Source organism: Nelumbo nucifera, chromosome 7 (assembly GCF_055504915.1).
Source record: "Nelumbo nucifera cultivar China Antique chromosome 7, China Antique-T2T, whole genome shotgun sequence".
NCBI lineage: Eukaryota > Viridiplantae > Streptophyta > Magnoliopsida > Proteales > Nelumbonaceae > Nelumbo > Nelumbo nucifera.
The window spans coordinates 16,619,537-16,691,625 of record NC_142655.1 but is presented as its reverse complement, the minus strand read 5'-3'; the positions used below and the strand labels follow the sequence as shown (position 1 = coordinate 16,691,625).

At 38.9% G+C, this 72,089-nt stretch overlaps 3 protein-coding genes and 1 long non-coding RNA gene across 4 annotated transcripts; 1 reads left to right on the top strand and 3 right to left on the bottom strand.

Moving 5' to 3' along the window:
- Positions 1-21,015: 21,015 nt before the first annotated feature.
- LOC148790217 (uncharacterized) lies at positions 21,016-21,387 on the bottom strand. The gene has a single exon (XM_088892240.1). The coding sequence runs from the start codon at positions 21,385-21,387 to the stop codon at positions 21,016-21,018; it is 372 nt and encodes a 123-aa protein (XP_088748366.1).
- A 14,358-nt stretch (positions 21,388-35,745) lies between these two features.
- On the bottom strand, positions 35,746-38,462 carry LOC104607823 (uncharacterized). The gene has a single exon (XM_010273550.3). It carries the CDS (start codon positions 38,039-38,041, stop codon positions 36,131-36,133), a length of 1,911 nt encoding a protein of 636 aa, XP_010271852.1. The 5' UTR covers positions 38,042-38,462; the 3' UTR covers positions 35,746-36,130.
- Positions 38,463-42,999: 4,537 nt separating this feature from the next.
- On the top strand, positions 43,000-45,439 carry LOC104607822 (uncharacterized). Its single transcript, XR_016078863.1, has 3 exons — positions 43,000-43,963; positions 44,086-44,125; positions 44,276-45,439. It is a non-coding gene; the product is annotated as an uncharacterized LOC104607822 (long non-coding RNA).
- A 16,795-nt stretch (positions 45,440-62,234) lies between these two features.
- LOC104607821 (uncharacterized) lies at positions 62,235-64,784 on the bottom strand. Its single transcript, XM_010273549.3, has one exon. It carries the CDS (start codon positions 64,553-64,555, stop codon positions 62,645-62,647), a length of 1,911 nt encoding a protein of 636 aa, XP_010271851.1. The 5' UTR covers positions 64,556-64,784; the 3' UTR covers positions 62,235-62,644.
- Positions 64,785-72,089: the final 7,305 nt, after the last annotated feature.

The window sequence follows — 72,089 nt, the reverse complement described above, 5'->3', positions numbered from 1 at the left end:
TTCAAAATACTCTCTAGCATTATCCGATTTGAAGGCTTTAGCTCTTACTCCAAATTGTGTCAAAACCATTTGATGGAATTGTCGGACCAAGTTAGGGACCTCATCGCGGGATCTCATCAAATATATCCAAGAATACCATGTGTAATCATCTACAAATAGGAGAAAATAACGGTAGCCACCCATGCAAGGAATATGATACGGTCCCCATACATTAATGTGAACAATATTGAAAGCAAACACACTTCTTTTATCACTTGGTTTAAAAGAATGTCTACAATGTTTTCCCAACTAACAACTCTCACACTCCAAGGTAGATAACTGAACAAACTCAAATAGCTTTGAAAACAAAAATTTTAAAGAACTAAAAGAAAGATGCCCCAGCCGATTATGCCAAAGTATAATCTGACTCACTGATTCTAATCTACTACTATTGTTGCAACTAACATGATGACTTTGATATCTCAGAATCTCATCCAGAAGGTAGACTCCATTCACCTCACGACCACTCCTAATCATCTTCTTTGACTCCAAATCCTGCAAAACACAATTACCAGGAAGGAAAGTCACTGAACAATTCAGATTTTTTGTCAAAGAACTAACTGAAAGTAGGTTAGTATGAAGTTTAAGGACATGTAAGATAGAGGATAAAGTAATATCATTGGTCACTCTAACTATTCCTTTCCCAACAATGGGAATATGAGAACCATCTGATGTAGAGATTCTGTCTCTACCAGAGCACAATTGATAAAAACCGAAGAGGGTAGGGGCATTAGTCATGTATTCAGATGCTCTTGAGTTTATAATACAGGGAGGTTCGTCCTTACCTGAAGTGGATGCAAGGTTTGTAGTTGCATATGTACTACCTGTATGTGCCCAAGAGGTGGTGTAGTTGGCTCCTACACTCTGTTGTCCGTCTGGAAGGCTAGAACTAGTTGCATCTTTTTTACTCATGAGCTGTCCAAATCTTTCCAATTCTTTTATCATAGCTGCTACTGCAATGGATTCCCAATCAGTTTGGTAAAGAAGGGCCAAAGAGTCTCCTGTAGTGACCACATTCGCATTTCTCTTCTTGTTCTTGATTCGAGCAGGCATAAGTTGTAGATGGAGTTTCCAACAAGTATCTCTAGTATGCTTTGACTTCTTATAGTAATCACACACCAAGTCCTTCTTAACCTCCCTCTTAGTCTCACTGCTCCCCCTATCTCCATTTGATTTCGGTTTGGATGTATTAACCATGGCTGATTGGTTATTCATAGGCTGTCTCAATATGACATTCTTCCTGCTTTCCTCTCCAAAAACAAAGGCATAGGCTTGAAAGAGTGTCACACTCTCCCTAGAGAGGATAGGCTACCTTGCAATGTCGAATTCAAGGTTCAACCCTACCAAGAACTCAAAAACCCTATTTTTCTCTACCAGTTTCTGATAGGTTGTTGCATCATTGACACTTTCCCATATCACAGTTTCTAAGTGGTCTATTTCCTACCACAGGGTTTTCAGCATGGAGAAATACATAGCAAAAGGTTTATCTCCCTGTTTTATACTAATCACCTGGTTTCTTAACTGATAAGCTCTAGCTACATTCTGTTTCTAAGAATAGGTTTCGGTTACTCCATCCCAAATCTCCTTAGCAGTATTAGCCCACAATTTTTTTTTTCCAATGTGAGGTAGCATAGAATTACATAGCCAAGACATTACCATGTAATTCTCTTTCACCCACCGAGAGGGATCTATATCTAGTTTCCTTTCCTCCCCAATAATGTACCCTATCTTTCCGCGGGCACCAATATCCATCTTGGAAGATTGTGCCCATTCTAAATAGTTTGTTCCATCCAGTTTTAACTGTAGTAATAATTCCAAACCCAAAAATATCATTACCACTTCCAACACCTAGTCCCATGGTACCGGTGGATTTCAGCTTGGTATTCCAATTCTCCATCTTACTTCAAACAGTTTAATAGACTGAAAGAAGAAAGTTGAGAACTTCCAAAAACAATTTTAAGACAACATACAAAAACAAAACCCTTTCCAAGAAAAGAAAAACCCTAACCGGAGAGAAATCTCTCTCCTCCCAACATCTCCCAATAGAGAGAAGACTGAAACAACCACTCCAGAAGGCTTAGAAAGGTCCAGAAAGCTAACCACCCTCTACAGAATAATAAAATAAATCAAACGATACCTGTGTGCCCAAGATCATATCAAGAACAGAGAGCTCAACTTTTCTAGGACTCTTCCCCATACTCCAGTTCCTCCTTATTTTGATGCCAAGACGAAGATCACTTTCCTGATGACTCGATCTCACAAAAAAATCCAAGAACTGGGCAATCAAAAGCAAATCAATCAGCCTCTTCTTACTTCATGCAGTTAGTCGATCTATGGCTGGATGAGAGTGCTTCAAGAACCCTAAATGTAGCTCTGATACCAAGTAGAAATCTGTTGAATTAAAAAAATATATATAAAAAAAGTGTTTTCTTGAAGAGAGAAGGAAGAGAGAAAGAGAAGAAGAGAAGAAAAGATTTTGAGAAGTAGGAGAGCTATATTTTGGCTTCCCCCTTCACTTGTTATTTATAATAAAAAATATAACAGTATGAATAGGACTAGGATTCAAAAACATAATAAGATTTGGACTATTGTGGTCTCCACTACCTATCTAAATCCTAACATAACACAACTATTCTAAAATAATCACAAAAATCATCCAATCTTCAACAGTCTATTCCTTTTCTGGCGTTAACATTCGTTCCGACTTCCGACAATCAAGGTGTTCGGCAACATTCAACTCTCTCATCTCTGTCTCTCTTATCGACCATCTCTTACGAGTATGCTCAACTCCACACATGCTACTAGTACCTCAAAATTAGTAGGTAGAAACCCTCCTTGATACTTGTCCTTGAGAAACTAAACTACTAAAATATTTCTTGTTTTGAAGGGCTTTGTAGCTTCTAGGAAGTGGGAACTCATTCTATAATGAGTTGGTAACTAATAGGTACAGAAACACAACTGAACATAATGCAAATCTCATCAAAAAGAAAGATGGGACTTATCTAGAAACTAACAATTTGGAATATATAATGGTTGGAACAATTAATATGAAGGAAAATCCCCCAAACTCCTCTCCGTATGCTTTTTTCCAAGAACCCTGACTCTCTACTGTCATCTTCTGCTCAGTTGGTGGTGACTTCAAATTCATTTTCTGCTTTTTCTGATCACGCTTCTACTACTCCTCCCACAATTTTCAAGCATAATAATCATGCCCTTTCCATTTTCCATCTGGTAAGGAAACAAAATAATGGATTTGACTTGCTTTTGTCTTTTGGTAGATCTTCAAATAATTTACCACAACAAGCAACCAAAATCGCAAATCCGTCAGTAAAAATTTTCACATTATTGTCCTCTGGAGAAGGAATAGAGAAGGAAGAGTTTCAGCAAATATGTTTTCTACTTAAAGTGGTGAAGCGAATTTACGATGAGGCTTAAAATCATTTGGGATAACTGGAGGATCGGATATAGAGAATAGTTTTTGCAATTTAATCATAAGAAGAGTACCTTAAGCAAATGAGTTAACCAACTCTAGAGTTTCAAAGACAAATGAGTACTCATCGGTGGTCGCCGGTGATGGCCGGTGGTGCGTACCTCCCATGTCTATTTTTGTATTAAAAAAGGAATAAGAACAATGGAAATGAAGAAAAGATGAGAATGATGGAGTTCATTACTTGTTGAATGTCGCCAGACAATGTAACCGTTGGAACGAATGTCGGCACCAGAGAAGAAATGTGGAGTCTAAACTCATTATGTGGGAGCAAGGATGGATATGAAAGGAACAGAGGTTGAAGTCGAAGGAGGGTCAAACGGGAATAAGACTTTGCCATTTTGGGTGAGTTTCGAAGTTAATGGGACAGGACGAGCTCAAATCCATCATGTTAACTCTACATGCGCTAAGGGAGTGGCATCTCTATTGTGATGACGATTTGATAGAAAACATCTTTTCCTTTTCATTCTATCACCCCTCTTCAGCACTTAGTCTTTCTTTGCCTATTCCCCTTTTTTCTCTAACCTTTTTGTTCTCCCGTCATCTTCTCCTTTCGGTTTCCTCATGCTCTCCATGGATAATCTTGATAACCTTCAGGCTTCAACTATTGGGAAATGATGTCATTATGGTTTGGAGGAGAAGCTCTCAGGCACGTTTGAAGAGTCTCCAAAGAAACCTTCTGTGAGACAGTAACAGACCGGACTGAGAGAGAAAAAGTGATTTTTGAAATTGTGTTTAAACGCTTGATTCATGCTCCTTAAATAAATTATGAAGAGTCATGGAGCAGAGGAAGGTGTTGACAGTTAATGACTGTTAACTTTGAATGATGCCTCTTGATCACACCTAATCGAATCGTAACCGCTGAGCACATTAACGGTCAACCTCGCACCAAAAGCCAAAGCTGCCCTTCACGCCTCATTGCACGGCACACACGTGCACATTGCACGGTAGCATGACTCCATACTGTCCTCTTTTATATGTAAAGAGTGTAAACCAACTCCTATTAAAAAACCCAAATCAATTCTTGTAATTTTCTAATGTGGGACAAGTTAAAACTGGTTTTAGTAAGAGAAAAGTTATTTTTCAAAACATGTGTGCAGGTGTATTTTTTCATGTAATTGAGAAATCATACCCCACTGGTTTTAATCTCTAATGAGATTAAAATCCAACATCAAGAGGCTTTCTAGAATCTCCTCCATGAAGGATAGAACGCTAGGGTAGGATTAGTTAATATCCAGAGATATATCCCCTAAAACCTTTGTATATGGCAATATTCGAGCTTGTTTGTTTGCTCTGAAGTCTAACATCTAAAAGTGCAATAATTGAATTAAGAATTATATTGGTATTGATGAACGTTTCTCTCCTCTGAACTATGCATGCAGAGTGTTCTAAATTTTGAATTCTGAAAGAGAGTTTTTAATATTTGTCTTTTTAGGGGTATCATTGGAAAACAAAAGGTTGTATGATTGTACTTTAAGAGATAAGAAATAAGAGGAAAAAAAACAACCATAGAGATAAGAGCTAAAAGGAAACAAACAAGCCCAAACATTTATTGCACGCTTCTTCCATCGTAATATGGATTAGTTTAAGGAGATGGAAAATGGTTTATATCATTTATTGTAGACTCAATGATGATTAGCTTCTTGTTTTTTGATTATAGCGGGGGTACTTTCGATTACAATTCCAGTTTAAACAAGATTTCACATGTATCAGAGATCATGAACCCTAGTTAATGAATGGTTAGTACTTAATAGGTGATATTAGGAGTTTGGGAGCCCAACCATCCACAATATCTTTGGAACCTTGAAGAAATAGAAGTCTAGATTCAAATCCATGATTTAATTACCTTTTTAGATACTATCAATATCAATAGATCGATGTAGGAAGGTCCATTCAAATATGAAGACCTACCATGGGTCTATTACAATTGTGGCAAGGTTGGTTATCTATTTTGTTGTTGTTTCGTTCCCCTTCCACCTATTGGGGCCAAAGGTAAGGCGTTTGATAATTTCTTCCATGATCGATCATACCATGAATTGAACCACTTGAGACCTTGGCTTCAAGTAGAACTTCCTATATGTCATTATAGAACTTGAATTTCATGATTTCACTCCCCTACCACCTCACGTTGCACTTAAACATCAACGTTGTCAACTGCCAATTGCATCACCCTCTCCATCTGCTCCTAATTTTGTGGGCATTACTCATGCAGTTTTCACTTTCCACGACTAATAGTCCTATAAGTTTTGATCTCTTGTGGGTGGCAATTGGCATGATGTTGGTGTCTCCAAAAACTTGTCATTTAGCAAAGCATGCACAGTTCACTTCGAATATTTTCTTCCTCAACGAATAGCTCAATTCTTCCAGGGACAGTCGTGGTAAATGACTATGAATTGATCTTCCTTCAACTTTGAAAATTGAAGATGACAGGCTTGCCCTCCCTACCTACAATCAACCTTCTATTACTTTGGAATTGTCAGTTATTAATTGTGAAGTTCATTTAGGCTTTATTATGACTCAACCAACATTTTGGCCCTAGTAGCATTCTAGTATTGAAGAAATGTCTAAGGATTCAATTGCATAGTTGGATAACACCAACCCATGAAGATTCTAAGCTAGAATTGCCCGGGGGCTTCCCACCCCAAGGCATTTCAAGGATTAAGAGATCTGATTTCCAAATATAATTCTAATTTCATTTTTTATGTGAAACAAAGATCCCAATTGAAAAATGGACCATTTGGCTTCTAAATTAAAACATACTAATACTTATCTCATTCCCCCTGAAGGTTGAGCAGGAGGATTAGCCATTTTTTGGAAACAAGGGACTCAAGTCTCTCTCTCTCTCTCTCTTTGTGGACCCATGTAAGTTTTTTTGAAGATTCTTTCCTATTCTATTTAATGTTTCATGGCTTTTAGCTAGGTTTTATGTATGGCCCCTTAGTTAGATCACAATGTAACTTCTTTTGGGCCAACCTAAAAGCTTGGCTTGTGCAAATAGATTTACCTTTCATCATATTGGGAGATTTTAGTGAATTTGTTTGTATTGACACAAAAGATCATGGGCCCTCCCATTCTAGACGAAGGCCTTGTTTGCTTTTCGGTAAGTTACTTATCCAGGCGAATGTAGTTACCTGTGTAAGTTTTTCCTGGGAAACACTTACCTGGGTAAGTGCATTTACTTCTCATGTAAATAAGGCAATGACAATTTTAGCCATAAAAATCTATTATTAAAAAGGGTATTTTTGTCCCATTCAAGTGTTGCAAACTTTCCCCCTAGGTGGAAAAGTTATTTACCCACCTAGGAGATGGGTATCACTTACTCTGATACGTGATACCCAAGAAAATAAACATTCCTTAGTCCCTACATAAATTTGAAAAAGGAATGCCCCCTAAGAATTATTGGATACTCATGTTAGTATAAAAATATGGTGTTGGAGCTGAATCTTATTAAAATTGGAGTTAGGAGAGGCATAGTTTTACTTAGTTAAATAAAAGGCAAGCATTTAGATGCATTAATCAAACTTTAGATAGATCTTTAGTTTCGCCATATTGGATTACTATATTTCCAAAAGCTTGTTTGCAAATGTTTCCTCGTTGGGGGTCTGACCATCACCTCTTGGCTCTAGATCTAAACCTCACTTCTAAGAATTATCCTAAACCCTTCCAATTCTTTGAGGTCTAGTTACAATATGTAGCATATTTTCTCACACTTAAACAAAATTAAAAGCTCTCTTTATTAGATGGAACAAATAGAACTTTGGGGACATTAAAGATCGTATAAAATCCTTGGAGGATCAAATTTATTTAGTGGAACAACATCATTCTTATGATCGATCTCTCTCTATTACACTCCCTCTATAACCATTATGAGGTTCTAGCTCAATTTGAAAGTTTTTGGAAAAATAAGTTGAAACAATTGTGGCTTTCCCAAAGAGACAATAGATAAAAGAAAAGTTCAATTGATTGGATTAAGAATAATCAAGGAAAATTGGTGTTAGAACACAAAAAGCATACCTATGTATTTGTTGTCTCCTATTTTGAACATCTTTTCTTTGCCAATGATACTCGATCCATATGTTACCACTGTTAGTAGTTTATTCAATTTTGTCATCACTCTCGAGGATAAGTACTCCATGTTAATTGTTGTTTCTTCTAAGAAAGAAGTTAAACATGCCCTATATAGTATTGGCAATTTAAAATCTCTAGGACCAGATGGCATGCCTACTTTAGTTTATCAAGAGTTTTGGGATCTAATGGGTATAGAAATCGTACAGTTTGCTTAGAGTTTTTTTTTTTTTTTTTATAAATTCTCAAAAAAGTAGACCATGCCAAAGTTTAGGATTTTAGACCAATTAGCCTCTACAATGTACTTTATAAATTCTTGTTAGAAAATGTATTGCTTCCACACAATTTGCTTTTGTGCCATAGACACATGTTTGATAGTATCATCATCACTCGAAAATGTGCCATTTTTTGAAATCAAGGAAGAAAGGGACATGGTACTTAGCTATGAAGTTATATATGGCAAAAGCCTATAATCACCTTGATTGGAACTACTTATTGGCAATCCTTGCTGCATTAAGGTTCTCATTAAAGGGAGCATTTTCATTGTTTCCTTCTTAATTCTCATAAATGGCACTCCAGAAGGTCATTTCCAAGTTCCAACCCTCTCGGGGACTTCAACAAGTAGATTAATCTGAAAGGCCATTTCTGGGATGTTTCTAAAAGCTGAGAATGAAGGCCTCATCCAATAACGTATTAAAATATCCAGGAATGTTCCTTCAATTTCTCATTTATTCTTTGCTGATGATATCATTATTTTCATGAGAGCTCATATGGATGAAATTGATAATCTTAACATCCTTCTCTAGAATTTTCAAGATGTTTCTGATCAAATGATAAATTTTGAGAAATTTGGTCTCTTTTTAGTGAAAATATCCATCCTAGATGTCAAAAGATGATAAAAAGACAAATTCACATGGGCTTAGTTCCTTCAAATGCTAAATATTTAAGTCCCTTCACATTGGAATTGTAGTAAGCATGCTTCATTGGAATTTCTCCTAGGCAACCTTAAAAGAAAATCTAAGTCATTGCAAGTCCTTAGCCTTATCTCAAGCTAGAAAACAAGTGCTTATCCAAGCTAACCCCAATTCATTGCATGAATGTCATGCAATTCCCCTTTAAGACTACTATTCAAATTGACAAAATCATGAGAGATTTTTTTTTTTTTTTTTATTATGGAATACTTCCAATAATAGTCACAAAAAATCGTTGGTGTGCTTGGATAGACTTTGTTGACCCAATATGAACCAAAGGTTTTAAAATTTGATTGGCATTGGAACTGTTTGCCACTGATTTTTGGGTTGATGGTTCAATCATCCGGTTTGAACGGATGACCTGTTCCAATGAAAAAAAAATTAAAAAAATAATTAAAATAAAAATAACCAAAATCGTTAAATAGGTTAAATGGGTCAACAGTTCAACCACTTGGATCGACGAATTACTGACCAATTCAATGGTTTTTGGCCAAGGATTGGGTTTGAGGTATAACATAACCAGTTGCTTAAACAGTTCTCGGTTTGAATGGTCCGACCGTCCAAATCAATGATGATTCAAAAACATTGATATGAACAAGGGATTAAATAAGTGACTAGAATTGTTAATAAGGCCCTATTACAAAAGCTAGCTTAGCGATTTTTTACCAGATAACATAAGCTTTGGGCCTGAATTTGGAGATCTAAATAGCTGAAGCACCATGAATTTTTTTCTAATTATAGAATCAAAACTTTAGCCTCTCCATTTTGGAAGACATTTGTCCCAATTCTTTATGATTTCCAACAGGAAACGGGTTATTTGGTAACTCCATTCCCTAAGGAGGTTATTATAGTTCCTTGGATTTTGCACCCAAGATTCTTTTATTATGCTTCCCACATCCTTCCCTCGATCCTTTACCAATTAGAGGTTTTCAAAGTTGTTGAATCAGGATGATCAGTGGAACTCTCTTTTTGTTTTCCTATTTGTTTCCACTAACATAGTTCACTTAATTGAGCATACACCAATTATTCCAAATGAATCTTCTATCCAGTGGATATGGCTTTACAACAAATCTAGGCAATTTTCCTCCAAACAGGCGGATCTCCACAACCAAAACTCCTCAATTTATTCTCCAAATAATCTATAGAAAACTTGTTTCAAATATATTTGGAAATTTCCCATTCCACCCAGGTACATACTTCTTTGGAGAGTCATTAATAGCTTTATTCCTGTTGCTGCCTAGGATGGGATAAGGGCAACAAGGTAAATCTGCTTTCGAGCCGAGAGCTGGCTGATGAGTTCAAGGTCCACTGTGGCCGAGGCTTGGTAGGTCGGACCTGTGGAGAGAGAGAACGTCAGAGACTCCGGGTGCTAACTCGAGGAGGAGGCTCCAACGATTAAGTTAGAACAGGGGTGATGAGAGGTGGACGAGGCCTGAGGTTGTGATGCTCAGACAAGGCCACAAGGGAGGCAAATAAGTTCTTAGTAGTCAAGTGTCTAGATGTTTACCTTGGGAGGTCACTCCCTATTTATACTTGAGGCCGCTTGGAGGTAGGTGAACGCAGACGGCCAGGATGCGGTCCGGCCTTGAGGGCATGACCATCCGAGGCTGCTGCGTGCTGCCATGCTATCAGCCCCGCGTCGTGCGCCGACCTCTGTTTTGTGTTCGCTCTCATTGAGTCCGCTTTGCGCACCGCCTCTCACCACGCACATGCACGCCATTGGCACGGGCTATAAGTGCCCACATCAATCCCCATTAAAGATAAATTGAATCTAGATTGGTTTGATACTCCTTCATGTGCTTTGTAAACGGGAAGTCGAGTCTTATGAACATGTTTTTTGTTATCATCCTTTTACTATTGTTGTGCTATTTGCTTGTTGGAATTTAAACTTGGTTAATACTTTTAAGAATTCATGGTACCAATGTTCATCCCAATTAATTTCGTCTTTGTCCAGTAGCACTAATATTAACGAGGTATTAGGTTGGATTGCCATTGCTTTGCTCGAAATGATAAAATTGTTTAGGCTCAGTTTGGAAGGAGTACAAATGCAAATATGTACAATGCAAATACATACAAAATAATACAAAATTTAAGGTTTTACATTCTACATATTTGCATTTGTACTCCTTCCAAACTGAGCCTTAATAACCATATAGTGTCAATTCAAGAAATTATTTCCATCACCAAATCTCTCTTTTCTTCTATTTTTATCCCTCTCCCTCAGTTTCTTCTAGAACCTTAGTGCAACCTCAACAAACCTCTAAAAGGGCTCTCATTCAAATTCCTTGTAATGTTTGTATTATATTATTATTTGATGGGGGCACTTGTAACAATTCACAATATACTTATGAAGGTAATTGGCTCTCCAACACCTTTTCTATTTTAAGGGCTTTTGCTGGAATGTTTCAAACCTCACTTTTACCCAAGGAAGTGAAGATTATGGCAATGTATAAAGGTGTTTTTTTACTGCAAGTCAGAGATGGCATGGAAAAAGTCTTAGACCTCGTTCATTTTTTAGGAAGTAAGAGTGGTAATTTCATAGGTTCCACAGGAAAGAAAAAAAAATCCACGTTCATTTTCCAGTACTAATTGGTCTTGCAAAAAAAAGATTCCTGATTCGCTCATTTACATAGGGAAAGTAATACTCCCCTTAGACTTGGATAAATTATTCATCCATACGTGTTGAAAATGGTTAATATGTGATGGGACAATATTGCCCATTTAATAATCACATTTTTGGATAAATGGTCCTTATACACCTTTACCTACCTAGGGAATAAAAGAACACTAATAAGTATGATAAGTGTTTCCCAAATAATACTTGCACAGATAAGTCATCTACCAGAATGTGAACAATGCCTTAAAAGCTCTTCAAGGATTCCTTACCGTGGCAATCACTCCATCTCCTTTTTGAGACTCGTGTGCTTCTTGAGCTAGTTCAGTCAGTTCACTTTTGTTATATAAATAGAACTACTAATTACTAATGGTATAGCCCACTGATTGGCTCAAGCAGATGTAAAGGAATTTTTAATAATATAGTTATTTTAACCACCAAAAAAAGTCTAATCCCTTTTTATTATTGTTAAATATGTGTATTATATAGGAAAAAATAACTCACAAAATAACACAATTTGTTACCTTTAATGATGTTTTACATTTAGTAAGATGGCTAAGCCTTAGATTTGGTTAATTAGATAATAAAATTGGTTGAAATAATTAACTTATTTAATAGACTAGACGGAACTACGGAAGCTTAGAACAATTAAACGAGACCTAAAATAACTTTTTTTTCTAAAATAATTATTTTTACTATTTTGCTTTCAAATGATGTCAATATATTTATCAATCTAGCTCATCCTACCACTGTTAGATTTTAATCAATAATGCCTTGTTACATTTTGAAATATTAATATCATAGTTCAAAAGTAACAATCGCACCAACATCCTAAACTAGTGTTGTGAGATTAAACCTAACGTAAAATTGTCTTGGTCCGTTGGTTATAGGTCACATGTTTCAACCGTCCAATTCAATTACTTGATTCATTTAAATGAATAGGTGAAAATTAAAAAAAAAATAGTAAATTAAAATAAACTAAAAAATGATTATCCGAGACAACTCCAATTATCAGCATTTTCAATAATGACCATTTTGACCGTTCTCGGCCCAAAAGGTCTGATCATCTGCTTCCACCAATGGTAACAAGCCAAAATCATCCCAATGTTCACTTAGAGGGTATTTTATAGTGTGGATGAGAAATTGAGTAATGTGTTTTCATCCACACAAGTGTGAGTCCACACCACCCCAAAGAACAGTTATTCTGCATTGTGGACAAAATGGGTGGACTAAACAGCTGAACTACACCACGCTCCAAAGGCATTCTACCAAGTATGGTGTAGTTCAATCCATACTATGTTTTGATACTATATCTTATATACAACATGTGAGATGATCTACACTTTTGATCATGAATAAAAATATTTTGTGCTTTTAAGCAATATAAATAATTCCAACAAATTACAATTTAACCATGGCCAATACAAAATAATATCAATTATCTATAGTATAAATAATTAATAAAAAATTAGTGGAGGAACTCATAAAAATTAATAATAATTATAAAAAAACTAAAAGCCTTGTTTTTAAAGCTAATTAATAAAAATTAAAATAATAGAAAATTATATAATTTTAATACAAATTATAATAATAAGATAACTCATATTAATTATTTATAGGATAAATAACTAATCAATTTAAAGTAATAGAAAATTATATAAAATTAATTAACTGTAACTAAAAATGATTAAAAACTATCTTCCACTTTTAATCAATTATTAATACTTGATTAAGAACATGGTAAAAAATTAATCAAAGCCTATAGGACTAACATTGATAAAGTAAGATACATGCAAATTCATAAGTCTAATATCGATAATTTAACAGTTTTTCCTAAACATCTTAACTTTGATTCCCTATCAATAATTCATATTGAGTATGTAAAAAATGCAACTAAAAAATAGAATTACAACTATGATTTCAACATAAATATTAAAGCTACTAAAGCAAAACATATCAAAAGAGTAATGCAAAATATATTGTAGCAACAAGTCCACAACATGTTGGTAAGGCCATGCCCGATTTACGTAAATGAATGTACCTTTAGGTTGCATGATTATCCACATGTTCTCCTCATCCTAAAGGTTCATTCTCTTGTGCATCTTTCTTTTCCTTTTTGTGTTCCACCCCTAATCCTCAGCCTTGTCTTGTGAAAGAAATTTGGTCTAAACCTATTCCTCCCAAGGTTGGGACTTTTTGCTGGGAAGTCTTTCATGGAAAAATTAACACCATGAATGTATTGCAAAAAATAAGGCCTCATGTGTTTGTTTCCACACTGGTGTACCCTTTACAAAACAAACGGAGAAAGTTGTTACCACCTAGATGAAAGAACTGGAAGCAATGAATTGGAAATACACTGAGTCAATAAAAAGATTTAGAGGTTAATTAAGTAGAGATATGACAATTATCATCCAATGGGAAAAGAGATCTGCAAATGGTCTGGCTGATTATTTTGCAAAACAAGGGGTGCATTAATCTGATTTATTTGTAGTTCAATTGTAATTCTGACTATAATGGGGGTTGCACCTTGCGCCTCTATTTGAGTGATCCAATTGTAACATTGCTTTTTAAGTTTTAAGTTTTAATAAAATTTTCTTACTTAACAAAAAGATGTTGATGACAAGATGTCTGATCTATGCATGGCACTAGCTATGCATCATGCTTGGTAAATTCATCTACCCAAAAAGTTGAATTGGTGTGGCTCTCCCATTTTGGGCAACAAAAAACCATTGACCATAATTGGCATTGGTTTTTGGCATAACTAGTTCCATTAACCATCTATCACATGAGCACATATAGGTGAACGTATATGACCAGCCATTCCTGTAAACCTACCAGGTTTACTGTTATTTTGTCTATCCTTTTCAGTAGGTCATGGGTAAGAAGAATTCTAATTGTTTAACTTAGTTTTAAAAACTTCTCTCCTATTTATCCACATCTACAAAATATCTATATTTAATAACTTTCATAGGTAACTTTAAGGGCAATACTCCAGCCCAGCAAGCTAATTAATTCTCTATTCCCTTCTTTTCCTATCAACCACACATCATATCTATTTTAATTCTTTTATTCCTTCAACCACAAAAATACCTATCAAATTGTTTAATACTAAGCAACTTGAATTTCTATTTTGCTTTGTAAACTTCAAGGTATAAATGCATTTAATGCAAATTTATGTTTTATCATTACTTTGAGGTGAATTTATTGTATCTTTATATTACAATTTCTGGACTTATTATGCTATGTCAATATTGTTTTGCGTTTTTTGTTGTCTTTGTTCTCTTTCTCTTTTTGCAGGTGGAAAGTTTTTTGAGGTCCATGCAGAAACAGATCTGTAAAATATAGGAGATGCTCCCATTGCCCAAGATATTGGGAATCAGAATAACCTAACATTCTCTTCCTAGAACATATTCCAGAAAACTGAAGTAAAGTAAAACATAAAGCTTCTTAGCAAACAAAGGTAAGTACATAAATAAACAAAACTCAAAACAGAATTGAATAGGAAATTGCATTTTTCTCATTTTCAGCCTCATGCATATGATTCCTGTGAAACATCTTAACATATAATAATTTATCAAGATTACAAGAGCCAATATGGCCCATCCAGTTGTTCTAGACCCTTGGCAGCTAAGGTTAATCCAGTCCATCTACATGATAAATCATATTGGAATTGAGAATTCTGCTACTTTATGTTGGAACTTGGAAGGGCTAACCCAAGAATTGAGAATCCTCTTTTCAATCTTTGGCCTATGAGGTTGCTTGTGTTTCTTTGTTCCATGAAAGAAAAGTAATAGATGAAGGGATTGTGGTAGATAGAGCATCTTCCATCCGCACCATAAAAAACTTAGGTGAATCTAATTAGGGAATAAAATTTAGCAGAGTTACATACAATGAATGAAATATCATCCAATCATCTCTTTGGAGTCAACCAAAGATCAAAGTGAACTTTTGTTTTCTTGGTAAACACACAGTAGAGTATCAAAACAGTGAGAGGAGAAAAGAGAGAAAAGTTTTGGAGTCAAAAAACTGCTGTTGGCGGTGCCAACCTTTTCGTTATTTATATTAGGGCGACTCACTTTAAAATAAAAGAAGGTAAAATTATATATGTGCCCCTGCAACACTGCAACACTAAACTAAAGAAAAGACTAACATATTTAACACTCCCCCTCAAGTTGGAACATAGATATCAATCATGATCAATCTATGTTCCAACTTGTCACATAAGTCATCATGTCATGAGTGATGTAAGCTTTTTGTAAATATGTTTGCAAGTTGTTCCTTAGAACTAACATATAGGGTGCACACTTCCCTATTAACAATTTTCTCTTTGATAAAGTGTTTGTCAACTTTAATATGTTTATTCTATCGAACTGGGTTGACTGCAATGTTGATGGTAGTCTTGTTATCACAATACAAGGACATGGGGCTATTAACTAGAAAACCCAATTCATTCAACAATTTTTTTATCTACATAGCTTCAGCCACCCCATGGGACATTGCTTTATACTCAGCTTCGGCACTAGACTTAGCCACCATACTTTGTTTCTTGCTTCTCCATGTAACTAGGTTTCCTCCCACAAAAGAACAATACCCACTAGTGGACTTTTTGTCATCAACTGATCCAGCCCAATCAACAACTGTATATACTTCAATCTTTAAATGCCCATTCTTTTGGAATAGCAAACCGGCTCCTAGAAACTTCTTTAGATATCTAAGGATTCTCTCGATTACCTCTGAGTGTGTGGTCTTAGGAGCATGCATGAACTGACTAAGAACCCCCATGGCATAAACAATGTTTGTCCGGGTCATAGATAAATACAAGAGCCTTCCCACAAGTCTCTAGAATTGCTTTACATCCTTGATAATTTCACCACAAAAGTCCCCTAGTCTGTGATTTGGATCAATGGGTGAGTCAGTTGGCTTAACCCCTAGTTTCCTGAATCCTATAATAGATTTAGGATGTATTTCCATTGAGAAATGAAGATCCCCTTTTGTGAGCGAGTGATGAGAATAAAAATTATCATATTTTTATCCCTTAATATTCAATCTTTTACACTTATTTAGTACCTAATTGGACTCATTATTCTTGTATTTCGATTTAGGGCATGAAAGAATGCGCTAGGTAAAAAACAAGGCTAACCGGGTAATTTTGCACAATTTCAGCACCGTGTGGTAATCTGAGCATAACTCTCCCATTCGGACTCTGATTGAGATGATTCAAGATGCATTGGAAAGATAAGGAAAAACTCTACAACTTTTATGTTTTGAGTTTTGATATATTCGGACTGCGTCAATGTCAAAATCGGGATCAAAGTCTAAACAAATTCTTAGAGAAGCCCAGTTCACAGAGAAGCCTTGCAGCGATCCAATTCGTTGAGGAAGCCCAATACGAATGCAAGAACAAGAAACATCAAAGAGTCCTATCAGATTCAATTTTCTATTGTATTTCTAGAAGGATAAAATAGATTAAGATTACCAGTTAAGAGATAGGAGTAGATTAGATCTAATCTAGATATTATCTATTAGAAAACTGAACTCCCAATGGAGAAAGAACTCCTTAGAGGAGCAGGAGACAACTCCCTCCTAAGTCTATATAAAGGGGGCAGACTAGCTCCTCCAAGAGAGCTTCAGCCTTCGAAGAGAGCAATCAACAACCAAGGAGGAAGAAGCAGAGTTCGCCCCCTCTCATCTAGAAGTTGCGATTTCATCATGAAGTGTCTGTAAGGTTTTAATTTCTGGTTGAAGGGTTAGAGAAGCTTTGATTCTATAAACATTGTGAGATCTAATTGATTTTTATTTCAGTTCATTATTTATGGGTATTCATATGTTTTTTGCGATTAACTGTTAAGATTATTTTTATTGATTAAGTAAGAAGGTGCCCTTGCTCATTCAATGTTGTTAATAGATTAAATCCTAAGAGTCTGTTTAGGACTGTCTATTAATAAGATAAGCAATCAAAGAGCTTGTTTTGGTTGTCGAATAATACGAGTAGGGGCTAACTGTTAGAGCTTGTTAATTGCTATAACCAATTTATTCGTAAACATATGAATTTATCTTTGCATCGAGGATCAATGATAAGAATCAAAGCTGAACTTGTCCCTTCAACCGGAAGCTATCACCCATCGATTCGATCCTTGCTTTCTATTATTTTCTGTAATTTTCTTTATTTCATCTTATTTTCTTATCTTCACAACCCCCTACTTCGTTCACTTGGAAATAAATCCACCCAATCCCTGTGGAGACGACCTTACTCATCACTATCTACAAATTATTTAATTGGAGCAAGACTTTTTATCTTTGGTTGGATTCGACACCCACCAACGGGCCATTTCAATTCCAAGGAAATACCGTAAGAGACCTAAATCCTTCACCTCAAATTGAGTGGGTAAGAGGTCCTTCAACCTATAAATTTCAACTTCCTAGTCACCTGTGATCACTATTTCATCAACATACACTATTAAGGCTACAATATTTCCTTCTCCCCTTTTCACAAATAATGTATGCTCGGTTTGACACTGTTTGTAGCCAAACTGTTGCATAGCTAGATGAAATTTACTGAACCAAGCTCTTGGCAACGAAATTCAAACACACAAATAGAAATGGAAAAGAGGGGAGCCTTGTGAAATAGGAGCTAATGAGGGGCCTTGTACCCTAACAAGTGAGATGGCATACGGTTGATAAGATAGGCAACACACAACACAACATCCAACCAAAAATGTTTAGGGGCATTCATGTGTATGAGTAACCTACAAGCAACTTCAAGGAGATGACAACTTTTTCTTTCGGCAACACCATTCTGTTGGGGGGTTCTAGCACAAGAGCTACGATGGATGGATCCATGCAAAGCAAAAAATTCAGTGAGATCCCTATGGAAGTACTCTTTGGCATTGTCCGATTAGAAAAATTGGATTTTTATTTGAAATTGAGTGAATATCAAGCGTTAAAAATCTATAATAATTTTTTGTACTTCATTTCTGGACCGCATAAGATACACCCATGTATATTGGAAGTAGTCATCAATAAGCATAATGAAATACTTATAGCCAGTCTCAAATGTTAAAGTGATAGGACCCCAAACATAAGAATAAACAATATGGAAAGGAAAATCAAATTTATTATTCCTTGAAGTAAAATGATTTCTACAATGTTTGCTCAACTGACAAGTTTAACATGTGAGTTCAGACACTAACACTAACTTAAACAAATTTGGAAATAAAATTTCAACAACTCAAAAGATAAATGATCTAAATGACTATGCCATAAATAGATTTGACTCTTACTAGATAAACTCTTAGACTCAATAGCTGCAAGACAAGTTTTATTCTCCAGCATGTAAAGACCATCCACCATACACCCTCTACCAATCATCTTCCTCGAGACCAAATCTTGTATTACACAAGAAGAAGGGAAAAAGGTTACTGAGTAGTTTAACGAATTTGTTATACTACAAATAGATAACAGATTTATATGTAGTTTTGAAATATGAAGAACATCAGAAAGGGTGAGTCCAAGAGGAAGGAAGATGGTTTCTTGACCAGCAATGGTTGAGAAAGAACCATCAACAAGTCTCACATTGTCCCTACCAGATAACATATGATAAAATTGAAAACAATTTGACTTACTTGTCATATTTCGAGGCTCTAGAATCTATTATCCAAGGGGAGTCTGAGAGATGAGAAGACACATGGAAAGTTGTGGCAGAATTACCATTACCTAATGTAGACGCAAAGGAAGTCAGGGGGGGAGAAGCTGTGGTAGATAATTAAGGCTCCTAAGAGGCCAAGTTTGTTGCACTAACATTCTTTTGACATTGTTGTCTCAACTTCTTATTCTGGTTTGATTTTTTACTCAGCTCCTGGGCCCACTTTGGTTTCCCATGAAGTTCCCAACATGTATCCCAAGTGTGTTTAGACTTCTGACAATGAGTGCACCATAGTTTATCATTGTCATTAACTTTCTTCTGGAAGTCACTCTTCTTAAAAGAATTACTACCTCCTATAACAACACTCCCTTGGGCTACTAATGCAATATGCTATCCTTCAAAATTATTCAACACATTTCGTCTGCTCTCTTCTAACTGTACTAGGGCGTAGGCTTTCTTGCACTGATGGAAGATCTTTACTTTCCAATATTTGAACCCTGATGGACTCATATATAGAATTCAGCCCTAAGAGGAAGGCAAAAACTCATTGTTGGGAAACCATAGACTTGTAGGATTTAACATTTGCATCACATTTCCAATCTATGTTCTGATAATGATCTATTTTTTTCCAAATAGAGGTCAAATCTGAGTAGTAGATAGATAGACTTCTCTCCCCCTGCTTACAAGTTGAGGAGGTAGCCTGCAGCTGATATATTTTGGCATAATGCTGTTGTTCTAAATATGTAGATTTGGCCTGCTCCCATATCTCATGAGTTGTTTCTGCCCACATGAAGGTCTTTCTCACTTGTAGTAGCATGGATAATAGCAGCCATGACATCACCATATTGTTTTCCTAGTCCCACCTATCATGTTCTACACCTCCAGACTATGGCTCTTTAACTCTACCATTGATATACCCCAATTTCCCCCTTGCAGTTATATAAAGTTTGATTCCCCTTAACCATTCTAGGTAATTTCGACCATTAAAGGGAATCAAAGCCATGGGAAAACTCATGTCAAAACTCATGTGCTCGGTCCTGAGCTTCTTCTACTAGGTCCAATTCCGCGCGTAGATCTTCATTATTCTATCCCTCATCAAAGAGCTATGTCTGAAGGGTTGGGGAACCTATCTCCACGGGGATCATGGTTTCGGCCCCGTAGGTCAGAGTGAAAGAGGTCTCTCTAGTGGTAGTTCACGGGATCGTCCTGTAAGCCCAAAGAATTCTCGACAACTCCTTAACCCACCTTCCCTTGGCCTGATCTAGGCATGTTTTCAAGTCGTGTAGTAGGATGCGGTTGGTTACTTCAGTCTGCCCGTTGCTCTGAGGTCGGTGTACTGCGATAGTCCGGTGATCGATCCTTAGGTCGGCACAGAGGGCCTCGAACTTCTTGTTGGTGAACTATATTCCATTGTCTATGATGAACACGTGTGGGATACAGAAGCAGCAGATGATTCCCTGCCAAAGGAAGTTTCGGGCATTGTGGGCGGTGATGTGTGCCAGGGCTTCGGCTTCTACCCACTTTGTGAAGTAGTCCACTGCTAAGAGAAGGAACTTCTTCTGGGCAACTATGGTGGAGAAGGGACTGAGGATGTCCATCCCCCATTGGGAAAATGACCATGGGATGACGATTGGTCTCAAAGGGGCTGCAGGCAAGTGATGTAGATTAGAGTGACGTTGGAAACTATCGCACTTCCAGACTAACTGGGCAGCATCCTGCTTCATCGTTGGCTAGAAATACCCCCGTTGAAGCACCTTATGGGTTAGTGTGTGCGTGCCAGGGTGATCTCCGCAAATGCCCTCATGTATTTTCGTAAGGACATAGTTTGCCTCGGCTGGGGGGAGGCACTTCAAGTAGGGAAGCATGTGAGAACAGCCGTAGAGTTGATCCTGTATCAGGCAATACCTGGCTGCTCTATGTTGGAGTCTTTTGCTTCTGCTCGAAGATACTCGATTATGGGGTCCATCCAAGATGAGTCATGTTGCACTGAAAGGATGAGGATGGCTGATAGTGCAATGTTTAGTTGGGTCATGTCTAGCCAGACAGTTAAGTCATGGTTGGTCTGCAGCGAACTGGCGAGCTTTGAAAGGGCATCAGCTCGAACATTCTCGGCTCGAGGGATCTACTGGATGTCGAAGTGCTCGAGCTGCTAAATGAGCTCTTGCATCTTCTGTAGGTAGCTCGCCATAGAGGGAGTCTAAGCCTCGAATTGGCCGTGGATTTGGTTGACCACGAGCTGAGAGCTGCTGAAGGCCTTGATTCGTCGTGCCTCGAGGTCTAAAGCAAGGCGGAGCCTAGCAATCAGGGCCTCATACTCAGCCTCATTGTTGGATGCTTTGAACTCGAACTTGAGGGCGTGTTTCAACACTACATTGTCCGGGCCGAGGAGGATAAGATCGGCGCCACTGCCCTGCTGGTTTGACGAGCCATCAACATGGAGGGTCCATGCTGGGGGTAGAGGGGCCGATTCCTCCATGGTAAATGTAAATTCTACAATGAAATCTGATAAGGCCTGGGCTTTGATTGCCTTCCTGGGTGTGTACTTGATGTCGAATTCACTCAGCTCCATGCTCCACTTAACTAGGTGGCCTGACACTTCTGATCTCTGTAGCACCTACTTGAGGGGCTACCTAGTGAGTACTCGAACACTGTGGGCCTGGAAGTAGGGTTTGAGTTTTCTGGCTGTAGGGACGAGGGCCAGAGCCAACTTTTTGAGATTGGAGTACCGGGTCTCTACGTCATTGAGGACCTTGCTGGTGTAGTAGATCGGCCTCTGTACCTGGTCCTCTTCTTTGACCAATGCTGAGTTGACGACCTCATCCCCGGTCGAAAGGTAGAGCAATAGCTCGTCTCCTGGGCTTGGCTTAGTCAGGAGGGGCGGCGAGCTCAGGTAATGCTTTAGTTCCTGGAAAGACTGCTCACACTTTTCTGTTCCATGGAAGTCCTTTGGCCGTTTGAGTTTTTTGAGAAAGGGGAGGCACCGGTCCGCGGACTTGGACATAAACCTGTCAAGGGTGGCTATTCTCCCGGAAAGGCATTGCACTTCTTTGTGGGTATGGGGGGATGGCATGTCAAGAATGGCTTTTATCTTCTCCGGATTTGCTTCGGTTCCTCTTTGTGTTACCATAAACCCCAGAAACTTTCCAGAGCCAATCCCGAAGGCGCACTTGTTTGGGTTTAACCTCATCTTGTACTTTCTAAGTTTGTTGAAGACTTCGCGGAGGTTGGCCAGGTGGTGTTCGGCCTTTTTTCTCTTCATGGGCATATCGTCGACATATGCCTCCACGTTCCTACCGAGCTGTTCTTTGAATACCTCGTTCACCAGCCGCTAATAGGTGACGCCGACATTTTTGAGGCCAAAGGGCATTACCTTGTAGCAATACAAGTTGCGATCAGTGATAAAGACCGTTCGTTCTTGGTCGTCCGGGTCTATTCGGATCCGGTTGTAGCTAGAGAATGCGTCCATGAAGCTTAGGAGCTCATGTCCTACTGTTGCGTCGATGAGCTGGTCGATTCGTTGCAGGGGAAAGTTGTCTTTGGGACATGCCTTATTTAGGTCGGTGAAGTCAAAGCAGATTCTCCACTTTCTGTTGATCTTCTTCACAATCACTATGTTGACCAGCCAATCGGGGTATTTGAGTTTCCTAATGAAGCCGGTGTCGAGCAACTTCTATACTTCCTTAGCGATCACTTACCACCGCTCTATGAAAAATTTCTCTTCTTCTGCTTCATAGGTTGGTAATGGGGGTCGACGTTCAGCCGATGTGTGATAACTTCAGAATCGATTCCAGGCATGTCCTCTGCCGACCAAGCAAATACATCGACATTATTCCTCAGTAGTCGAACAAGTTCCTCTCGGAGGTAGTCGCCTAGCAGGGAGCCAACTTGGACTGTCTTTTCGGGATCTTCCTCAAATAGGGGGACCTTGACGATGTCTTCCACGGGTCGGTCATGTTGTGCCTTTAATTCGTCACGTAGGTCATATGCTTCTGCCATCAATGTCTCGGTCACTGAACGTGGTCATCGACAGGATAACTGATAGCAATGTCGCACTATTTTTTGGTCCCTGCGCGACACCCCTACGCCATACTTAGTTGTAAATTTCATGGCGAGGTGGTATGTTGAGACTACGACCTATAGGGCATTGAGGGTCGGCCCACCAAGGATCATTTTGTAAGAGGAGGGGCAACGCACCACGATGAAGTCTACCATGGCCGTCGCAGTCACATCGTCATTTCCGATCAAGAGGGGAAGAGTTATCCGCCTAGTGGGCTGGAGGCGCTTTCCTGAAAATCGCATCAAGGGAGTGCTGACTGGTGCAAGCCATTCTCTGGCGATGCCAAGCTTTTCGAATGCATCTTCAAACAATTTGTTGGCAGAACTCCTTGTGTCGATTAGGATCCGCCGTAGCTCAAAGTTGGCCACTTTGGTTGTGATGACCAAGGTGTCGTCGTGCGGTGTCTGGACCCCTCGGAGGTTGTCGTCAGTGAAGGTGATAGATGTGTCGCGCCTCCTCCCATGACCTCAGTTGTCGATCTCGCGTAGTCGAGCATATCTCTTCCGTTCCTAGCTGTTTCCCCTCCGAAGGCGATTCCTCTCAATATCACATGGATGACGCTGGCTGGGGGGCCTCGGGGCGGAGATTGCTAAGCTTCATCCGCTCTTCTTTCCTCTTGGGTTGACTTCTCCTTTCTGTCTAAGAAGCCCCTGAGATAACCACACCTAATTAGATCTTCGATATGGTTGCGTAGGTCAAAACAGTTCTCTGTATCGTGGTTGTGGTCCTTGTGGAACTCACAATATTTGTCTTGGTTCCTCTTGTTACTTTGCGTCTTCATCTTCTCAGGCCACCTGACATAGTCACGGTTGTAGATTTGCATCAGAACTTCAGACCGTGGAACATTAAGTGGCGTGAAATTTCGATAGGCCGGCGGAGGGGTGCGAGGTCTATGGTCGGTCCGACAATCTTGCCTCTTATGGTCTTTGTCCGACCTCTCAGATTTTCGCTCGTCGTTCTCTCTTCTTTTTCTGTCAAATTTCTCATCCTCGTCTCTGAGCTGTGCCTGGGCCTCTTCAGCAATGATATACTTCTACGTGTGGCTCATTAGCGCGGCCAACGTTTGAGGAGGATTCTTGGAGATGGAGAAGTTGAATGGAGAAGGGCGGAGTCCGTGTTGTATGGCCATCACTGCAACTGATTGATTTAAGTCCATGACTTAGAGTGCTTCTTTGTTGAACCTCGCCAGGTAATCTCTAAGGGACTCCACATTTCTTTGTCGAACCTCCATAAGGTTGGCCGAGATTTTCCAATGCTTCTGACTAGCTGTGAACTGTGCCAGGAACTGGGTCTCCGGTTGGGCCCATGATGCTATAGACCTCGGCGACAGGGAGGAATACCAAGTCAAGGCAGGGCCTTGCAGTGTGGTTACAAGGGCTTTGCACATCAGTCCCTCTGACGCACCATGTAGCACCATTTGGGCTTTGATTGCCATGACATGGTCGAAAGGGTTAGAGTTCCTGTCATACTTGTCGAATTGGGGGGCTCGCCATCCGACAGGGGGTATCTTGTCCACTATGGATGAAGGGTGGCTCCTTGGTGATATGCATGGTGGCCTGCACAGGTTGGTCTACGATGGGAATTGCGCTCTTATGGGTGGAAGTGCGCTCTAACTCTTCCAGACATTGCTGGAGCTCTTTAATTTTGGAATCTCTGTTGTCTGGGGCTATAGTGTGTATGGCCTCCCTTTTGGGTTGTGTTGGATGATCCTTGGTCGAGCTTGACTCGGTGACTAAGACTACAAAGGGCGGCGTCCTTTTGTCGAGCCTTTCTTCGAAGGGGATGCGCATTGACTGGTATGTCTGGCTATGGTAATCCCGTTCACAGGAACGGGCAGTGGCGGCAGGCCTTCGGGTCGTGTACTACCTCATATGCTCGGTCCGCTCTCCCCTTACGTCGGGGCGTGAGGGGGGACAGCCCGGTTGGGTGGCGCGGCAGACCCTAGTGTTTGCATGAATTCGAAGATCTTATTAACCTTTTTCTGCATGGCTCGGAATTGTGCTGGATCTACTGCGGCCGAAGGTTGCAGGACTTCTTAGTTCTCCCGAGACGAGGAATGACCAGCTGATTGTTCAGACTGGTTTTTAGGCATCTTAATTGCGCAACGAGGAATGAGACTTCCGGGAAAGGCTTTTTGTATTGTTCCCACAGACGACGCCAATCTGATGCTGCTTAATCCAAGGTTATGCACGAACCGAGGATGGTAATCATATTGTCCTTGCTGGCAGGTCGGGGCCGAGCTTCAAGGACGAGGCCACACTTTAAGATCTGTGATCAAGGAAGAAATCAGAGGCCCGAGGAATTACCCCCAGGTATGTACTCCGACGCTTAAGTCAGTAGGAAGTGGTGGATGGCCATGCCGAGCTATAAGGATGCTGGTCTGGGCTAATTAGTAGTGTGGGCGTTAGAAGTCAAAAGTCCCTTATCTCGAGCATGGAGTACCTTTTTATAGCTAGAGGGTCCGTATCCTGATTGAAGTAGGTTTCCAGGGAAATTGGGGCAGAGTTACCTGCCAAGGTTACAGGGGGTAGAGGGATCATCAATCAACAATTGGAAGAATTCCTGAAGTCCCTCTGAAGTGAATCAAGAAGGTCTTCAAGAACTTCAAGAAGGAGATCAAGAAAGCTTCAAGAAGGAGGTGGCGACAAGAAGAAGAGGAGATCTCAGCACCCTGGGCGAATTCATGAGTTCTTTCTTTCATCTTGTTTGCTTTATTTCCTTTATTATGAACTGATTTGTTTTTAGCTAGGGTTGTGGAAAGCCGAACCATGATAATGAATATATTTTTATTATTATGATTTATCCAAGATTGTGATTTCCATATAGTCTATGAATTATTTGCTTAATGCGATTAGGAGTGGCCATCTCTTAGTTGATTCGGTGTATATGAATGAATCGGGAGAGGAATTTATATACTCGACCACATAGTTCATGGTGTGAATTGAATGGTATATAGGGATATATACACATGATTCATATGAATATATGAGTTTTTCTTGCACTTCATGCATTTCTATTATTGAGAACTCTAGTTGAGGGATCGAGGGGTTACTTGATAGAAATAGGTTTAATATATCTTGGGAAAGAATATTAAATAAAATTGGGAAAAACTTCAGCTTATGGGAATAACAATTAATCTTGGTTAATTGTATCCATCAATATTCATTAGATTGGTTGGGTGGACCTAAAGCCCTAGCGATTTCATCCTTTGCATATTTGGTTGTTGATTGTCCTTGCTTTTATCTTCTTTTTCTAGTTTTTATTTTCATTAGTTCTTACTCTTAAATCTGAATTTCGATTGTCCAAATAATTAGGGAAGACTGTAGTTCTAATACTCATTTTGTTAAATCCCCGTGGAAATGATATTTTTATACTACTTAATAATTAGTGCACTTGCTAGGGTTATATTTATATCTATCAACGGGTCGAGTTGTGACAGATGGCTAGGGGCCTCATGGCCAGCTTAGCCATGTCCCCAACACCTTACTATCATGATTTGTTGTAAATTTATTAATATTAGTAATAATTAATGTAAATGTCCATTCTCATAAAAATATGTAGGGCCAAAATTGTAAAGTAACCATATTCAACATTCAACATTTAGGTTTTAGCTAATAGGGATGGCAATGGAGTGGGTTCAAGGTAGGGCACCCCTTCCCTGTCTCCACCTCATAGCCAAATCTCCTACCCCATTTCCATCTTCTTCTTGGTGGTAGAGTGGGTTTAGGGCAAGAAACCTTCCCTCGTTGAGGAGAGGGAATCCTTGAATTTTCCCCACCCTTAGAAAACTAACTAAAAATACATCAAAATATGAGGGGTGTTTTAAAAATAGGGTTATATGAATTTGGGGTATTTTAGTTTGGAATTTAGGGGGAATTCAAGAGAAATGAATATTAACACTAGGAATATTTTAATAATTTACCACCTAGTTCGGGGCGGGTTTAGGGAATGCAAACCCTGTCCCCACCCGATCCCCAGTTAAGATTAGGGCAAACCTGACCTATATAGAGTGGGGCCCGATTTTATAGGGAAAATTGCCATCCCAATCCAGTTTAACATTCTATGTATTTAGTATTTAAGCATGTGCATTGCATGTGGGAAAAGATTTTCATATTAATTACTTGAATTTTAGATATAGCATAGTTAAGATAAAAACTGATATGCTTATAGTATATGTGCACATGCATTGCATGTGGAAATTTTAAATTACAATAACAACCATTATTATTAAATTTTGTATTCCATTTTTGTCATAAATGAAAATATTTTTTATTTTAACATTTATTTTTATTTACTATGGTGAATATATAACATTATAAATGTTCCACATGCGACAAAATTCTGTACATTTCAATGTTTATGTTCTATCTTTTTTAAATATTTATTACTCAATTATGACATCAATTTCTTTGAAAAGTTGGATCATTGATCCACAATATAGATAAGAAAATAGATTTGCTTCATATCAGTTTCAAATTATATATCATTTACATTATGTAAATAATTTTTACAAATCATAGTTAATTTTTGTTTAACATAATTAATATATAACATTTTTATATATTCTTTTGATTACTTGTACTTTTTTATTTTTTACATATTTATTATTTAATTATTATATCATTGAATAAACCATTTGACCATCCATTTGACCCAAACCACTAACCCACAATCCAAAAGAAAAATAGTTTGATTTCTACATTGACACTAAATTTTGTATTACATTCCCATCATTGATAAAAGTATTTCTTATGTATAATACTTATTTTTGTTCAATATAAAGAATGTATAATATTAAAGATGTACCCAATATTTATTTTTATGAATATATAACATTAGATATGTGCCAAATTTTTTCTATTTTTTATTTTTGTGTTTTTAATATTTTTATTTTTAAAATTTTATTATTTGACTATGACGTCATTTCATTTCTAGGTTGATTTTAAATTTAGCATTCCATTTTCATCATTAATAAAATTACTTCTTACATTTTCATACGTATTTTTATTTAGTATAATGAATATATAATATTAAAGATATATCCAATTCTTTTTATTTTTGTATTATATTTTATTTGTTTTAACTTTTATTATTCAATTATGACATTGTTTATTAACCCATTTGACCCAAAATGGTTGAATTGCTTACCCACCACTGAGAGGGAAGAAATTAGTTTTGTTTTCAAATTTTTCAAAATATTTATTTTTATACTATTAAAATTTATTTTGTGGATTTAATGAGAGAATATACTTTAATATAAGATTTAATGAGAGATAATAGGAAAATAGTTTTATTTCTAATTGGTTTTAAATTTTTCATTTTATCAAATTTTGAATTTTATTATTTAATTGTGGCAACATGGATATTTGACCCAAAATAGTTTAATTTCTTACCACCACTTAGATGAAAACACTATTTTTTTTTCAAGTAGATTTTAAAAGTATGTTTTTATGTCATTGAAATTATTAATTTATTTTGTATGGATTTAATTAGTAGAAATTAATGATGAGAAGAAACCAAAATTCCTTAAATATATGATTCAATGAAGGTGAATGCAAGTTAATACCTCAAGTGTTGGATTAAATGAGAGGAAATTGAATGTATTGAATATCTTATATCTGTCTCTTTTCAACTCATTTAGTATCAATAATTGATTACCCTTTTGCCTTCATTTTTTATTAATAAATTTAAATACGGAAGGGTAAATTTTATCCTCAAAAAATATTCTTGAGACTATTCTTGTTTTTAAAAATATTATAGATATAAGGCAAAAAAAATTCAAAGTACTTTTTTAACGTTTTTTTTTTCTTTTTTTTTTGCTTTTTAGATATCAGACATCAGACCAACAAAATGATACCTAGTCTTCTTTTCTTTTTTCCACCACAAAAATTTAAACATGTTCTTAAAAATGCTTTTGCTTTGACTTTGGAGGGAGTGTGTTTCAAAAGCCATTGGCCACCCATTCTTGTTTTTCAAACCATCAAAATGATTACAAATTTGGCAATATGGATATTACTAAAGAGACTTGTTTGATGCCACGGGCTGGTGTTAAAAGATCTCTATTTTCTTAGGGGGTGATTGAGTTTAAATAGCTCAATATTTTATTTCTTTACTTTTTAAATTTAAAAAGAAATTCTCATTCTAAGGGGTTAAGAAGCAACTTGAGGAGGAAGAATAAGCTAAAATTCTTGAACAAGTGGCTTCTGATCATAGGCCAAAGTTCTTTAGGAATCATATCCTTCTGCCAATGCGAGCTTATATACATTGCCAATCTCAGGTTTAGATAAAAAGAAGAGGGTTACGTTTGGTCGGTAGTTAGCATTTAGTGCCCACTAGGGAGGACTTTCATGCACCGGCTTTTGGTGTTGCAAGGTAGGCCCCATAAGAAAAGCCATGAAGCCATGTTTGGTAAAAAACCTGGAAATCCAAAATTATGCTTATATGAACTAAGAAAGTGATTTTCCAGCGGAGCTATTTTTGGTTGCTTCTCCAAAGTGATTCAGTCAATGCAACTCAAGCAAATGCTAAAACCCTCCCAAACTGGCACTTAAAACTTTTTCCAAACTCTCGTGGTCATGATAGATGATCCCATATAGTTGGGATAAGGCTTCATGACGATGATGAAACATGATGATAGATCATCACATGAAAACATATTTTCCAAACTAGAAACTCAAGAATATATTTTTATTTCATCTTTTTAACAAAAGGCACAATGGATAGGGCTGGCAATCTTGACCCTAACCCATTCGATCCACTCAACCCATCCATACCCACCCAATCTATTGACGGATCAATATGGGTCAAGTAACCCATTAGGGTCAGTGGAAAAAGGGTCAGGATGGGTCGGGTCAAGGGTACCCATTAGGGTCAGGATGGGTTGGGTCGCACAAGTCAATGATTGGGTCAAAGTCAATTCTATCTTTACTCGCCAAATCTCAAAAAAACAATAGTTGAAGTGACTCAAACTCAAGCCTCCTAACACATTCACATCTCATTACAATTCCAAACCACCATGCCATATTTCATTCTAAGTTTAAAAGTGAAATAAAATAGATTTTATTAAGTTTTGTGTTCATATGCAATTTTACACAAAAGCAATTTTATAAAGTAATTTTGTGAAAAAGATTTTTACGAAAGCACTTTTACAAAAGTACTTTTACACGAAAGTACTTTTACGAAAATGCTTTTATAAAAGTATAAAAGTACTTTTATATGAAAGCACTTTTATGAAAGTACTTTTAAGAAAACACTTTTATGAAAGCATAAAAGCACTTTTACACGAAAGCACTTTTATAAAAGTACTTTTATGAAAGCATAAAAGCATTTTTATAAAAGTGCTTTTGTAAAAGTACTTTTACGGAAGTACTTCTATAGAAGTATTTTTATAAAAGTATTTTTGCAAAAGCACTTCTATAAAAGCTATGCATTGTTTTGCATTTCTTGCAATCTTTCTACTATTTTATGCATTTTCTATAATTTTTTGCATTTTTTTGGTATTTTTCTACATTTCTACAATTTTTGGTGCTTTTCTGCATAATATTTTCTTATTTTCTGATTTTTTTTTCTACAAAAGTTTGGAATTTTCTACAATTTTTAGTATTTTTTGCATTTTTCATAATTTTTTGGTTTTTTGTATTTTTTTTATTTTTCTGTAATTCTTTTGGTATTTTCTAGTGTTTTTCATGTATTTTTTGCAACTTTTTGGTATTTTTTTTGCATATTTTCTGACTTTTTCTACAAAAGTTTTGAAATTTCTGCAATTTTTTAGTATTTTCTATATTTATCTACAATTTTTGCATTTTCAACTATACGGGTTGACTTGACTTGTTTTTTGTCACGTATTAGTCTTGAGAGAGATTATTCTCTAAAAAATTATTATTTCGGGTATATGGGTCGTCCCAACCCATTTTTGTATTTGTAGGCGAGGGTTGGTGGGTTAGTATGGGTGAGAGAGGTTAAGGTCAATATGGATGGGTCAAGTGGGTCAATATGGGTGGGTTACTTATGACCCTTTAACAAGGATTGATGATGGGTCATGGTGGGTTGGTGGGTCAATATGGGTGGATTGGTATTCAACCCTTACCTACCCAACCCGACCCACCCATTTGCGACCCCTAATGCATTTACGAACATGTGTGTTTTTGTTTTGAAAGCCAATTTGATTTTAGAATAGATTTTTTGATTTATTTTTTAGATATTTTAACAATTCACATAGGAGAAAATCCTCTAAATCTTTGTGATAATAATTGATGTAACCGTTTCTGGTCACGTACCAATTTTTTAGTTTTTGGCTAAGTACCTCGTCATTTGACCTGCTCCTAGGAGAGGATGGTGGAGCTCTCTGGTAGTGAACTGCCTGGGGGAGAGCTATGCCAAGCTGCCCGAGTTATGCCGAGTTGGGGAGAGCTATGCCGAGCTCCCTGATGGTGAACTGCCCGGGGGAGAGCTATGCTGAGCTCCCTGATGGCGAATTGCCCGGGGGAGAGCTATGCTGAGCTCCCTGGTGGTGAGCTGCCTTGGTGGACTCGTCATTTGACCTGCTCCTAGGCGGCCTGTAACTCAGAGGATGGTGGAGCTCCCTTGTGTAGCGTGACCCGACTGCCCTCTGCATGAGGTGATCTCCACTCCTCTGTAGGCGGCGGGAGCTAAGGGACCTGTGAGAACTCCATCTTTTCCTCCTCTTTGTAGGCGGCGGGAGCTTGAGGAACCTACGAGAACTCCATCTTTCCTCCTCTTTATAGGTGGCAGGAGCTTGAGGAACATGCGAGAACTGAACCAGGGGGCATAGGGGTATTTACCCGGTGGGGACTCTCCGATGCCTAAGTTAGCACTCTGATTGTAGAGGGCTTGAAGATGATATTAGAGGAATGAGAGAGCTAGAGAGTATGGATTACCTCCATTTTTTCATCCTCTCCCCTTTGGCTTTGGGGGTCGGAGTCCTTATATAGCAGTGCCCAGTCACATCAGGCGTAACCACCATTGCCCTAGCCATTACTGCCAGGACTGAGGTGGCAGGAGCAGGCTGCCACTGCAGGGTACGGACTCGTCAGGCGTGCCATGCTTTTCAGAGACGGCAGACACGACGCCGCCTGGCAAGAGATGTGGGCGCTGCCACCAGATCTGTCAGGTATGTTTGTCAGGCAGGAGATCTTCCTGCGGTATGCCGAACTGCTCTTCTGTATCGAGCTACCCTGCAAGTGGCAAGCTGCCTATGGCGACAAGCTCCCTAGTGGCTACTTGGTGACGAGCTCCCTAGTAGTGAGCCACCCTGATGAGCAGAGTGTGCTGCCTTGGTGGCGAGCTCCTTGGAAAGCTGCCTAGCTCCTTGGTGGCAGGCTCCTTGGCGAGCTTCTTGGAGAGTTGTCGAGCTCCTTGGTGGTGAGCTCCTTGGTGAGTTGCCGATCTCCTTGGAGAACTGCCTAGCTCCTTGGTGAGCTCCTTGGTGAGCTGTCGAGCTCCTTGGCGAGCTCCTTGGAGAGCTACTGAGCTCCTTGGCGAGCTCCTTGGAGAGCTGCCGTGAGGTGCTAGGGGTCATAATTCCATTGGAGGGCCAAATCTGCCCTCATCACTAATGAAGTGATATATCCAAATGATCCAAATTCATGAAGGTAAATTTAGGCTGTGTTTGGAAATGGTGCAAATAGAGTGTAAATCCTAGTTCAAGGTAAATTTGCACTTTGGTTCACTTTTGCTTATGTTTGGCAACATTATATTTTTGCATTGACAAATGACAAACCAATGCATATTTACATTGATAATAAGATGTAAAAGTACATCAATAAAAAAGAAGTAAATTTGTATTCAAGTGGGCTTTTGATAAAAAATCATGTTTGCATTCATTACAGCTAAAAGTCTATTTGGTAAGAAGATAGATTTGTAAATGAAAAGCTAACTCAACTTTGCAATTTATATGGACCATTTTACAAGCTACATATTTGCAGAAAAAATATTTTATTTTGCACAAAAAAATATTTTGTTTTATGGGTAGAGAAGAAATATTTTCACAATAAATATAAATACAGTTAAGGTTTTAAAAGGGTAAAGGTAGAGGTGAGGCAGTTGGATGTGAAAAGGGTGAGGCAAAACCTCAAGGCGCTTTAAGGCGTAAGCCTTGAAAAAAAAAGGAAAAAGAACTATGTATTTACATTTACTAAAAAAACAAATGGAGGAAAGATAAACTGCTTTTTTTGAGATTTACATTCCCGTCTGAATTTGACCTGATTCGGTGACCAAGCTAACAAATATTTAAAAAAAAATAAATCATTTATCCAAAGTGCCAAACTTATTAGTTTCTTTCCATTTTATACTTTCTCTAATTCTTTTTTTCCTTGTGTTGTTTTTTCACATTTTGGTCTAAAAGCATCTAAGTTGGTTTATATTATTTGTAGTTCCATTATTGATCAAAAGATGTTTTGCAATTCCATTGCTTTGTTTTAGACTTTTAATTTTAACTACAAAGTCCATAAGAGGTTATTTGGATGTAGATGTGTCAATTGGACTGGATTTGATCCAACCAGATCCAGTCCAATGTGAAACCACTTACAAGTGGACTGGACCCAATCCAGTCCAAATCCAATATAAATCAAATCCAATCCAATGCATTAAAATGTAAATGGATTGGATTGGATCCAATCTAATAGGGGTGGCCATGAGTTGAGCTTCTTACGAGATATTCGAGCTTAGCCCGTAAAAAGCTCGACTCGACTCGGTTTAAACTGAGCTTTGAGTCGAGCTTGAGCTTGATATATAGGCTTGTTTGCTAATCGAGCCGAGCTCGAGCTTGATATATAGGCTTGTTTGCTAATCGAGCCGAGCTCGAGCCTAGTAAAGCTTGGCTCGTGAGGCTCACGAGGCTAGTATAATAAATAAGTATTTTTTTATTATATACATACATATACATATAAATATAAATATATGTAATAAATAATTTTTATTATATAATAATATTTTTATTTTTTATGAATAATGTTAAATAATTTTTATAATCCTTATTTTTTTGTATGTAAAATAAAAAATATATTTTTATATGTATACATTTTATTTTTTAGAAAAAAAAAATTGGCTTGTTGTTGAGTTTGAACTTGCAAGCTTTGAACCGAGCTCGTGCTCAAGCTCAAATCTCTAGCTAGAATTGAGCTCGAGCTCGAGCCTTACACAGTTTCAGTGAGCCAAGCTCGAATAACCGAGTATTCGGCTCGGCTCGGCTCGAATCCACCCCTACAATCCAAACCCAATGGAATATAAAAAATTATACAAAAAACAAAACATATAAAAATTACAAAAATATATTAAAATGAAAAAATCTTAAAATTACAAAAATATACCCTTTTGGCATTGAAAAAGCACTTTTGTAAAAGTGTTTTCATAAAAGTACTTTCGTCAAAGTTATTTTGTAAAAGTACTTCCGTAGAAGTGTGCTTATAAAAATACTTTCATAAAAGTTTTTTTGGTAAAAGTGCTTTCGTAAAATTACTTTTCATAAAATTACTTTCGTAAAAGCACTCTCATAAAGTGATTTTATATTGGCTTCAGTTTTGGTTGCTTTCAAATTGGACAAGGGTTTGGCCTCATGATTGGATTATTGGAAATTTGGTTTAGATCCAATTCGGACCAATACGAATATAGACCAATTTATTTTAGATTTGGCCAATCCAATAATTATAACGCTTCATTCAAATCCGTTTTGATAAGGTTTGGATCGAATTGGATCCAATCCAAAACCGATCGATTGACACCCCTATTTGGATGAAGTAACTTAAGGGTTGTTTGATAACAATTGAAGATGCTGAACTAGAAAGATTTTATTGCTTTATCTTTTAGGCAGTTTGGTTTGAAGGAAAAGGTAGGGAAATGTATGAAAACCTATACAAAGTTTGTAAAGGTTTCCTTGCCTTTCCCTTCTTTTCCCTACTTTTTCCTTTAAACCAAACATAGTCTTAGTGAATAAGCTTTTAAGGAGGTTGTAGGCCCCTTGAAGTTGGGTAGATTACTATACCATTGAAAGTTTTACCATTTAAATATTTTAACTAAAAGACAAGGAAAATTTCCCAATTAGTACCCTGTACTTTGGGCCTAGTACCACTTTGGTCCCCCGAACTTTAAAATGTGACAATTATGTATCCAAACTTTCAAAATATGCTAATTTAGTACCTACCGTTAAGTAGTTAACCAACCATTAAGTGGTATTTGCAAAGACACAAAAGCCCTTCGAGTGTCATCTAATTTTTTTTATTAATCATCCAAACATTGACACAAAATGAACAGTCCCAAATCATTTCCTCTTCTATTTAAGAAAGTTGGCATCACATGTCAGTGGGCGTGTTGACTCCAACTTTCTTGAATAAACGATGCAAGGATTTGGGACTATTCATTTTTTGTCAACATTTGAATAGTTGATAAAGAAAATTAGATGACACTCGAAGGGCATTTGTGTCTTTTTTAAGTCTCACTTAACGGCTGGTTAACGATAGATACTAAATTGGCACATTTTGAAAGTTTGAGTACTGAATTGTTACATTTTAAAGTTCGGGGATGAAAGTATCATTAGGCACAAAATACAAGGTACTAATCGAGAATTTTAAAGTTCGCAATAAGTCTTTCAGATTCAGCAACTTCAGTCATTATCAAATGGTCCCTTTGACTTATTTTGGAGCTTTTGCCTCATTTTCATGATTAACAAAACTTCGATTAATTACTACTTAAAAATTACATGTATTAATTTAAATTTAATACCAACTTCCATTAACAATGTTCCCCAAAAATGTCCTTATTTAAGCCTCAAGCCTTGCACAACACAAAGCTAGAGGCTTAAAGGCATAAGCCTCTACCAATACAAGGGCTAAGCCTTGGCAAGCGAGAAAAGGGCTTTTAGGCTTTTTGGTTAGCCATTGACCTGAGCGGTTGAATCATTCATATGGGAATTGATCATATTACCGGTCCTATTTTTTACCTAACCCGCTTTTACACAAAAAAACTGTTGATTCAGTTAAAGAACAGCTGACCCAAGCAATTTAACCATTAAACCGTTTGACTCAGGCAGCAGTTCACAGGTGTTGTCAACCTGTTATCAAGGTAACAGAACTGTCAGCATCTTCTTTTCTTTGATGTTTTATATTCTTTTGGTCTTCCAGGTAGAGTAGGGCTAACAAGCATTACAACATGGGCTTGAATATGGAGAAGTCATTTCATGCAATAAAATGCCAAAGGTTAGGTCCTGTGACTCCTGTCCAGCCCACTCTCCCAAGACCCCTTTTCAATTATCATATTGCAAAAATGCACGAAGCATTTGAAGGGATTTATGATCCAGCCCATCTTTTGCAATCAAATCCATAATTATTGATGTAGTCATTGAATCTGGTAAGAATCCTCTCTTAGCCATTTCATTAAGAAGTTGGAATGACTTATCTATCTCATGTTTTTGGAGAAATCCACGTACTATGACATTGAAAGTGCAAGCATTTGGAGAACACCCCATCTCTTCCATTTTCATCAACAAATTTTCAGCTTCATTCAGCAAGCCCACTTGGCATAATCCATCTATGAGAGTGTTGTAAGTAACAGAATTAGGCATCAATCCTCTCTGACACATTTCACTGTGGAGCTGCACTGCCTTCTCTATTCTCCTGCTTTTGCAATAGCCGTTAATTAACACGGTATAGGTAAATATATTAGGCTCAAGACCTCTACCCAACATGGAAGCTAAGATTGCTTCTGCTTTATTCATTTTACCGTATAAACAGTATCCATCTATCAATGCAGTGTATGTTATAATGTCAGGCTCCACCCCTGCTTGAATCATTACTTCTAATAGCTCTTGTGCTTTTGTAGCCATTCCTTTCTTGCAAAGAGCATCCAACAACGAATTGTAGGTCACAATATTGGGTGAGAGTCCTCGTTCCACCATTTCATTTAACGACTTCATGGCTTCTTCCCACATCTCTGAAAGACACATGCCATGAATCAAAGCATTGTAAGTGATACTATTAGGCTTCTCTCCCTTTTGCAGCATTACTTCAAACACAGCACGTGCTTCACTAATCCTCCCATCTTTGGCCAAAGCATCCACCAAAATGTTGTAGGTCACGATGTCTGGAGAGATTCCACAGTCCATCATGTCCTTAAGAATGCTTAAAGCTTCTTTCCACCGGCCAAGATTGCAAAGACCATAAATTAAAGAGCTGTAGGTGACAACATCAGGTGAGATGCATTTTTCTTTCATTTCATTTAACAACCTCGTGGCTTCTTCCCACAGGCCTGAATGGCATAGGCCATGAATCAATGAATTGTAAGTGATAAGATTAGGCTTCTCTCCCTTTTGCAGCATTACTTCAAATACAGCACGTGCTTCACTAATCAAACCTTCTCTGGCCAAAGCATCCACCAAAATGTTGTATGTCACAACGTTTGGTGAGACTCCACGGTCCACCATGTCGTTAAAAAAGTTTGAAGCTTCTTTCCACCGGCCAAGATTGCAGAGTCCATAAATTAAAGAGCTGTAGGTGATAACATTAGGTGATATGTATTTTTCTTTCATTTCTGAGAAGAGGTTCAGGGCGTCGTTTACCAGTCCCTCTTTGCACAAACCATCAATGATTGTGCTATATATGGGTAAGTCAGGTTTACACTGACCCTTTTTCTCCATCTCTCTGAGGATTCCAAGAGCCCTGCAGGTGTTTCGAGTCTTGCAAAGCCCATTAATGATGATTCCATAAGTGACCTCGTTGTATTGGTAACCTTTGTCTACAATCTTGTAGAACAACTCCATCGCCTGGGCGATCTCATGTCCAGCACAGAGTCCCCTAATCATGGTATTAAAAGTCACAACATCTGGTTCATAGCCTCGTTTCAGGATGATTCCAAGTACAGAGAAGCCCAAATCGGCTCGATTCGAGTGGCAGAAGAAATTCATTACCATGTTCAGAGTATAGAGAGTGGGACGGATTGGTAAAGAACCCATCTTTCTATACAGAGAAATAGCTGTTGTATAAAGCTTCGCTTTCCCAAGAGAAGCCAAAAGTTTATCAAAAGCCCACACCGGCGGGAAGGGTCGCAGGCGAATCATCTGATCGAATAAAAGCAACGCGTCTTCAACAGAAAGAGAAGCTGGCCTGCGTCCATTTTTGAGGAAGTTGTGCAGCAATTGAGATATTCCACTTCCACCCATTAAATGGGTAGTGAGGATGAGAAGGGGAATGACGAAGACGAGATTTCGATTAAGCAGTGGAAGCAGAAGCGTATGGAGGAAGGGGGGTCATTGGCTGCACACTTCAAAATCCTCTTCCTCTTGTAGCCTGTAGGAGCTCAACTGAACAGCAGTGGCAGTGTGGAACTACATCACGTGGCAATTGCCGTTTGCCGTTTGCTAACAAACAAGTAGCGAATATTGTGAGGCGTCCATTATTATTATTAATAAAAATAACATTAACTATCTTTTACGGGAGATGTTCTCATTTGCACGGTGGATATGCATGAGGCGCCATTTGTGAGGAGCAGATCCGTCTCTACTCAGACGGAGTGACGGACAAATAATACACGTCGTAGTGACGGACTAATAATACACTTGGGTATCACACGTGTTACTTGTTAAGACCGAAAGATAAATTTTGACGTGGGATTGTTATTTTGATCTGTTTTCCTTTTCTCACTAAGCATGACTCCCGTACTCACTACGGGACCACTTATATGGATTATTTTCTTGATCAGTATTGTATTTTGGCTCGAGTGATAATTTGGTCTCCAAACTTTAAAGTGTGACAGTTTAATATCTGAATTTGCAAAATGTGACAATCCAGCATATGAACTTTCAAAATGTGAGAATCTAGTACTTGTTGTTAACAAGTCTGGTAATCATATAATAAGTCTAGTAAAAAGTCAAAAATGTCATCTAATTCTCTTTATCAACCATCCAAACATTAATAATAAAACGAAAAGTCCCAAATTCTAGATTCTTCTAAACAATCGCAAACTTTTTTAAATAGAAGATGCTAAGATTTGGGATTGTTCAGTATTTTTTGTCAATGTTTGGAAGGTTCATAAAGAGAATTAGATGTCATTCGAAGGGCATTTTGAACTTTTCAAATGTCACTTAACAGCTGATTAACGAACTGGTTAACAACAGGTACTAGATTGTCACATTTTGAAAGTTCGGGGACCAAATTGTCCCTCGAGCCAAAGTATGGGTATTGATATGGAAATTTAGGTTAGGTTTTTCATTTGTTGTTTTGATAGATTTTTATTTGATTTAAGAGGCTTACCATATTTTATCTAATATGTAACTCTGTTATGGGGCAATCACACATATGTATCCTTTTGGTTTTTAATTTTTTTTTATAGTAATATTATTTTATTTGAGCTTTTTAGAAGATTTTATTTGAGTTTCACTATTTATTTAATAATTATATTTATATTTAAAATTCAAATAAAACTAACTATTGAAATTGTAGACCGTAGATTTAAAGTGATTGTAGGAAAAAATGGTTGTGGACAACCACTTCTACATTTCCTGCATTTTTTTAGGAATGGATGAGAATTAGAGTTTCCCAATCCTCATATATTTCTAAAGAACTATTATTAAATGTATGCTACCTATCTTAGAGTGCCACATGTCCTATTTAAAAAATTTAAATATAATTAAAAGCAAAATATGAAGAATGAGTTTTCTCTTTGAAAATGTGAACAACCAACTTTTGACATGCTTTCTCCAAAAAGTTGAGGTATATATATATATATATATATAAACCTTTTCGAATTCGCACCATGGGAAGTGTGCGCCCTCGAACAGGAGGTGCACACGTCGGTCATTTTGATTTCTCTAACATGCCAATAACGGCAAATTCACGTTAAGTTTGAATTGTTTGGTTGAACCGGCACTAAAAGACAAAATCTCAAAGGCCCCTATTTTGGAATGATTTGGGAGATCATTCGAACTACCCTCCCATTTCTCTTGTCTGAGGCTCTTTTTATTATTTGTTGTCTGATTTTTTTCATCTTCTTCCCATCATAGCTGGAGTTATCGGATTTCGGCTTTTATCAGGACAGAGTCCATGCGCGCATCGTTTGTGTAGCAAGAGGACGCGCCACAGATTTTTGTTTCATGCGTGCGATTGAAACGTGTGACAAGGATTAAATGTCGTTATGTTACGGTTCAAAACAGGCTTAGCCTTGCCTATGTTTGGCAGGCTTATGTTAGGGACATGCTCGTCATTTTCGCCTGTAAGATTTCTTGGAGAACTGATGTCATCTTCAGGCAGACCACCAAAAGCTTAGCGTACTCTTTGAGGAGGGGTGGTCGACCTCCTTGGGTGCCTAACCTTGGCACTCCTAGACCTTCATCCCCTTGCAGGGCGGCCCTGGTTAACAGCTAGCATGGCTACCAGGGTTCCTCATGGGCGCACACTTGCTCATGGGGACAGTGTTGGACCGGCACTACACTACCGATACTCAAGGGGGGCTTGGCATGCGGGCCTGGCTCAAGCATGTCCCTTCACCTCGCCAGCCCCTTGCCCAAGCTGATTGAGCTATCCCGTTGCCCCTACCGCACGGGTATGTTTCGGCCCAAGCGGTTGCCTATCTTCATGGCACACAGGTGCCTGTCATCATCGGCATACAGGAGACCCTTCACATCGGTGCCAAGTCACCTCATCGGCGCATGGTCGCCTTCCATTATGGTTGTCCCCCTTTAGCACGTAAGCGGCGCCTCCCATGGACCGGTCTGAGCCAGGAGAGTGCCCCGGCCATTGGACTTGAGGTCATGATCCAATGCTACTGACTTTGGTGGAGCCATCCCATCAGGCAATTCCTAGCCTCTAAGCGCATAAAGGCTTGTCCTGGCCTGCCTTGGCCAGGATGCCACACGGGTTTCTTCCGCTGTAGAACTACCCCCGTGATAGTTGGTATTAGAGCAAGTTGGCCAATTGCAGCCGCAGTTGGTTTTCAACAGATTAGCCCAGAGCCAGTTGAAGCGGTCATTTCGACAAGCAGCATTTTGTGGGGTGCAGTCCCTAGGCACTTCCACCCAAGATCGAGCAGAATTCAGATCAGGCCTGGCAAGAGGCCATTTCATAGTTCATGTCCCCATTCCAATGACATTAAAACAGCTTCCCTTGTGGTTGCCGACGCGATGGTCGTTGTCCTCATGCGGTGGTAGACGCGTGAGCCTTGACAGGATTGTGGGTACACTACTCGAGCAGATTGTTCATCAGGCCTAGCAAGAGGCCGTTCAATGTTCGCGTTCCCATTCCAATGACCCTAAAACAGCTTCCCTTGCGGTTGCAGACGCATTGGTTGTTGTCCTCATGCGGGGGCAGATGCGTGGGCCTTGTTAGGAATGTGGTTGCGCTAGCCATTGGAGCATGGCGGCCCTACACCGGCAAAGTATCAGGTGGACATGCTCAGTTTTCAGGTGGAACACTTGCAGTAGCAGAGGCTCATCACAAGGCGAGTGCATGTTCGGCAACTCATGGGTAAAAGTTGCCACACTCGCGTTTGAAGCGGTCAGATCTCCTTGAGGCAGCAGTAGTGGGGCCCCCTCGGAGCGAACATGTAGCCCGAACCAGTGAGGTGAAGCGTAGTTTCGAGGGCCGTGAGAGCATAAGCCATGTCTAGGTTTGAGTAACCCACATAGGGCGAGGTGAAGACTGCAGACCAGCATGGTGAAAGGGTACACCCAGCATCCATCGCCAACAGCAGGAGTAGACCTATCAACGTGTTCGGTAGCATCACTGAAAGGCTACCAAGAAGACGGTTGAGCCTTGAGGTAAGAGGATACATGGGGCGGACCTCCGCGAAGCACCACACATATTTCTTTGAGGGCCCTTCTTTCACAGTTCAACGGCATAGCCATTGCGCGGTTTGAGTAACCTTGACACTGGGGGTGAAGTCCAAGCAGGCCGGCATGGTGAAATGGTTCCGTCCCCATAAATAGACACCAATATAGGCAAGACCCGAGTTGGCCAGGCGAGCCCTGGAACTGGCCGAAGAGTGGATGGCGCGGGACTCAAACACCCATTCACGGAAGGAATCATTGTCAAGGACGACAATGAATTGAGTGGGGGAGCCTGTTACGGTTCAAAACAGGCTTAGCCTTGCCTACGCTTGGCAGGTTTACGTTAGGGACATGCCCGTCATTTTCGCCTGTAAGATTTTTGGGAGAACTGATGTCATCTTTAGGCAGACCACCAAAAGCTTAACGTACACTTTGAGGAGGGGTGGTCGACCTCCTTGGGTGCCTAACCTTGGCACTCCTAGACCTTCATCCCCTTGCGGGGCGGCCCTAGTTAACGGCTAGCATGGCTACCAGGGTTCCTCATGGGCGCACACTTGCCCATGGGGACAGTGTTGGACCGGCACTGCGCTACCGATACTCAAGGGGGGCTTGGCATGCAGGCCTGGCTCAAGCATGTCCCTTCACCTCGCCAGCCCCTTGCCCAAGCTGATTGAGCTATCCCGTTGCCCCTACCGCATGGGTGTGTTTCGGCCCAAGCGGTTGCCTATCTTCATGGCACACAGGTGCCTGTCATCATCGGCATACAGGAGACCCTTCACATCGGTGCCAAGTCACCTCATCGGCGCATGGTTGCCTTCCATTATGGTTGTCCCCCTTTAGCACGTAAGCGGCGCCTCCCATGGACCGGTCTGAGCCAGGAGAGTGCCCCGGTCATTGGACTTGATGTCATGATCCAGTGCTACTGACTTTGGTGGAGCCATCCCATCGGGTAACTCCTAGCCTCTAAACACATAAAGGCTTGTCCTGGCCTGCCTTGGCCAGGATGCCGCACGAATTTCTTCCGCTGTAGAACTACCCCGTGACAGTTAACTAGGGGTGACTAAAAAAATCGATTGAAATCAAACCAAAAAATCTATTAATCAAATCGGTTGATTCAGTGTTCTTAAAGAACCGATAGTTTCGCTTAATCATTCAAAAAAACAGACAGTTAATCGAACCAATAATATATATTTATATAAATAATATAATGTTATATATATTATATAATATTTTTTAGTTTTTTTTAAATCGAATAAAAGATTTTCATTTATTCAGCGCCTCGCCTAACGTACCAATTTATTAGCTGCAGTCTATGAGTCTAAGAAACTTTTAGCCTTAAGGATCAGATTTAAAAAAAAAAAAATTGAAACTTGAACCTTTCAAGTTTCAATTGAAAGTTCGGCAATCTGCCTCCGCCATAGTGCTAGACTGCCAATCTTCTGTTTTTCTCAGTTTTTTCTTCTCTCCTTTTCTTCTTCTCAGTTCTCAGTATTTTCTTCTCTCACTCTCTTAGTTCTCTTCCACTCCAGAGGCCACGCGGCCTGCGCCAACCACCAGCAGGGCAGCACGACAACGACGATCGCCACCTCACTGGCAAGCAAGCACGAATGGTCCAAGTGCCCAACCAATCCAGCAAGCAAGCACCAACTCTCCCACTCTCTCAGCTCTCTTCTCTGTCTCTCACCTCTCTTCTCTGTGTCTCCGCCAGGCGCCAGTGGTACCACCTCTCAGGCCATCATTCAGGCGATACTTGTCAGCAACCACCGGCACTGAAAACAAGCAACGGCACCAGCCAGCCGACACCAGTTTTAGTTTTCTTTTTTCTTTTTAATTTTAAGTGTATAAAAAAAAAACCCCGAAAAATCAAACTGCGGTTAATCGATCCATCAGTTAACCAATGAACCGGTTAACCGATTGCATCGGTTCGATTTGGGTTTGCATATTTAAAAAACCGATCAAATCAATTCGATTTGAAAAAATACCCCACGGTTCGATTAATCGAACCGTGAGCACCCCTACCGTTAGCTTTTACTTGTTCCATTTTCTTTCTCACCAGACACACCGAACTGAATCAGACATATTCACTCTCACTCTCTCCCTCTCTAACCGGCGGCGACCAACAGCCACTACCGGTAACTGGAGAAGAGTGGGAAGTGTCACACCACTCTACCATAACCGGCCATGGAGAAATTCTTGAGTCTCAACTCAGTGGTGGTGGAAGAGGAGCCACGCTCAGTATGATCACTTCCAGTACTCTTGTATCAATGCCATTAACTTTGATCTCCCTCACGTCATACAAGACGCACCCTCCTATCCTCATAAGTAATTAACCCACCTCCTATCTATCAACTTCTGCTATCTACTTGCTAGTGTCGCACCCAGTTTAATTAATTAGGACTGGACTGCTGGATCGTTAATTAGCTCTCTGATATTGCTATTTACAGGTGTGGAGCATTACATGGGAGGATACCTCATCTATATGCAGTTAATTTTTTATATTTATAATTATTTTCCGTTCATTCTTTTATATATGTAGTCAATTTATAGCCTTGTATACCTTGTCTATCTGAACACAATTAAAATCTCTCCTGCTTTTTCTCTCATTTATTTGTGTGTTTAAATATTCTTCTGCAGTGGATATGTCATGATTGGAGCGATGATGCACACTGCTTGAAAATTTTGAGAAGACGAGGGGAAGGCGATCATCGTAGAATTAATCAATTCTTCCGGTACCCCCAGACACTAATCTCGCCGCTAACGGTGTCTTCCAACTTGACAATATTATGTTGGCACATAATCCTGGAGGAAAAGAAGAGAAAACCGAGAAAAAGTTTGAGGGCTTGGCCAAAGCTGCTAGATTCGCTAGCAGCTTTCAAGTTATGCGCTCTGCTTTTAACAGTTCCATGATGTTGCGTAAAAATTAATCATAGAAACCTTTAATTTTGATATCAATCTAGTCTCGGATCTCAATCGCTTTGTTTCATTCCATTGTTGGTATTTTTCATACCAATTCTACTTCCCTTTCATTAGTATAGATATTTCATGTTAACGAACTGGAAAGAGAACCCCACTTGGGTCTCCATCTTAACATGGATCAAAAGGTATTTCATGTTAACTTCATCATTAGCATAGATGAATATAACTTTTCTTGACACGTAAAGCAAGAGAACCCCACTTGGGTCTCCATCTTTCTTACTCTGAATTTTGCTTCTCCTAAACGGTATTTGTATCCCCTTATAAAGCAGGATTTCTTCAAAAATCATTACTCTACCTGGGTAATGGAGTAAACAGAAATATCTATACTAATGATGAAGTGAGAGTATAGTTATATTCATCATTAGTATAGATATTTCATCATTAGTAAACAGAAATCATTACCCCACTTGGCTATTGGTCGTCGCCGGTTGGAGTGGGAGAGAGTGAGAGTAAACAGACCTGATTCGGTTCAGTGTGTCCAACGATAGGAGCAGAAAGTGGAATGGAGCGAATAGAAGCTATCGGGAGTTTAATCCATTTCGCACATTTTAAGGACGCACACGAGAGAAAGAACGCGTGGCACGTCCTCATGATGCGCGAACGGTGTGCACATGGACTCTGCCTTGATAGAAGCCAAACCCGAGTTATCGGTGGTACCCTGGATGAAAGCAATACATCAGAGGTCCAAAAACAAAGCAGATACTCTCTCTATTTTTCCATTTAGCTTCTTCGTATTTTGCTTGTGCTTTGTAATTTTCATGCTAGAATGTAATGTATTGATTTACAACAGTTCTCTATAAAACCAATTCTAATGCATTCATACTTCAATGCGGTGTTCTTAATCAAGGCCTTAGGTGGTAGTCATTCCACCAAGACACGGTGCTTCCTCTTATTTCAAATGGGCTAGCTAGACTCAGTTATTTCATTCCTTTTTGACAGAATCTAGTGTCTCAGAGCTTTCAAAGATTGATCAAATGGTATTGAAGATCTACACTAACCACCAACCTTCCCTAGATTTAAAGCTACTTAGTCAGATTTTTGAAGCAATACTAGCCACCAACCTTGCTTTCCATCAAACCAGTCCTACCTAACAACCCAATGAATAGCCACTACAATCAAAGTTCACAAGAGATCCAGGGGTGAGAAAGCAGGATTCTTCATTCAGGAATCCTAGTTCCAGGCTTGGAGAACTTTAGAACTACAGAGAGAAGAAATTACTACCATATAACAAAGAAAGTTGTGTAGGGTCAGGAATTCTTAGTTCAAGACCAATTAGAGATTGAAAAAATGATGGCACCTGGCCTACAAGTCAAGTTGATCAGTTGATTTTGGACTAGACTGATGGATGGTCTCTATGCGTCATGCAGCATAGCATTTTAGCACTTTCAGGAGATGCATCTTTGCAGAAATTCTGTCGCTTCTCTCCCATGTGTTTGCACATGCATACATGTTTACTGAGTCCTTTCTTTATGTGTCATCTGGATTGGCAGGAGACAAAATCATGCACATCAGGCTGAGCTACTTGTCACAAGTGAATACACCAGTTTTCTATATGCATAAGGTGGCACCATGTGTATGGATTCTACGGAACACCAGTGTGTTCACTCGTGATAAGTAGTAGCCCAGTTTGGTTTGCATGATTGTCTCCAGCTCATTCGGTTTTCCAGTTCCAGAGGATCAACATAAGCCAGAATGTTGTGCTGTAGACCTAACCTATGCTGAAAGGTCCTCTGCTTAAGCTTCTTCACTTATCCAAAATATTCCTTTTTACACACATTGGTAGCAATATTAGCTATTTGACTATTTCTTTGTCACGTTTTCACCAACTCCCTACCATTTTTCTGTGATTAATATGTCAAGAAGATAGGATGCTCGTATGAGAAGTTTAAATGAAATGAATATACACAAGAGAAATGCATCGTAAAATTGGAAAAAAAATGGAATATAGAGGAACTCTGAAATTCTGAATTTCCAGGTACTTGGTCTATTAAGTGTCAAAACTCAAAACAAAAGAAGATACAGGAACATGCATTAGATGATTTAAAGCATAGGGGAAGGAAAAACTGAAAACAAGAAATTCTGAATTTGGAGAAACTAATTATCCAGAAAAACATTCATTAAACATTAGAACAATTGAATTTTTTTTGCTTCTTTTATCCCTTTAACCATAACTACTAGTCAGGAGTCAGTTCTTAAGAAGGGTCAAATTAAGTATTCATTTTCCAATATGTACATGCTACATCTCCCTCTTAGACTTTTCAATGGGACTGCAGCTATACTCTTCATTTAGGTAGTGCTGACATTTTGAAATCCAACTTGCTTTATGCCTAACTGCTACCAATTAAAGAATATTTTAGAAGAGATAGTAGCTCGAATTCAGTAAGAAGAAAAGAATTGATAAATTACTAAGAAGGTGTATATGTCTCAATTTTTGGTATTTGATAAAATGTAACTTCTTTGCTTGTTTGACTCATGGATATGTCAGGCCAATAAATAGATGAAGACTCTCTCTCTCTCTCTCTCTCATGAATTCCCAGCTTGCTGTTTCTCGTCCCTGGAATCTTTTCCTTGACTTGAATCTAACGCTGATTACTTATGACATCAATTTGCTTGCCAGGAATTCATGCTTGAGCATCAACAAGCATCTCTTGAACTCTCTTTATTCATAATTTGCTAGTATGGAAGATGATTTTGCTAAACAATGAGTCAAAAAACAGAATTATATTTAGGAATCATTTCTGGGGAGAAGGATACAATTGCAACTTAAAAACAATAAAGACAGAGATTCAAGGGATATGTAGCTTGACTAACACATGGAATTGCGTTTGAATGGTTGAATTATACCATAAATTCTTCTGCAATTAATAAAGAGGTTCAATTACCAATAAAAAATGATATATGCATCCAGGGGCTGAACAATTGCATTGAGCATACTTTTATTTTATTTTGATCTGATATTATCAGCACTATATTGTTTTATATTATAAATTCTTTCTGATTCTCTGTTCATGGTAATTGTCCATTTTTGCATATCCAATAAAACAAGTTTCACATTATTATTGATCAATAAGACAAGTGATATATCCATCATTTCTCCTGTTTTTTTATATTTTATTTTATTGTATATAAAGGCTTCAAGGATATTGCAATTAGAGAGGAACAATCTGGAGTATCTTCTGCACCATTTTTGTGGAGTTACTACAAACAAAGAGACTTCTCTATCTATTCTATGTGGGGCCTGTGGGCATAAAAAAAAACATCTATTCTGTGTAGTTTTATTTATGAGAATGGTTTGGAGTCATCACTTTTGATTTCATGACTGTGCTATTATTTACAACCAATGTTGCCAGACATGGACCAGATCAGATGGTTGGACTGTTTGGAATGCGACCTAGTAATATTTCCAGTATTTTAGAATTCCGGTTTTCATTTTTTCAGAAGCCCTGTAATTGGACTGGATGGATTTATGAGAACTGGTTGAATTTTCAAAACACTGGTGGTTTCTATGGAACCATTTGAGTTTGATGATTCATATAGTTATGAAATAAGTATTATTTTATTATTTTAGGTTACATGTTTAGAATTTTTAAATCAATCTAGAATGAAAAGAGAAACACTTTAAACTGTCATGTCTATTGAAGCATAAAGTAGGTATGTGAATCACTGGAACCCCATTTGCTGCCTACCATGAGCAACAATGATAATGAATTGCTGGCCAGGTTACTCATTTTTTTTATCAATGATGGTGAAAATTTTATTTATTAGGAAAAGTTAATGTATATAGGAGTAGAGGGATTGTCAGCCTCGACTTAATTATCATTGTGAGATTCAGTATCAAGCACAAGTCCCCCTGTGCTGTATAATTTTCCAAATACATTGAATTCCTTGTTACCCTTGTTTCACCCACTCATTTGCAAGACTGTTAACAGACCTAGATGTTTATTGTGTGACTACTCTCAATTTCTTTATTATTGATAACTCTGTATTTTGATGTCTTAACGGACATCATTTTAGGGTTACCTAGACCTTAGAATAGTCAAAATATGTCATTTTCCCACTTAAATCTAATATTGTGACCTTTGAAGGTCTCTGTGCAAATCCTGGGGAAGTTTCAGGGCTGAAATGAAGTTTTTGGGAAGCTGGTGTGAATTCTAGCTAAGAGAGTGGGTGTTTCTGTGAAAAACTGAGCACAGGAGGGTGCCTCCTATCTGCTAAACCTAAAAAGGTGCTCCTCTTATTGTATTAGCATACTCCTCTATCCTTAACAAACCCTAGGGCGCCTCCCTATTCATTCTTTTCACCTCTAACAAACCCTAACTGCCCATAACTTTTAAATCTTCACCTTCCATTCTTCCCTAATATCTAATCTCAACCATCCAAGCCTTAACAACCTCTCATACCCTTAGATCTTTACCTTTTAATCTCCACCCTCCATTCTAGGGTGCCATCTCTTTAGCATTCTAACCCTAGGGCACCACCTAACTCCTAATCCCCACCATTTAGCCTTTACATACTAGATCTCAACCCTCTATTTCACTCTCTATCTCAGCCACTCATTCTAGGATGCCACCCACTCCTTTTAATCACCACCTTTTAGTCCTAGGCGCCCAAATCTCCATCGTTCAATCTTAAGAGATCAAATCTCAGCCCGACATAATATTGGAAACACTCTCCTTCTCTTCTCAGCCTTAGGATCACCTTAGAACAATCCTAACCCTCCATTCTCAACCCTGGGGCACCCATATTTCTACAAAAACCCAGCTGCCGCCCCTCTTTTTCTCTCTAATCCTAAACTTATCATTCCTTCTCTATAAAAAGAACCCAAGTAGACCTATTCATGGGCCGGGTGGCCCGACCCCCGGATGGGCTTGAACAGGCATTTTGGCCTGCGGGCTTAACCACGGGCCAAAAAGCCCAGCCCACATAAAATTCGAGCCGGGCTTTGTCAAAATAGCCCGGCCCGACCCGACCTATAGTTAAACCTAAGTAAAAACCCTATGTGATGTCCATTTGAATAATTTTTTCTGATTTAAGAAGGTTGTTGATTCACTTGTAGGCCCATTGTTCATTTAAATAGGGGAAAAAAAACATTTGAATTAAAATAGATAATGTCCATTTGAATAGGGAAAAATTCGAATTTCTTTTATTAAGTCGGGCTTCGGGCTCGGGCTCGGGCTTTGGGCTTTTTATCAGGGCCGGGCTCGGGCCCAAGTTGTAGGCCCATTGGTCGGGCCGGGCTCAGGCTCGGGCCTAATATTTTTCTGTTAATAAAGAGTATAAGCCCGGCCCGAGCCCGGCCCGGCCCGGCCCATGAACAGGTCTAGACCCAAGGTGTCCTGAGAAGGGGTTGGTCAATTCACCCAGTTCACAATGCTAAGGTTTAATGAGGAGTTCAAGGGTTGTAGAAGGGAAGTATGCCCAAATCTTGTCAACAGGGGTTCCTGCAAACAGTCCCGCCAATCTGCAACTACTGCCACTGGATTTGATCAACTTGATTTTATTTTATGTTATTTTTATTATGGTAATCTTTTAGATTTAATATCTATTTGTTTATGTGTTTTGCAGATATGAATTCGTCCGGTTCAAGGCTAAGGTGTCTCGAAGGGTTTGAGGGCTGAACGGAGGGAGAAAGCGTGTATTTTGTCTTCCCAGACAGCTACCACCACTGGATCCGAATTTTGGATCATTTTTATTTATTTTTATTGTTGCTTTTAATGTTCTTTAATTTCTGAATTTTAATTATTGTCTTGTTCATTTCAAAACATTTAATTTCAGTATTAATAAATTTTATGTTCTTATTTTCTACAAATCCCATATTATCTTCCTTTTATTGGTATGGAACGAAAGTAATGATTTTTTTTACTACCCTATGGTTCAACCCCTTCCTCACCACGTCCTCTTTGTTTATTATATTATTGTACTTCATATCTTTAGACCTTTTCAAACCTGTCAAAACAGCCTTTAGCTCTATACTATTGAATCCCGAGTAGTGATAGGTTCCAAATATATAATCATGATGTCTGCCATGTGATTTTTAATCACTTTAGTGCCTGATACCTAGGTTGCCCGCCAAAATTCAGCTTGATATATGATGCTTGTGGTGGGCACCATTAAACATGTACTATTGACCTGCATAGGGCAGAATCATTTACTTCCTTCCAGTTTCTTATATAATATTGTTAGTTGTAAAAGAATCAGCAGCTCCATAGCCCTAATAGGCCTTCAATATTAGGGCTCCCCTATCCTCATAAAGGATCCATTCTCGTATGGTTCTTAGAATTTGTTGCCAATACAGACCCTTTTTTCCTACACCCATGTCCTTCTCAACTCACCTCCTCAACTCCTACACCATTACCAACCACAACTCCTACACCTTAAGTTCAGGGAACTTAAGGGATTGTTATCAGTTGTATAGTGATTCTTTTCTACCTTTGTAAATTGGTTGGAGGGACTTCATATTTTTGGCTTTTCAGGTGGGGTGTATGAAAATGATCCCTCTTACTTGGCTGTCGTTTATAGTTAAATTGTATTATCCCTTTTACTTGATCAACGATGGAAAGGAGGATGGATTATTTGTTTCTATATGCTATTTTTAGTTTGTTCAAATAATATTTCTACTTAATGTAGAATTAATTTATTCTGATCTTTTCCATGTTTTAATGTCCAATGATGGTTTTCCTTGTGACATGACATTGAAAGTTGCAAAAGCATCATGTAAATCAAAATGTTTATCTTGTATATTTTCAGGCAAAAGAGGCATCCATTGGGGATGTATGCTTGGCTTCTGATGTTGCTTTTCATGATAGAAGGATACCTATACCTATAAGTTCTCATGTCTTAATATATCTTTAATCCCCTATGTTTTTCTTTTTTCTTTTATTTGTTTTGCCAAGAATTGTTGTCCTTAAGCCACTTACAATTATCAAAATACCCCCGTAAGTATTTTTTCTACCATTTTATGTCAAAGTGGGTTCTGCATTGGAAAAGCTTTGAAATAATAATTCTAGTTTTGCAACAGGGCGTGAACATTTGTTTACATTTTTCAGTTCACCTGTTTTATTTATTTATCTTTGAATTATTGTTTTCCTCATCATCTCAGGGAATAGCGGATTAAGGTTATAGGACAAAAGGGAATAGTCATCTCGGGCAAAAGGCACACAAGACAAAGCAGGTCCCACTTTGTCCATAGTTCTAAGGTATCAAACAAGCATATGCAACTCTTGGAAGCCTCACCAAACAGGGTAGGACCCATGAAAGACACCATAAAACAAAGTTGGACATGTCTCTTTCATGAGTCCCATTTGTACATATAGAGCAAAGAAATCAAAGAGTTGTATGAACTATTTGTTTGATATCGTTTCCTTTCTTTCAAGAGTTTACATGCATACACTAGTTGTTTGCTGGCATTTACTCTCAATTAATAAAGAGAAAAAAAAAAGTTTTAGTTAGCCCAATAGGTCATTTAAACATCCATAAAGAAATGTAGAAATTTGTTAGAGAGACGTGGAACGGAAGAAGCTTGTGAGGTAAAACAATTTGAGACTATTGATCAAAATGTTCAAGACAAACACACTTGGCCTAAAGTGTTTTCTAAGTGAAATAACTAGAGAAATGGCATTTCCTTGTGAACAAACCAACAAAAGGAAATTAAATGTATTACATTACTTATTATTATAATAATTGATCTTGGTTTGAAGGAGAGTCTCCAACCTTCACTCTATCCCAACAGGTCATGACTTTCATTCTCTTTCTTTTGGTTAATGAGTACTGACTTTTTTATTTGTAACAAACCAAAAGGAGAAGCTTTTTCTTTAAAGGCAAGAGAAGGGGTTTTCTTCGCGCTAAATTCAAGAGAAAAAGAAAGATAGTTAGGGTTGGCATTATCTGTAGACCATGAGAGATTGGAGATTGAAGAAGACTCCTAAGTGATTATTGGATGGTTGAGGGATGAAACTGCTAGTTTAGTTATGATGTTGTATGTGTAGTTAGGGTCCTAGCCTTTATCATATTTGAAGACTGAAAATGATTTTCTCCCTGCCTCCATTTAGTTTTGATTGTAGGTCTTATTGGGAGTAGTTGACAAACATAGTATGGATAAGAGTTTGGATTTTTCGATGAAGGTATCTGTGTAAAAAGATTTTGTAGTCAATTGTTATCTTTAATATGACCTACTTGGAAATATTTAATTGTCTTAATTTATTTGATTATATAGATCAAGTATGGCCTACTTGGAAGGATCAGTGCAATTCCTTGATTTTGCATTTGCTAATGCAAATCATGAGGGAGAGATTTTGTGTCCATGTGTTATTATGATCATATTGTATGTGATGGATTTAAAAAGGATTATACCAATTGGGTGTTCCATGGTGAAGCTACAACTTCTATACCTACTGGTTTAAATATTACAGATGATGAATTAGATCAATATGATGATATTCATGCTATGCTACATGATACATTTGGTTATTCAAGCTTAGATGATGAGTTAAATGATGTGGCACAAACATTTAGACAAGGGCCTAATGTTGAGGCTCAAAATTTTTTTAAATTGGAGATGATGATAAAGAATTATTTTCCGGGATAGAGCAACAAATCATTTACTATGTTACTAGAACTATTGAAGAAGGCATTTCTTGTGGGTGAAACACAAGCAAAATCATTGTCCTAATGATTGCATGTCAAGGAACCACCGAAGAACCTTGTCCTGGCAAAGGGTGAACCTTAACTCGAAGGATTGTGCTGCAAAGTCATCCAACTCGTGCTAATACTTTGGGAAGCTTTGAATTAAGCAATTGCCTCCTCTCGTGCCCGGGCCTCCCTCTCGTTAGCCTCCATCCACAGCCTCTCCCACACTTCCTTCAGCTCATTGACGTGCCCTTTCAGCCAGTGCACCATCTCAGACTGCTCATCAATGTAGTGCTTCAACCCGGAACCTTAGCCTCCAGCACGGTCGTTCGCGCACCTGCCGCATCAATCTCGACCAACCGAGCCTTCAGGTTCAGGACCTCAGTATGGCTTGCCTCGTAGAGATGTTGCACTGATTGAAGACAATCGACCACTACAATCGTAGAGCAAGCATTTTGTAAAAAAGAAACCAAGTGTCAGCACCACAACTCTCTAGGGTGCTGCTCATGGACTCTACTGCCCCCCACCTAACGGCTTTCATCAAGATGCCATGGAGAAGCTGCTCGGGTACACCCTCCGTTCTAAGTCCATCCTCAGAATGGACATTCCATTGAGGCATGTGGATGGGCGGACTGCCACCCTATGGCATGTTCCCCCAAAGGGAAAGGGAGTGAATGGCCTAGGTTCCCTCCTCCAGGTCGACCTGATGTCGGGGAGTCCTCTCAGTAGACCTTAGTGGCATCACCTCAAATCAGGGTTGAGCCCCTTGAATAGCTCAACAACGCTTGTCTTGCCTAGTCCTCATCCATCGGAGAATTTCCTCGTGATTTTCCATCCCAACACCTACACCAAAACAAACATTACATCAATACAAGTCAAGATCTCGAAAAAGATGAAATTGAAAAATCAAGAACAACAAATAGACCGGCCTCTTCGCTCATTAGCCTAGTGTGGATCAACATTGAGAAGGACATATAGTACATCACATCAACATCCTCGACCATCCCTATTGTCGCCCTCTCTCCCTCAGTTTGGCGGCTCAACTTAGGCTGCTTTACTTTCGTCCTTGACTTCTGGAGCATGGTCAACAAAGGTGAGCCTCCTGGATAGTGCACAAAGAATAACTTCTCCTTCTAGTGCTTCACCAAGGATGAAATCCCAACCAACACCTTGATATGCTGTTGGGTTGAGAAGTAGTAATATTCTGGCTAGTGGTGCTTTAGTTGGAGGAAATAAGAGACTGATTAAGAGCCTAAAGGAGTTTGGCATCAGCTGCACTGGTAGTACCCGGTACTACATGAACACCTCAACCAACCCCTTGTTCAATAGGAACCTCAACCTAGACTCCAGACTCTTCTCATATTCACAGAGCTTGCCCGATCAAGCATATGTGGACCTTTCACCAGTTATCGGACACCTGAGCTCATATTCTGTAGGGACGCAATATAGATTTTGGATTTGAGTCATATCCACGGGAGTCAGACAGCATGAAGTGGTTCCAAATCAATGACCAACCCCTTGAAGTCCTTGGCCTCGGTCCCCCAGTCGTAGGCCTTGTGAACATCAAGCATAGAAGCCTCAGTAAGAGACCTCAGCTCGTACTCGGAGTAGGAAGTAGTGGAAGTAGAAGAAAAAGAAGAATGGAAAGATAAAGAAGACATATTACCTAAATTCGAAGATAAAGGCTGCAGAGCTGAATTAAACATCGAACACCGAAGACTACTTCTTGTCGAGCTCTACAAGTGCCTTCCTTCACAAATGACAAAGGGGAAATGCTCTTCTCCCCCTATTTATATGACCCCCAGTGATCTACATCAAGGCGAGATCAACGGTGGGGATCAAACGCCACTCTAACAGCTCAGAAATAGCAAATTGACGCCATTGACTTCTACACACACATAATCTCAGGAAGGCAAAATGTTCCTTCTATTAGCATGACGTGAGCGTTGAACCGGCCGATTCACTCAAAAACCGGTTCAATCCCAAGGTCCACTACTCACATGGCAGGCTTAACCAAACTTCAACTTCAAGTTCCTCAACCAAGAACCAAAGAACTCTTTCATGCTACACCATAGCCGAACGCTACACTCCTCGACTTCAGAACAGGGGGAGTGGTGTTTGGGTTATGATTTAGTTGGCCCCAAATGCCATTTGTCGCCTCCATTGCTGCCTAATCACCTTGTCCACATCAGCATCGTATCACCTCTGTAGCCTACCTTATCTTCTTGATAACGTTAGCACCACGTCATGTGGATAAGCGCTCCGTGGTCTACCTCATCACCTCGGCCACATCGATGCCATGTCATGTGGATAAGTGCAACCAAGACAAGTGAGTAAATGGAGACAATTCCGCTGGGGATTAGGTTTTATCCTGAAGACCTCAATGGTTAACCTCATCCCAATAACCCCAAAAGCCTCATCCGATGAGAACACAAATTCTTGCATATAAAAAGGTACCTCCTGCTCAAGGTATGGGATCCAACTTTTTTCATACCATAACTCTGCTTCAACCAACACCATTCTCTAACTACTCGGCCCAACCACCCATCTTCCTTGACTAAATTGAGCGTCGGAGTATCTACTCGGGGATAACTCCTTGGGCCTCTAACTGCTTTCTTGCTTGCAAATCTTGGAGTGTGGCTTCGTCCTTTTACCTCAGCTCTACCCAATTGGCAAGATTATCTAACTGCGACCTTGGTTCAAGAACTTCCTCAAATCGAGCAGCATTACTTGGGTTGCCCCCGAGGAGCATTCCTAAATAGGAAAAAGGAAGGTTTTCCACTTTACAATCCAAAATAGATTTGAAGTTCTCTAGGAGGCTCTCTTCAACTGAGTTTATAGGTACAATACTAGTTTTGTTAAAATTGACCCTCAACCTAGTAACTGATTCAAAAACATCAATCACCCTCTACACATTAGAGATGCTTTCCAAGGAAGCATCTAAGAATATGATGATGTCATCAGCAAATTGCAAATGAGAAATCTGAACCAAATCTCTCCCCACTTCAAAGCCATTGATCAAGCTTAGTAGTTTGGCTTTGTTTAAAAGAAAATTGAAGATATCCATCACCAAGGTAAAAAGGTGAGGAGAAAGTGGACAACCTTGTCTAAATAGCCTTTAGGCTCTCCATTTAGGAGCACTAAAAAACCAAGATGAGGGAATGCATCCTTTGATTCATTTGATCCATCTATTGCCAAAGCCCCTCAATTTCAAACAAATACACTCCTAGTCAACTTTGTCATAGGCCTTTTCAAGGTCTAGATTTACTAGTACCCCTAGCTTCCCAAGAGCCTTATTGTTTTCTACACACTCATTTGCAATTAAAATATTATCCACAATTTGTCTTCCTTTAACAAAGGCAAACTGATTTGGAGAAATTTGATCTTCTAGAACTTCTTTTAGTCTTCATGCTAGAATTTTTGCAAAAATTTTGTAGACACACCCTACCAGTGCCCTATCTCCATATATGATGAAAATTGCCTCTTTGATTTCCATCTCTTCAAAGCATCTTTCCAACCAGGCTTTCTTATCTACCAACTAGGTTGATCCTTTCCATTGACTCAATCTGAATTTGCACTAGCTTTCTTTAGAGTATAGGCTCTTAAAGAAGGAGAGGCTTCAGTGAATTCTTCAGAAATTTCCACTTCTCTTTGGTTCACTCTTATTTTTGAAATGAAGTTTTTCCTTTGTCTCCCCAAGGTATAAACATGGAAAAATCCCGAATTGTTATCTCCTTCTTGCAACCATCTCACTCTTGTTCTCTACCTCCAATAAATTTCCTCCTTTCTGACTATCTTTTCCCAATATTTCCTCAGCTCAATCCTTCTTCTGTCTGAATCATCTAAAGTCCCTTTTTTCTCTTTTACATTAATTCATTCAATTCCATGAGCATCCTCCTTTCTCATCCTCAAAGGCTCTAAAATGTTCTTTTCCCAAAGATTTCAACTTCCTCTTCAATAATTTTAATTTTTGTAAAAGCCTGAATCCAACCCATCCCTCTACTTCAAACTCCTCCCACCAACTAGCTACCAGCTTCTTAAAATCCTTGTGAGAGGTCCACCATTTTTCTAGTCTAAAAGGGGGCTTTCCTATTGTGACTAGATCTTTGTTCAGCTTAATGAACTAGTGGTCTGAAATGCAACGGTGGCAAAGGTCTTGAGTTAGGTTGGGAAATCTTTGCACCCAATCATGGGATAAAAGAAACCTGTCTAGTCTACAACTAACTATGACTTCTTGCATATTTGACCAGGTATATTGACCATTTTTGAGAGGGATGTCACAAAGGTTATGTCTGGAGATGAAGCTAGAAAACTTTCTCATACTTCTTGTTAGAATTCTATCATTGAAGTGTTCTTGGTTGAATCATATTACATTGAAGTTTCCTGCTACACACCAATGAATGCCTTCACCCCATGCAAAGAGTCTAATTCCTCCCATAATCCAATTGAATCTGTCTTTTGTATTGGTGAATAAGACTGAGACCGAGAAATCTCCCTTGTCAATTTCTAGCCCAAAGAACTCTTCCTTCCTAGCTATAACAATGCCTCCTAATGAACCTATTGCAGGAACAATTGCCCATTTCCTTCCCCTTATCCCCCAAATGGCTTTATAAATTTCTTGTCTACTACCTCTTTCTTTGATTCCTACAAAATAATTATGTCTGGATTTTCTCTTTTAAGAGTTTCCTTCACTAGAGTCCTTTTGAGTTGGCCTCCCAAACCTCTAACATTCCGGATGTTGCTTTTTCTTTATGTTTTTGTTTACTATTTGATGGTCAGCCAAGTGCCAAGGTAGCTCTCCACAAGGCAAAACAAAACAAAATTTAATTAAGTAATGTACTCGTATAAAATAATAGAATAATCAATAGTGTTAGTAGTGTTTGAGGTTCAATTCCAATAAAGGGGAAAGGGCTATCAACTTTGTAGGTTGAAGAAAAAGGCTAGAAGAACTACTTTGAGAAATTGAAGTCCTAGGGCTTTTGGCATCATTCATTCCAATTTCCCAATGGTATGAGAAAGGAAAGGAAATGATGGCTATGTTTGGTTTAAAGGAAAGGTAGGGAAAGACAGGAAAACCTATACAAGGTTTGTAAAGGTTTCCCTACCTTTCCTTTACTTTCCCTGCATTTTATTCAAACTAAACATAGCCTAAGGGAGTGCTTGAGTTTAAATAGCTCAATATTTTATTTCTTTACTTTTAAAATTTAAAAGGAATTCACATTCTAAGGGAGTTAAGAAGCAATTTGATGAGGAAGAATAAGCTAAAATTCTTGGAAAAGCAACTTCTGATCATAGGCCAGAATTCTTCGGGAATCATATCCTTCCATCAATGCGAGCTTATATGCATTGCCAATCTCAAGTTTGGATAAAAGAAGGGGTTACGTTTGGTTGGTAGTTAGCATTCTGATGTAATCGTTTCTGGTCACGTACCATTTTTTGTGATGTATAAATTTTTTTGGCTAAGTACCTCGTTATTTGACCCGGTGGTGACGTGCCTTGGTGATGAGCTACTTGGTGGCGAACTCCCTGGGGGAGAACTGCCTGGTGGCGAGCTCCCTGGTGGAGAGCTACTTGGTGACGAACTGCTTGGTGGGGAACTGCCCGGGGGCGAGCTCCCTGGTGGAGAGCTACTTGGTGACGAACTGCCTGGTGGCGAGCTGCTTGGTGATGAACTGTCTGGCGAACTGCCTGGTGGCACTCCCTGGTGGCAAACTGCCTGGTGGCGAACTGCCTGGTGGTGAACTCCTTGGTGGCGAACTGCTTGGTGGCGAATTCCCTGGTGATGAACTGCCTGGTGGCGAGCTGCCTGGTGGCGAACTGCCTAGTGGCGAACTGCCTGGTGGCAAACTCCCTGGTGGCGAACTGCCTGGTGCAGCGCAACCCGACTACCCTCTGCGTGAGGTGATTTCCTCTCCTTTGTAGGCGGTGGGAGCTGAGGGACATGCGAGAACTGAATCAGAGGACTCGGGGGTATTTTCCCGGCGGGGACTCTCCGATGCCTAAGTTAGCATTCTGATTCCGAAGAGCTTGGAGAGAAATGAGAGAGCTAGAGAGCAGGGGTTACCATCCTTTTTCTTTTTTCTCCTCTGGCTTTAGGGGTCGGAGTCCTTATATAGTGGTGTCCTCACGGGTTAGGTGGGTGAAAAGCCTTCAAACGGTAAGCCTCATCATATCCCACTAGAACCGGGGTACGGTGGTGAACTCCTCGAGGTTGTCAGGCTGGCGCTTGTGTCAGGCGGCCAGGTCGGCGCCTGGGCCAGGTTGTCAGGTCGGCACCTGTGTCAGTCAGCGGGTCGGTGTCTGGGCCAGGTTGTCAGGTCGGCGCCTGTGTCAGTCGGCGAGTCGGTGTCTGGGCCAGGTTGTCAGGCAGGAGATCTTCCTGCGATACGCCAAACTACTCTTCTGTACTGAGCTACCCTACAAGTGGTGAGCTGCCCGGGGGAGCTATGCCGAGCTGCTTGTGGCGAGCTTTTCCGAGCTGTCTGGCTCCTTGGGGGCGAGCTCCTTGGAGAGCTGCCTAGCTCCTTGGAGAGCTGCCTAGCTCCTTGGCGAGCTCTTTGGTGAGCTACCGAGCTCCTTGGCGAGCTCCTTGGTGAGCTACTGTGCTCACGGGTATGCCGTTAATGGTTCTCGGTGGGCGTCTTATAGGTTGCCAGGTCGGCCAGGTCGGATCATGTGCCAGGCTGATCCGGCCAGGTCGCGCAGGCCGCGCAGGCTGCGCCAGGCCGCGTGCAGGCCGCTCGTAGGCCGCGTGCAGGTCACACCAGGCCGTGCCAGGCCAGCCAGACCGGTGCCCGGGTGGGACACCAACTTGGTAAGTTGTTGCCTGGGTGTTTGCCTAGTTGTCACGAGGTGCCACGTGTCGCAATTTCACTGGAGGGCCAAATCTGCCCTCATCATATTCAGTGCCCATTGGGGAGGACTTTCATGCACCAGCTTTTGGTGTTGCAAGGTAGGCCCTACAAGAAAAGCCATGAAGCCATGTTTGGTAAAAAAGCCTAGAAATTACATGTTTTCTTCACAATAACAGTTACCAACCAATCATCTCCAAGACTCATCTGATTACACAAGTTACATGTTATCTTCACAACACATTAAATTTCATCATAAACCAATCACTTCACCAGAAAGTTAACCTTTGAACCTCCTCTTGATAGAAAAATTACATATGATCACTCACTCAGGTGGCGTTTAATAAATCTGAAATTTCAGATCTGAATAGTTAAAAGGTTTTTTTTTTTTGTTTGAAATCTGAAAAGAAGCATGTGTGCTTTTTTACTTTTTAAAGGCTCTGAATTCATAAGTTTGTTTGTGTTGGATCAACCCTTTACCATCTGAAATTTATTGATTTTATTATTCTACCCCTAGAACATACTATTTAGAAATATTGAGTTCAATTTGCATTATGTCATAAATAATAATTTTCAACATCAAAATAACATTGAAACAATACAAATAAAAAATAATGAATTAAAAATTAATAAATGAAATTATTAAAATTTATAAATAATTAATGACTATAAAAATATTAAAATAATTAATAATTTACACAAATAAAAATTAAAATAATTTTTAAAAATTAATGAAATAATTAAAACTTATTAGTTAATAAAAATAAAAAAAATAATTAATGTTTAATAAAATATTAAAATAATTAATAATTAATAAAAATAATTTATAATTAATAATAATCTTATTATTACTACTCATCAAACCATCGCTGCAAGTTGCAGCGGCGGTGGCAATGGTGAGAAGATAGGGAAGAGAGAAAGAGAGAGAAAGAGAGTGAGTGAGTGAGTGAGAGCGAGAGCGAGAGAGAGAGAGAGACAAGGAACTGCCATCGCTGCAACTTATAGCGACAGTAGCAGAAAGATAGGGAGGGAGAGAAGGAACCACTGTCGTTGCAACTTGCAGCGGCGATGATGCGAAGACATGAGAGAGAGAGAGAGAGAGAGTGCAGTGGCGGTGGTGGCAGTGGAACTTCATTAGGTCACAGTGAGGGCTCAATTCGAGTTACATGAAGGATTAAGCAGCCTCTAAATTACGTCCGAGTGCATTAAGCAACCTCTCCACCTCTTAGAAATTAAGATATGAAATCCAGTTTCAGATCTATAATAAGAGGGCATATTAATTAAAAATGGCATCTGAAAAGCAAAGTTTTCAAATTCAGACATCTAAAAAGTACAATCAAACGCCACCTCGCGCTGTGTGTATGTGTTTTTCTCCAAATAGAGTAGGGCTAACAAGAATTACAACATGGGCTTAAATATGGAAAAAAGTCATTTCAAATAGCCCAATGATCCAACCAGGTCGCACTGCAAATGCTTAAAGAAACTAGCATGCAAAAATAACAAATGATGTGGGTGTCAACCAACTAGCAAGTGATGTAGTTGGTAGGGCCTTCAGCTGACTGCTTTGTTGACTAATTGACAACTAGTCATGCTTTGTTAACATTGGTCAGACAACATAACAGAGCTAGACGTAAAAATAAAACGTTAAAAATGTTTAACAATTATCCAAATAACACAATTTAAATCGGTTTCATTTAGTAGGTTCAATGATTAAACAAGAGAAAACTGGGTTTCTTTTGGAAGACAAATAAATAAGGTTCAGGATTGGCATGCCTTTAAAAGCACTTTATAAGCTTTTAACAAGCAGTTGGAAGCTGGCCAAACCCATGAGTCTTGTAAAAAGGTGAATTGCAAAAAGCTTCCTATTTCAGAATTGTTTTTTGAAAATTCCAATTTCAGAATTGAAACCAACAGAATAAGTCCCAACAAAATAGCATAGAAAAAATCAACAAAACCTATATATAAATATATATATATATATATATAATAAAAGTGAAAAGTTTATTAAGAAGAGAAAAAATAAATATAGCAAAAAATGTGATGAGAAATCACCAGATATACGGTCCGAGAAAATAAGAGATGCAAAAAATACAACAAAAAATTCAGACACAAGAATTAATTCCTTGATCCCAGATCAAATAGAGACCAAAAACCATTTTCAAATGCTTCTTATGAAATCCCTCCAACTTCCGGTAAGATGAGAATCCAGTCCATAATTTGTTTACATCATATCATAGAATTTGCCCTCCCCTCGTGCTTTGTCTTAAAAAATTCTTCTGTTTCTCTCCTTCCAAACTTCCCTACAAGTGGAAAAAGGTACACAGCTCCAAGCAAGGTATTTCCTTTTAATGTAGGCCAATGAGCAAAAATGTTTCCCGGGGATCTTGGATCCCAAATGTCAATGTCAAAGAGACCAAAAAAGAATTCCCATATATACTTTGAATAACTACAACCAAAGCAAAGATATAGCAAATTCCCTTTAGCAGCCTACACAGACATCTTCTAGCCACCTGAGGTCCTCTGTTTTGGGTATGGTCTTCTAGACAACTTTTCAATTATCATATTGCAAAAATGCACGAAACATTTGAAGGGATTTATGATCCAAACCATCTTTTGCAATCAAATCCATAATTATAGATGTAGTCATTGAATCTGGTAAGAATCCTCTCTTGGCCATTTCATTAAGAAGTTGGAATGACTTATCTATCTCATGTTTTCGGAGAAATCCACGTACTATGACATTGAAAGTGCAATCATTTGGAGAACAACCCATCTCTCCCATTTTCATCAACAAATTTTCAGCTTCATTCAGCAATCCCAATTGGCACAATCCATCTATGAGAGTGTTGTAAGTAACAGAATCAGGCACCAATCCTCTCTTACACATTTCACTGTGGAGCTGCACTGCCTTCTCTATTCTCTTGCTTTTGCAATAGCCATTAATTAACACGGTATAGGTAAATATATTAGGTTCAAGACCCCTACTCAACATGGAAGCTAAGATTTCTTCTGCCTTGTTCATTTCACCGTGTAAACAGTATCCATCTATCAATGCTGTGTATGTTATAATGTCAGGCTCCACCCCTGCTTGAATCATTACTTCTAATATCTCGTGTGCTTTTGTAGCCATTCCTTTCTTGCAAAGAGCATCCACCAACGAATTGTAGGTCACAATATTGGGTAAGAGTCCTCGTTCCACCATTTCATTTAACGACTTCATGGCTTCTTCCCACATCTCTGAAAGGCACAAGCTATGAATCAAAGCATTGTAAATGATACGATTAGGCTTCTCTCCCTTTTGCAGCATTACTTCAAACACAGCACGTGCTTCACTAAGCCTCCCTTCTTTGGCCAAGGCAACCACCAAAATGTTGTAGGTCACGATGTCTGGAGAGATTCCACAGTCCACCATGTCCTTAAAAATGCTTAAAGCTTCTTTCCACCGGCCAAGATTGCAAAGTCCATAAATTAAAGAGCTGTAGGTCACAACATTTGGTGAGATGCATTTTTCTTTCATTTCATTTAACAACCTCGTGGCTTCTCCCCACAGGCCTGAAAGACACATGCCATGAATCAAAGCATTGTAAGTGATAAGATTAGGCTTCTCTCCCTTTTGCAGCATTACTTCAAATACAGCACGTGCTTCGCTAATCAAACCTTCTCTGGCCAAAGCACGCACCAAAATGTTGTAGGTCACGATGTCTGGAGAGATTTCACAGTCCACCATGTCCTTAAAAATGCTTGAAGCTTCTTTCCACCGGCCAAGATTGCAGAGTCCATATATTAAAGAGCTGTAGGTGACAACATCAGGTGATATGCATTTTTCTTTCATTTCCGAGAAGAGGTTCAGGGCATCGTTTACGAGTCCCTCTTTGCACAAACCATCAATGATTGTGTTATATATGTGTAAGCTGGGTTTACACTGACCCCTTTTCTCCATCTCTCTGAGGATTCCAAGAGCCCTGCAGGTGTTTCGAGTCTTGCAAAGCCCATTAATGATGGTTCCATAAGTGACGTCGTTGTATGGGTAACCTTTGTCTACAATCTTGTAGAACAATTCCATCGCCTGGGCGATCTCATTTCCAGCACAAAGTCCCCTAATCATGGTACATAAAGTCACAACATCTGGTTCATAGCCTCGTTTCAGGATGACTCCAAGTACAGAGAAGCCCAAATCGGCTCGATTCGAGTGGCAGAAGCAATTCATTACCATGTTCAGAGTATAAAGAGTGGGAAGGATTGGTAAAGAACCCATCTTTCTATACAGAGAAATAGCTGTTGTATAAAGCTTCGCTTTCCCAAGAGAAGCCAAAAGTTTATCAAAAGCCCGAACCGGTGGGAAGGGTCGCAAGCGAACCATCTCATCGAATAAAAGCAACGCGTCTTCAACAGAAAGAGAAGCTGGCCTGCGTCCATTTTTGAGGAAGTTGTGCAGCAATTGAGATGTTCCACTTCCACCCATTAAATGGGCAGTGAGGATGAGAAGGGGAAAGGCGAAGACAAGAGATTTCGATTAAGCAGCGTATGGAGGAAGGGGCGCCATTGGCTGCAGACTTCAAAATCCTCTTCCTCTTGTAGCCTGTAGGAGCTCAACTTAACAGCTGTGGCAGTGTGGAGCTACTTCACATGGCAATTGCCGTTTGCCGTCTGCTAACAAACAAGTAACTAACCATGAAAGACTCGGACGGAGTGACGGAGTAATATTAAACGTGAGTACTACACGTGTCACTTGTTAGGACCAAAAGGTTTAATATTACTCCGTGACGGAGTGGGGACGGAGCAGGCTGGGGACGGAGTAACTAGCCAAGGATAGATTAATTCTCATCCCTGTGGATGTTCTTAAAAAACCGATAGTTTTGATTTAGTTTTGGTTAATCATATATATATATAATATTGATGGAGGCAGATTCGGCCCGATCCCTTAGTTGTGCGATACGTGGAAGAAAACGGAGTGACCTGGCAGGAATGTCAGTTCGGCACGGCGACAGCACAGTCATATCCCAAGAAGAGGCCCGAGCTCCCGAGCTCCCCAAGAAGAGGCCCAAGCTCCCCAAAAGGAATCCACACTTCCTGGGAGGTGAAACCCGAGCTCTCCCTAAGAATCCCGAGGTTAACAGAGAAGCCCGCGAGGGGAAAAACCCGGACTAGCCCACCTCAGGTCAGTCTGGACCATATGTCGGCACCTCGAGACAGGACATACTCTCATTCAAACTCCTTCACCTCGCGCACCACTCCGGCACCTCGGCTCCAGGTCGCGCAATTGTGAAACCGTACCTGACAGGTCCGTACTCTGAGGCAGCACGCCTAACTGGTCTGGATCTGACAGATGGCAATCATGCCGTAACAACCACTTGCTACCACCATCTCAGTTGTGGCAGAGACGGCCCTGACAGAGAGGACAGTGGCGGTTATGCCTGCCCCCCATAGAAGCGGTTATACCTGACTTGGCAAAAACTTGAGAGTGAGTGCACCAGGTGGTTATAAAAGACCTTCTTCCCCCAGAGAAAGAGGTATGTGATATTTGTACTTTATTGTCTTGAAATCTTTTATTTTCCCTTGCCTTCTCAAGAGTATTAACTTGAGCTTCGGAGTATTCCCACCGGGTTCCTCCCCGGAAATCTCTAATTTCTTCCTTGTTTCAGGCATCTTCAACTCCGTCAAAGGTAAGGTTACCGGCAACTAAGACCGACCGGATCGTGCATCATCAATTATTTTTTATTTTCTTTTGAAATTGAATATACTCTTTTGCCGATAGATTTTTCTTTCTCTTTGAAAATTTCAAGAGCTTTGAAAATCGAAAATGGAAAGTTTCAAAGAGACTTTGAAAGTTGCAAAGAGAACGAAATTTTCGGCCTTGCCAGAGTGTTAGACTGGAGATTGTTAGTCTCTTAATCTTGAAAAACGAAAAGTTTCAAGCTTTAGCCCTTTCTTCTCTTTTGTCTCGATGGTTTTCTTCCCACCAACAGTTTCTTTGAATCACAATCTCAGTCTCTCACAATCTCATTCTATCAGACTCTCAGTTTCTTCCCCAATAGACCGATGGCCTCCAGTGCTCTGCCCTCTGATCAAATCACTGACGACTCTGATCAAATCACTGACGACTGGCGTCTCCTCTCAGATTTAGCCTTCACTCTCTCGGACTGGTATCTGGCATCTTCTTTGATCTCTCATCTCTCAGTCTTTCTCTCATTCGACACTCACTCGACACTCAGACTCACTGATCTCTGTCAATCTCAATCACTCATCTCTCTATCTCTCTCTCACGTCTCTCACTCTCAATTCACAATTGTTCATTCTCTTTAGATCATCGACAGGGAAGGTTTTTCCCCTTTTTTAATATTGAGGGCATAAAAAACCCAAAAAAGCAAACCACAATTAATCGGTTTCACCGGTTCAGTTTTGATTTAGTTAAAATAAAAACCGTACAGTTCGGTTCACCGAACCGTGAGCACCCCTAGCACGTCGGTAACTTTGAGCTAACATAACATCCAAATAACGGCAAATTGACGTTAAGTTTGAATTATTCGGTTGAACCGGCACTAAAAGACAAAAGCTCAAAGGCTCGTCTTTTGGAATGATTTTGGAATAACATTCGCGGTGCAGCATGAGGACGCGCCAGGTGTTTTTTTGTTTCATGCATGTGATTCAAACGTGTGACAAGGGAGTTCGATTTCAGTCCAGGCACGCTATATACGCCAACGTTCGCACGGCACATGAACGCGCCACACGACGTTTGATTCGTGCGTTGGTTTAATACGTGTAAAATGAATTAAACAGAGTCTTATCCTTTAATGCCGTTAGCTTCTCATTAGTTCCATTCCACTACCTGCTCGAGACTCATTGGACTCTGCCGTCGCCAGTCACTCTCACTCTCTCCCTTTCCAACCGGCGATGATTAATAGCCATCACCGACGACACCCTCAGGTGTTTTGGACTCTGTCCTGATAGAAGCCGGACTGTTATCACCGGCGACTGATAGAAGCCGAACTCCTGTCAAAGGTAATCATTCAGATTCGCCTACCCTTGCTGAACAAGCAAGAACGGAGGATTCAATGGGCAAAGGAGTCCGATGAGAGAAGAGATGGCCACGGGAAAAAAGAAGAAGTGGAGGTGTCATCGTCATTGTCTCGTGTTTTCTCACTCTGCCGCTTGGGGAGTCAGTTTCAACCTTCAATCTGGAGAATGCCGTCTACAGCCATGGACTGTTCATGGCGGCGTTGAACCAATGCGACCCATGACTAAGACCTATCTTCCAGCGCCCATTGAGACTCTCTGATGAAACCACTTCCATCCTCATCTGCATCTCCCATCCCCCAAATCCCCTTCTCTCCATGTCCGCGTTCTCGGCACCACTTCCCTCTCTCTCGATGATCCAGAAGGTCTGTTGGTACTCAACTATCTACCTACTACTTGTAGTGTTGTTGCCCTTGTTTCTCTTCCTCCAGTTTATTAACTTAGTGTGTGATTGTTAATTTCAGGCTCCGGTAGCGCGAATGCCGTGATTGTCGGACAATGATGAAAGGAATATAAGGGAGTTTCACAAGATCCACCATGAAGCCAAGGAAAGGGATTTTGGCTGGAAATCACAGAAATCTACGATGATAATAGAAACACAGAAACAAAGTTTCAGTCAAACCTGAAATCACAGAAATCTACAACAAAAAGTTAAGTAGCAATAGTAATTCACTACAGGGATGAAGTCATAAAAAGAATTTCACAGAGATCTAAATAACAAGGTAAAAAAAAATCCACCAAGGCTGTGTTTGTTTGAGGTGTAAAAACAAGTTTACACCGAAGAAATATCACTACCGGTTTGATGAGTGTAAAGGATGTTGGTCCCATTTACACTGATCATGTTTGGGGGGTTGAGGTAAATGATACGTTGCACTTTTGCGTGACACCTCATGAGGGTAAAACTCCACCTATAATAATTAATAACTTTGAATATTTAATATTGAAATACAAACAAATTATTAGTGACGAGAAGCTGGGTGCCTCCAAAATTAACACCAACTGAAATGCTCGAAACTCAGTTTCCAACACTGACAAACATAACTCCATCTGGAATTTTGAAATAATGAAGAACTTCCGCTTACTAGTGGTGAACATCACTCTGCACCCATTTGAAGGAACAAAGGTATGAGGAGAGGAAGATGTGGCTGAAAGTCCAACCAAGGTGATGTTGTTATGCAACCAACTTCTAGCCCTGTACAATTGTCGATCAGCCGATTGCAGGCCACTCTATTGAAACTCTATCATCCGAAATTGCAAATGTATCTTCTGATGGAGGTCATGTGGATGAAATGGAGATGGGTTTTCCTTCTTCAAGCAAAACTTTAAGGTTTTCTCCAAGGCCTAGGTATGGGCAAGTAGGGATGAAGTGCATCGTAAAGGCGGTGAATTTCTGAATTAGGCGGAGAGGAAGAAATGAGAGGGAAAATGCTCGAATGAAATGGGATGCTAAGGTGGCGTTTGATAACGCTTTTAGGAGGTCTGAAATTTGAAAACATTACTTTTCAGATTCCAGGAAGTGTTTGGGTATGCATCTAAAAGTTGACCTGAAATTGCATTTCATATCTGAAACGTTTAGACCACAGCCATCACTAAACGCAATCAAACACGTTTTAGATGCATTCAAAAGTCTAAAATACCCCTAATAATATTCAAATAGACATCCCATTTTAAACCCAAATTTCTTCTCACTCGAGATCCAAACCGACATAGCGGACAAGTCTCTTCACGATCTAGGTTTCCGTTCCAGTGATCAACGGCGATGAAGAACACAAAAAAACCTATATTATTCCAGCAATTCTAGCGATCATTTGCAATCAACGGCAATGGACAACTGTGACATCAGAGTGAGAGAAATGGAGAACTCGAAAAAGCCTATAGTCAACGGCGATTGAAAACTCATTTCCGGTACTCTCTCTCTCTCCATGTCTTCCTGCCACTGCCGTTGCAATTCTCAACAACGACGATCGATTTTCCTCTCCCTCCCTCTCTCTCCCCCTGTCTTCTCGTAGTTGCAGCGCCCTGTTTCAACAACAAAGTTCGAATGTACACCAAATTAATTATTGATTATTTTAATTTTATTAATTATTAAATATGTTAATAGTTTTTATATTAATTTGCTAATTATTAAATATTTTTTAATTACTTCATAGTTTTTATTAATATTTATATCATTATTTTAATTCTTAATAATTTATTTTTAATTTATAAATTTGTGTATTTTCCAATTTTATTCTTATTTTAATAATTTTTTACTTTTATAATTTTTATTGATATTAATTATTAATTATTTTTATTTTTTATTGATTATTAAATATTTTAATAATTTTAATTTAATAAGTTGACAATTACTAAATATGTTTTCATTACTTCATGGACTTTATTACTATTTTCGTTATTATTTTAGTTCTTATTAATTTATAAATTTATATGAATTTTTCAATTTTATTCTTATTTTAATATATTATTTTTACTTTTTTATGAAATAATGCAAATTGAACTCAAAATTACCAAATAGTCTATTTTAGGGGTAAAATAGTAAAATTAGGGAATTTTAAATGTTGAAGCATTGATCCAACACACACGAACTTATCTATTCAGAGCCTCTAAAAAGTAGAAAAGCACCTATGCCTCTTTTTAGATTTTAGATACTTTTAATATCTTTTTAACATTTTAGATTTTAGATTTATCAAACACCACCTTAAACATGGAGATTGAAAGTATAAGAATACCCTCAAACCATGACTAGTTATTACATAGAAGCCATTACCCTTCGTCTCTTCTTCCTCCCATTAGTGGGAACTAGGAACTGTTGACCGACCCAAGCGGCCTAGGCCGTGGTGGACTAGGAAGCAGCTTGCAGGTATATTCAGGCTCCGATTTCAATTTGATTGAACTCTCTGAGTCTCATCATTAATGAACTAAGCCCAAGGGCCAAGGGGACATTTAGTAATAGCTGAAGCAGCTGAACTGAATGAGTTATTAGTTTGTCCTCTAGTGAGAAAGAGGAATTCTAGTAAAGTTAATGTTAAATAATTATAGTAATAAATTAAAAATCTATACTACTTTAGAAAGCACCAATGATCCCAACAATATTTCTGGAATTTTCTAAGAACAAAATTTACCCCTCTATATTTAAATTTATTGATAAAAAATGAGGGAAGTAAGGTAATCAGTTCTTGATATTAAATGAGATTAAAAGAGGTAATTTTAAGATATTAAATGCATTCAAATCCCTCTCATTAAATCCAACATTTAAGTTATTAACTTGCATTCATGTTTACTGAATCATATATTTAAGTCATTTTTGTTTCTTCTCATCATTAAGTTTTATTAATTAAATCCATACTAAATAAATTAATAATTCCAATAACATAAAAACTTATACTTTTAAAGTCTACCTAACAAAAATAATGTCTTCATCTAGGTGATGATAAGAAATTAAATCATTTTTGGTCAAATATGTCAATCTATGTTGCCACGATTAAATAAAAAAATAAAAAAATAGAAATTAAAAAAATTGGGAACATTTTTAGCATACATATTAAATAATAAGTATGATAAATAAGAAATATTTTTATTAATGATGGAAATGGAATATAAATTTAAAACCAATTAGAAATAAAAATATTTTCCTATTCTATTCATTAAATCATATATTTAAGATATATTTTTCTCATCATTAAATTCTTGTACTTAAATCCACAATATTAATTTTAGTAGTATAAAAATAAATATTTTGAAACAAAACCATTCCCGGTGGTAAGCAAGCAATTCAACCATTTGGTCTCAAATAGATTAATAAATATGCAATGATTAAATAATAAAAAATTAAAATAAATAACTATGAAAACGTAAGAAGTATTTTTATTAATGATAAGAATGGAATGCTAAATTTAAAATCTACCCAAAACTGAAATGATGTTATAGTCAAATATAAGCTTCTTGTTGTGCCCAATATGAATTAAGAGTCTCATGTTGGTAATGGCCACATAAGTCTTTGATGACATGGCGAGGGTTTTTATAGTTTTAAGTGTAGAGCCGATTGTCAGCGTTTTGTTGGTTTATGGACCAACTTTTATCCTAATTTTAAATGTACAACTGGCTCTAACTATATTTTTCCCTAATTTAAAACTAATCTAAAAGCGAAGTTATTCTTTTATCTAGATGGTGGGTCAATGATCCAACTTTTCAAAGAAACCCATGATGTCATAATTGAATAATAAATATTTAAACCAAAAATAGAAATGTATAGAATTTTGTCGAAAACATGGAAGAACATTTCTGATGTTATATATTCATCATATTAAATAAAAATAATTGTTAAAATAAATGTAATTTTTATTTATGATAAAAACATAATAAAAAATTAATAATAGTAATAGTAATAATAATAATAATTGTTATTTGCTACAAGCATTTAAGTTTATTTTTAATCATATTGTTAATTTTGTTAATTTTCAATTTCTATTTAAACTATAATATATCTAAAGTTCAAGTAACGTGTGCTTAAGTAAATAAAAGTAACGTTATTGTTTGCTCAACTTTTTCCTTTTTAAACTACTAGTTCTATTTATATCTAATTGCATGTGTACTAAATTAACTAGAATTAAAAAAAATGGAAAATTAGTTTTTTTGGGAGAATGACGGTTCAGCCCAGGGTCAGAATTGTTAGGCCCGGAGTACAGTTGGGGTGGGTGCCAGCTTGGAATTGACGCCAATTCATGGGCGGGTATTGGTGTGTAGAGTGGGGGTTGTTGACATTTTGAATGTTTATAACTCTGCAGTGGAAATCAGAAATTTGCATTGGACATGTTCATACTTTTTCTTTTTTTGGTAGAATGGCAGAATGTGTAGTGTGTGTCGTATGCTCCCTTAACTATTAAGGCGCAGTTTGGGAGGAGTGCAATGAATCGTACATATTTGTATTTGCACTTCTCCCAAACTGGGCCTAATCAAATTCCAAACTCCAAGCAATGAGTTTT

Bases quoted from the DNA above. Each gene is read 5' to 3' on its own strand.
- LOC148790217 (XM_088892240.1), bottom strand. From the start codon at position 21,387: ATGGAGCTGAGTGAATTCGACATCAAGTACACACCCAGGAAGGCAATC.
- LOC104607823 (XM_010273550.3), bottom strand. From the start codon at position 38,041: ATGGGTGGAAGTGGAATATCTCAATTGCTGCACAACTTCCTCAAAAAT.
- LOC104607821 (XM_010273549.3), bottom strand. From the start codon at position 64,555: ATGGGTGGAAGTGGAACATCTCAATTGCTGCACAACTTCCTCAAAAAT.